Raw genomic sequence first — 72,089 nt, forward strand, 5'->3', positions numbered from 1 at the left:
ACCTCTGTTACTTTCTTTGCTATCGGAAGCGAATAATAATGACGAGGAATTAGATTTAAATCATATCAAAGACGGAGTACATCGAGATGAAATACTACATTTAGTAAGGAATTATAAGCCAAATAAAATAAAAACATCTGCTCTGAAGATAAGAACAGTGCTGACAGATCAACTTCCAATTCATTGCGTGCCACGGCGTTAAAGATAAACAAATGTTAAAGTTTAGTTAAACAAAGGATATGCCTTTATCCATTTTTTGCAGCAATTCCAGTTTTTGTTTAATGGATTTCGAAACATACTTTCGCTTTGTAGATGCTTTACATATTAGTAAATATATATCAGAATTTCTATTTGATATAATCGAAAGTTCAAGCTTACTTTAATAAAATTGCTCTAACAGTCTGCAAAAAATAATAAGCCAAATCCAATTCAAAGATTAAGGAACAATGCAATCTGCAACATTAACTGAATTAGATAATTTTAGCTTAGCTTATACCGTCCATTATACATTAAACGCGCATTCGTAAACGTATTTTGCGCACGCGCATATTCGCAGCGGTAAAGGTCTTACGCGCATTAGACGCATGCGCAGAAAGTTTGTAACTTTGAGGTCGGGATTATAGATCCTTCCGGATTATGGGTGTCCAAATTAAAGACTTTTGACTGTACATAAATTTCACACACTGCAATCATGAATCATTAGCTACTTAAACAATTGCAGCCATTTTAGATCAATCTTTGGCACTAATGAATTTATTAAATGTTGAGCTCATAATTCACAATTGTTAACAATTTTATGCAATGAAATGAGTAGTAGCCACAACAACCTCTTTTTGGGCACTGGAGCAAAGTCCACTGGAAAAGTTTTAACCAGATTTCTTAAGTTCAGAGGCCTGAGTTTTCCAGACAGAACCCAAATTTAAACTCTGGCTATCACATTTAGTGTAACTGGCCAATATTTTTCGAAAAATTAACAAATTTTCTACTTTACCACTTCCAATATAACTACTAAACGTGAAAACGTAAATGCAGCTGTGAAAAAAACAAGAATACATAATTAAAGTCATGAAAAGCAAGAAAGCTGCTTCATTATCAACATTAGAAGTTTCTTGGAAGTAAGATAAGATATTTATTTTCTATTTCAAATACTATATTAGATAACATACGAGGTTAAGAAAACTCAGCTTTCAGATATTTCATGTGAAGGATATGTTATGAGTAATAAAAAAAATTAAGCAATTTTTTTATTAAAAAAAAGAGATGAATATAAGTACACTTTTACAAACAATAAACTTTTTACACTTTTACAAACAATTTACTTTTTACAAAACAATAAAATTTTTAACTTTAGCCTTTCAACACATTATATCTTTCAGAACTTCTGGATAGCCATGTTATGACTTAAAAATAGTTGCTACTTAAACCTGACTTAAAATTAATTAACATAAAGCCCAGCATACTAAAATTGGTTAGAATGAAACAAGCTCATTCAATTTGCTATTATGTATTACTACTCATTATTTACTGCAATATATATTTATATTTTATTTTTAATGTAAAAGTTTCATTCCTAAACATATAAAATATTTTATCCTTTGATTATAAACACTTGATTTAAGACGAACTAATTTTTAACTGGAAAATGTTTTACGATAGTACATACAATTTTGATTTTTTTCCCTTATGCAGTACAAAAATTTTAAAACGTTTGGGAACCTCTGCACCAGATCCATACAGGAAAGAAAATGGATCCATTATTACACACTTAACTAATAAGGTGCTTTACATTTTAAAATTGTAATAATCAGATAAAAGTAGCAACATGCCATTAGTTCTGAAAATACTTTATCACCATAACTACAAATACAATCCTTCAATATAATTCTCTGCCATGCCCATCACCTTCTACCAAATTACAAGAAGATACTGTGCACCATTAGCAGGTATGCTTCTTTAGATGTTATGCAGTGACTGCCCTAATGCATGGATCTCTTGCAGTTGTTCTTTAATTTTGTCAAAAAAGGCACGTGAACTCATATCCGAATATGGCTGGTGATCCAGTACTTAACATTGCTACTGCAGATTGTTAGGCACAATCATGAATTTTGTCACCAATAAGTGTTGTCTGTCTCAGGTAACAAACACTATGATTCTATACAACAACACACAGTATCATAATGTGGGCACTATTGCAGATCTCTCGCGACTGCAGCTATGAGAAGTATTAGAAAACCTACCACATTCACACAGTTAGACTCTGTGTAACTATGATTTATTTGGCCAAACAGAACTTTTGAACTGAATGTTTTGGAGTAGTAGCTGTGGGACATTAACAGATATGAATGAGACAACCCCGTTAAATGTGTTCTTTTGATTACAATGATTTAGTAAACAGTAATAGGCCAATGGCTGTCCTCAACAACTATATAATGTAAAATTGCATTCTTTCGTATTTGTTATACCTATGTATCTATATATTATTTGTTTTTATATCTCACTTTTGCAGGTTGCTTCTCCTGTTTATGTAATTACCTAATGTGGCAATTGACTCGTAACTGTCCGTGTCATTCTATTTCTATCTTTCTAGCCAAATCACCAGCTTGAACTGGCTTTTCTGATCAGCGAATATAGGCTGCTGTCTCATGTTCAAGTATCTAATTATTATTACATCTCTGTAAATTCAGTCAGGTACAATCTCTTTTTAGTTCTCTCTTGTAACAATTACGAAAGGTAAATTGTTCTACAGGGAGGCCTTCGGCGCAGGTATCCTGGTGCCAACACCACTCTTAGAACCAAAAAATATGAATGAGCTGATAGTATACAATGCTAGTATTATCTCAAGCATGCTGGTACACCTATGACAGCCCCTCACAGAAATAAAATGTAAATGATTAACATGGGCTTCCTGCACAAGAGCCCAGCAGGCCCATGCTTTTACGTCCAGTAATTTGGCAAAAAGTGAGTGACATGGATAAAGTATATTTTAAGGAACTCAATGTATTTACATCAATTGTTTTCAAAATTATTAATTCATTACTACTACATTTTACCAAATTCTTGTAAAAATGCATTCAGTAACTGGTTACTGCACAAAAGAAACTGGTGTGTTAACCACTGAGAAATCTTTTGACATCAATCTTTCTACATTATTGGGAGAGGAGAAGTATTTTGCTTTTATAAGTGTATTGGCTTATTTTCAAGACCAAATAGTCTGGAAATGAAGAACTTGTATACTACTCATTACACATTAAAGACATTCAGACAAGACACACATTAAAATCTTTCAGAAAAATCACAGCACATTAAAGAAATTTGTCATGGGAGGGAATCTGAATTTTAATGAGCTACTTATAGCAGGTTTTCATACACAATAAGTTAAAGAAACTATTTAAAAGACACAACGAAGCATATTGATAAAGTTCACTATTAATATTCTGTTTCCCCCTCAATAAATGCAGTTTCTTTCATTATTTCCATTGTTAATGGTAAGTAACTTTTATTTACATTTTAAGATGCTTATCTGTTAAAACAGATATGGTTGGATCAATTAGGAAAACTGGGATAGATGAAAATAAAATTCCAGATTTTTTTTTTTTTTTTTTTTTTAATGATATGATTAAAGCTTTCGGAGTAAGACAAGTCATTAATCAATACGAAAAGACTGTTCATCTTAAACTGGTTTCAGGAGGACATGTGTTAAGGTAACTTGGAGATCAATAAAACACTTCACTCCGCGTTTACAAGTCTGTACTACTGCTTCGAAACCTATAGACCTGCGTTGATGCATCCCTGATAGCATCTAAATAACCCATAATCTTCGTCATTATCATCGTTATGGCCACCATTTTCATTCTCATCACCTGAAGCACCATGATTGTCATCACCAACATTAATATCATCATAGTCTTCATTGTCATCATCACTAATATTTCTATCTGAATCATCATCACTGGTATCAGAATCTTTGTCAACAACCATTTTCTGAATTAATTCTTGCTGCTGCCTGTTATTTAATTTACTCCAACTGAAGACGGCTGGCACATTGTTCAGTTGTGCTAGGCACAACCCATAGAAAAAAAGCCTTTCTAAAAAAATCTCCTGATTCTGAAACTCGCCGTTCATATATCGAGACCAAGTTACAATTATTTTTGAGTATGGAAAGCCATTCTCTTCATTTGAAGCTAGAAATTCTTGCTCTTCCAGTGATAACAGATCCCAAAAGTAAGGGATATATTCCTCTAAACAATAAGTACAACTTAATCTAAAGCTCTGATAATCGGAAAGTCTCTTCTCTATTATTAAAAGTTCAGCAATTTTCTGTTCATTTAGCCGCCCATATGTAAAATCCGATGGCTCCCAATAATCAGCAGTTAAGTTGCTGGTAATATCAAATACAAACTTCCACATGCCAATCCATTTGAATAGTTGCACTATTATCCTCTCAACATTACCAATTAAACTTTCCTTCAGTGTATGTGGCAGGGAAAGTGTCCTCCACAGTGTTTTATATTCCTCTGAAATGCAATCCATCAACTGCAATCTTTGTACCCGAGCATAATTTACATATGGAACACTCCATTCGATACCAAACAGATATTTTCGAAAAGTCCAGTTATCACATAGTCTTATAGCCAAACTGTTAAGTGTCTGTTCCTTCAAAGAGACTGGGGTCTCTACACGACCCCTTGTTAAGCATTCGTCAACATATGATTTCTTAAAATTCATTTTTCTTCTTGCCTTCTGCGACTTTGGTTAACAGATGCTTCCTACACAAACCGCTTTCAAATAAACTTTCAGGGCAGTTGATGACAAAGCTGAACACCTCTGTAACTCTTTTCTGATTGTTGGTTCCTTTTCCTGCAATTAAAATGATGTTATAATTAGGAATCTGTTTCAACTATAGAACAACTAATTAAAGAATAACTGCAAAATAGCTAATTTACAGTTATTCTTTAATTAATTTATAATTACATGATGATATATATATATATCTGAACTCTACTATTATGAACTTAAGGGCCTGAAAGTTGGGTTCACTATGTAGGCTCTGATAAGAAAAATGGACCATATAAGTAAAAATTTAATGATGAATCACAAAGGAGGAAAAATGGTTAAAATTGTTAAATCTATCATAAGAAGTGAATAACAAATCAAATTAAAAATATATTAAGATTTAATTACAAAATTAAATCATTTATATTATGTTATTAAAGAACAGCGAAATTGATTGTGAACAATCCATACTATAATAACTTTACACTTAACTACTTAGCACAAATATAATTCCTATAATTATAAATAATTATTTTATCCAAAGCAAAATAAAAACAGTAAAAAGGAGTAATATTGACAAATTTGCCTTCAATCTTTAACTTCCAAGAAGAAAAATAATCTGCAATATTCTGCTGGAAAATTTTGCAGATTGAAGGTAAATTTTATCCAAAGTTACAAAGCAAAGATTCAGAAACTTTTATGAAGTATACATCTTATGTCTTGCAAGAACCTTATTCAAAGAAAATAACTTGAAGAGCATTTATACTAAAACAATATTTAGTCCTTACGTCATATGATTCACTACTTCCTCTTTGCCTGAACAGTGAAAAATTCCTATATTTATATTGTATCATCAGCCTTGAATACTGTCTGACATCTTATTCAAAAATTTGAACAGACTCAAAGGACTCATTTATGTTCTTTGATTCAAGGGTCACTACACAATATAGTGTCCTCAGATATATAAGTACACCTGTTATAAATCCTCAGCTGATACAACATAATAAGATGCAAATAAAATTTTCCTATTCCAAGGATGTTTGACTGAACTAAAAAAAGAAAAGATTACCATATTAACACCAAATATAATTTTTATTCACCAACTCAGTAGTCAAAAACTCATTTACTATTATTTTAACAAATTGGATTTCACAGATAAAAACTGTTGCCAAAAATGATAATACAATAATATGCAAAGTAAACATTTATAATTATTAAAATATTTATAGTTATTTTCAAACTAATTATTTACATTTTATGCCCTTACATTCACTCCCCTTCCAGTAAAGAACATTACAACATTACGTTCGAAAGATTGGAAGAAGTAATGGTGCTCATCATCAAAATAATAATAAAATTAATGTATAAATAAAATATCAGTTTTTGAATCGTAATTCTACCAGTTCAAGCTGATTTGATTTTAGGCTGAGCCACAGTTATTTTGGTTTGAATTTCAATGGAGGTAGGTTGCCAAGGTATTTTGTGGTACATATCACCAAAAAAGACAAGTTTCACCAAAAAGACAATAGTATGCAAAGTAAAAATTTATAATTATTAAAATATTTATAGTTATTTTCAAACTAATTATTTACATTTTATGCCCTTACATTCACTCCCCTTCCAGTAAAGAACATTACAACATTACGTTCGAAAGATTGGAAGAAGTAATGGTGCTCATCATCAAAATAATAACAAAATTAATGTATAAATAAAATATCAGTTTTTGAATCGTAATTCTACCAGTTCAAGCTGATTTGATTTTAGGTTGAGCCACAGTTATTTTGGTTTGAATTTCAATGGAGGTAGGTTGCCAAGGTATTTTGTGGTACATATCGCCAAAAAAGACAAGTTTCATCAACGTTGTCAATTTGTTCTGGAGATAACTTTTCACTATTAATGAGTTCAATCAATTCATCTGCAAATAGTTTAGTAGCTTCATTATCAGCTGAAGCTTTTTTACCTAAAATTTTTAATTGCCTTATATCACGGCTATTTTTAAATTTAGTTAACCAACCTGTCGAATATGTGCACTCAGTTTTAAGTTAATTTCTTAGTAAAATATTTTAGCTTGGCCATTAGCATGTGACCCCTCAATGGCACACCCTCGCTTCAATGTTGTCTGACGCAGTCAATTATCACTTTGTCATTATTTTCACTTTTACAATTATTCACATAACGAATAATTTTTCTGTTATTCATTGTGAGCAGAATGCTGAAATCCACAAAAAATTCCAAAAGTTCCTTTTTCTGTTTTCTTATGTCATATACAGTTGACTTTCCAATGTCATACTCCTTGCATAATTTTGACACAGATATATATTTATCCATTTTTTGCAGCAATTCCACTTTTTGTTTAATGGACATCGAAACATGCTTTGTAGATCCTGTTGCAGGTCTTGAATTAGAAACTTTTTTCGACATGATCAAAAGTTGAAACTTTTAATTTTCATCAAATTGCTGTAATAAAAACAGCCTGCAAAAAAATAATTAAGCTGGATCAAATCAAAAAGTTAAGGAACAGCACAGTTTTCTATATTGGTGAAACTTCTTGGAATTGGTAAAGTATAATTTTAGCCTAGCTTAATAGCGTCCGCTATACATTATTGGCTTATGTATGATGAGATCGGCGACGAAAAGACGAGTTGTTCCTCTACATTTTGTCTTACTTGTATTGTGCACCGAGATAATTAAGCCTGATTATATTAGTTTAATTATTTATTATACTTATGTCTAACTCTTGCATATGTTTAAGGCATATCTGAATCCTGAATAAATAAATTCCCACATGTACTTAAGGCTTATTAGCCGGTCCTATATATCTTACCACCTCATGCAGTATCTGCGGGTCCTAAATTCTGCTACCAATCACCTCCCTAAGTCCTAAATTCTATAAATAATTACATCCTTTAGTTTTGTTTCTCGGTGCTTCTCGAAATTCCAAAAATCCTGTCTTCCCTAAATTTTGCTGCCTGGTGCGGCTTTACCAGTCCTGGGTTTATGTAAAAAACAAATCGGTTATTCTTAATTCAAATAGCACTAAATGTAATCTTTTAGCCTATGAGTACAATTAACAAAATCTATTTTTAGCATACGTAAAGAAATTTTTGTTTTTATACGTTTCTTCGTCAATATTTTTTAGCGCATTTAACTTTTAAATCTGTAATTGTTGCCAAGCGTAATAATGTCAACATAAAAGGTTACCATACTCTTTGTACTAATATACTCATGCAACTTAAATGTTTTCACGAAACCTTGACTTCACTTTCCACGGCCGCAGTATCTTTGTCTTCAGGTGGGTGCGTTCGCACCCTTATTTATTTACATATGCAATTGGCCTAAGGCATATGAAAACGAGCCCATTAAAATCCTAATGTGATTGTGTACTATACCAGAGACCATTAGGATTAGATCGCTGCATGAGTAATTACTCAAGTTGTCATGTGTTGATAAACATACAGTGATGCGGTGAAAAATACAATAAATAATGATTCGCCAGGTTGGTGTTAGGGATATAAAATGTTAGTAGGTGTAAAATCAACGATGCTTCTGTCTAGAATGTTTCGGTTTGAGATGTACGCTAAGCAGATACGCAGCTATGGAGCCAAATTATTGATCACACAATTCTTTGCTAAATTATTTTTCCTACAATAACGAGGTATTAATTTAGTGCTGAAGGGAAATTAAGAATCGGAACTGTCCACATGTTTTATTGTTGGGAGAAAAAAATTAAATGTGCATGCATAAAGCATTTAAATAAAAAGTTGTCACCAGTTTTGAGATCCAAATTTTAGATCATTTCGGATATTGGACATCCGGATCTCGGACTTTGTACTGCACGGACCTTCACATGGATGTTCGAGTTGCTTCCGAACTCTGTCAATGTGAAGAAAAACGTGAGAAGCTGATTCTAAATCTTTATGTACAAATAATTTAGAGATACCTTTTCGTTGCATTTCTTTTGCTTGAATTAATTCCATATACTTTTGAAATTTATGTATAAAAGTTCCAGACGGTGTATGATTTATTTTCTCTTCAAAGAATTCTCCAGAAAGTTTAATATTTTCTCCATACACCATTTACGCTATAGTACAGTTAATATCATTGTGGATTGCTGTTCGTATGCCTAAACTAACCATTGATAATGTTTCACTCCAAATTTTATTATGGGCCCTAAAAGCAGCCTTTACTGATCTATGGAGCCATTCCACTGCGGGTGATATGCTGTAGTGCGTGAATGCTTAATGCCACAGATTCTTGACAGGGTTTGAACTATTTCAGATAAAAATCAAGTTCCTAAATCAGTTATTAGATGCAAGTGTATTTCAAATCTTGCTATCCAATTACTATAGAAAGTTTTTGCTAAAGTATCTGCCAAGATGTTTTCGAGTAGAATAGCTTTCATCTAATTTGTGTATCTATCTATACATGTTAGAAAGTAGGAGTTACCATTTGATAGTGGTAATGGACCAACAAGCTCAATGTATACTTCTCAAAATCTTTCTGACAGCTTTTGATATTCGCCAATTGTTAATTTTGTATGCCGGGATAATTTAGATTTTTGACATGGAATACAAGATTTCGCCCTAATGCTGAGCATGTTTTTTTTATATTTGAATAAATAAATTTTGAAGAGATTAATTTGATTCCAGGATGGGATAATCCGTGAAACTGATGAAATATTTTCATATGATAACTCTCGGGTATATAGGGTCTAACATGCTTGGTTGATGTATCACACCATAATTTTTTTCCAGATGGAAGGGAAAACTGTTTAAAAAGTCAAATTTATAGATTTCTGCAAGATATTAAATTCTTTATTTCACTCTTGTTCTTTAGCAATTCCATCATAATTAAGGCAATTTCTTCGATTCTGGATAATGTATCCGCTACTATGTTATTCTCTCCTGTAACATACTTAATATCTGTTGTAAATTCTGAAATGTATTGGAGTTGCCTAATTTGACTTAGAGATGCTCTATCTGGTTTTGGGGAAAATGAATAGATTAGGGTTCGTGGTCAGTATACACTTTGAATTTTTGTCCTTCTAATAAATATTTAATGGAAAGATAAATTGCAAGAAGTTCATGATCATATGTACTGTAACTTTGTTGTGTTACATTAAGTTTCTTGGGTTAGGTTAGGTTATTTAATTACGGCAAAGCCCCAAGGGCCTATCTGCCCAAGGGGAAGGATGCCTTCGCAGAGGACTTTCTAAGGAAAACTGGCTTGTATGCACGCTACACACAAGGAAAACCACAAAAATGCCCATGCAACCAGCCCGTTCGCTGTATTCGAGCCTCAGACCGAACTACCAGTGTTCAGCAACTTTACCACTCGGCCGCTGGTGGGCCTTAAGTTTCTTGGGGAAAAAAATCTGATTGGTTTCCAACTACCATTTAATAAAAAATGTTGCAAAACTGAACCTACTGCTGAATCCGAAGCACCTGTGAACAACGAAAAAGATAACCTGGGTCAAGGTGAGAGAGTATAGCTTGTTGACATTTTTCAAATTTCTCAATGGCTTCATCTGTCCAAGTTATTTTCCAAGTATCTCTTTTCTTTGTGCCTTTTAGGTAGTCATGTAAAACAGCTTGAGTACTAGCGGGGTTTTTCAAAAAATGACGGTAGAAATTTAAACATTCCAAGAGAGGTTCGTAGTTGATGAACAGTGTCAGGCAATTTAATATTAAGAATAGCTTTAACCTTAATTCAAATATTTGAATACTTTTTAAAATGTGGTTGAAATCTTTTACTATCGGGGTATAGGATAACAATTTATTGTTGGTGCATTCAAACATCAACAATCCCCGCATGGTCGGAAGGAAACATATGAAGGGGACTGGCTCAGTGTGATTTCGAGGGACGAATAATATCATTTTCTAACATATTGTGACAATCCTCATTTTTGATGGAACATCCGTTTTAAATTAGAGGACTTCCTATTTTCAAGAGAACTAATCTTCAGGTAAATTAACAAAGGACACCCCCTTGTGTAGTTTCCTTAAGAACTACCATCCAGTGTCCGCTAAATGAATGGAAAGTAATTCAACAAAGATAGTCGTAAGGGCATCCACCTGTACGGTTTCCTTGCGACAATAACGTAAATGGATGAGAACAGGTTTTTATGTGAGAATTATGCTGACAGAGATGCTATAGGCTATAGTCCTATAACATCTCTGTCAGCATAATTAAGCATAGTTTTGTTAAGTTTTAAAATAAATATTTAAAAGATCTCTGGTATGATTATTCATCTATCTCAGATGTGTTTACGCTGTAATACATTGAAATTCCTGTTTTGCTATTTGTAATCGCTTGGAATTCAATTGTCTAGCTCTGGAATAAACAGGTTGTCCTCTAGTTGCAATATAATGCTCAACACCCTGCTTAAATGTTGATACTGATAAATTTGGTTTTGCTAAATCTGAATATTGTTGTAACAAATTAGCATATTTAGAATTTTTATCTAGAGTACTAACAGCATGATAAAGAAACGCTGCTGTTACATTACTTCGAACAGATAGATTAGTTATGCCATCAATTAATTGCTTATTATGAATGTCAACTAAAAGTTTAAATTTATTTAGAAAATCAGCTCCTATAACAGCTTTATCTACTTTAGCTAATATAAACGGAAATTGGAATTCTCTTCTAAGTCCTAAATTTAAAGTTAAAATTTTAATTCCTTAAGTAGGAATTTCCGTTCCATTTGCTGCGTATAATTTAAAATCAACTTTTGTATTATGATTATTCACAGGAATGAGACTAACATCAGCACCCGAATTGCAGTCCTGTGTTTTTGTCCTTCACAAATAAACAAAACGTGCGGCTGACGTTGATACCAGCAACAGTAGTAACTGCTAATCCTGCTTTGCTATGGAGTTTTCTGACTTCTCCTGCCAAGCACATGGTGATTAACATTTCTCAGGTCGATAACAATTGCCAAATTTAAAATGAAAAAATACAATATTTACTTTTCGCATTAAATCTCTTTTTCGAATGACTATAAGATGTATTCTGGTGATGATACCTATATCTTGGCCTAGAACGATCATTTATTTGCATAGAATCAGTTTTTGTTCTAAAGCAACTATTCTTGCAAATAAAGCATCATTAGCATTTGTCAAAACAGTGTAAATTTCTTTTCCAGATTTCATCTCATGAATTTTGTCAGCCATCGGGACCAATTTCTCTAAATTTTCTTTACTGACGAGAAGAATATTCTTGATAAAATCGGCCATCTTGTCCAACAATAAAGATTTTAGCACTTTTTCCGGAAAATCATCTGTAGCTAGACTTTTTATTTGCTGCAAAAATTGACTTGTTTTATAATCTCTGATGTCTAATCCAGTAACCAGATGCTGAATTTGCTTATTTTGACTTTCTTTGAAAACATTTAAAATCCTTGTTTTTGCCATAGAATATTTATTACGCTTAGTATCTCAAATAATGTCTCATATATTTTCAACATACTTCGGTTCAAGCAGAGATATCAAATAATTGAATCTAGTCTCAGTCGTGATTTTCTTTATTTAAAATTGGGCTTCCACTTGTAGAAACCAAAAGTCAGGTTTTTCACGCCACAATGGTAGAATTTTAATGCTTACTTTATTCACTTTGGCATCTATTAATGCAGTTTCTTCTGGTATGTTTTCCGTAGTCATGCTAAATTAACAAGTTGAACGCTGTCGCATCACCAAGTACACCTGTTGTGAATCCTCAGTTGACACAACATAATAAGATGCAGACAAAATTTTACTATTCCAAGGATGTTTGACTGAACTACAAAAAAATAAAAAGATTACCATATCAAGACCAAATATAATTGTTATTCACCAACTCAGTAGCCCAAAACTCATTTTCTATTTTAACAAATTGCATTCCACAGATAAAAACTGTTGCCAAAAATGATAACACAATAATTTGCAATTTGTAGCTACTTTCAAACTAATTATTTACATTTTATGCTGTTACAGATATGCTTATTGTGTCCTTGTTCTTCTAAAACTGATTTCACCTTTGTCGTGAAGATAAAAGAAAAGCAAAGTATTAATCTGCAATTTGTAGCTACTTTCAAACTAATTATTTACATTTTATGCTGTTACAGATATGCTTATTGTGTCCTTGTTCTTCTAAAACTGATTTCACCTTTGTTGTGAAGATAAAAGAAAAGCAAATTATTGTCCATTATGGATAAAATGTGGATACTAAAATTTTGAACGTGGATGATTTGATGAGTAAGTAATTAGTACATTCAAACTTGCAGAAAAGTCTGGAATAAATATGAAAAACACAAAAAAGTTTTTATCAAAGATATCCATATATTTCGTTATATCAACATGCATACTTTTAGAGGTTTGTTATATAGTGGTATAGAATGACATTAAATGTGTAAGAAATTGGATGGGATGAAAAGGTTCAACATAGCAAGGTTTGAATGCATATACAGTCAAAAGTCTTTAATCCGGACTCGTCGGGACTTCGGTGATTCCGGATTATCGGTTTTTCCGGATTATAGATCATCAATATAAATCTGGTAAGATGGCATGCAGAAATTATAAAATTAAAAATATGAAACCATAATTTATGAAATAAAGAGCAATTATGATTTAAAGGGTATCAAAATTTACAAAAAAAAAAAGCTTAATATTTAGTTGTTTACTTTATTAAACATTTCTTTCAACGCGCGCATGCGTAAAGCATACATTACGCATAATCGAAATTAGAAAATTGCTAACAGAAAACTATTTGATGTGTATTCGTGATATTTATAATGATGAGGAATTTGATTTAAATCATATCAAAGACGGAGTACATCGAGATGAAATACTACATTTAGTAAAGAATTATAAGTCGAATAGAATAAAAACATCTGCCCTGAAGATAAGGATAGTGCTGACAGATCAACTTCCAGTTCACTGCGCGCAGCGACGTCCCCCCCCCCCCGCAGAGCAGCGTGAAATTGATAAACAGATTTCGGAATGGTTAGAAAAAAAGGATATGCTTTTATCCATTTTTTGCAGTGAATCCACTTTTTGTTTGATGGACATCAAAACATGCTTTCGCTTTCTAGATCCTTTGGCAGCTCCAGAATAGGAAATTAAGTTCAAGCTTACTTTTATAAAATTGCTCTAACAGTCTGCAAAAAATAATAAGCCGGATCCAATTCGAAGATTAAGGAACAACACAATCAGCAACATTAACTGAAATATATAATTAGATAATTTTAGCTTAGCTTATACCATCTGTTATACATTAAACGTGCATGCGTAAAGGCATTATGGGAATGTGTAAATGCATATGCGCATGCATAAAGTAGCTTTGAGTTCCGGATTATAGATCATTCTGGATTAACGACTTTTGACTGTATATGTAATAATAGCAAATTCCAAGGAAGCACTGATGTAAGAACACCAAGATGTAGAAGCGTAGCAATGTTGTTTAGTGTAGATACTTTATCCATATTAATGAGGAACAAGTCGAGCTGGGTTAAATTCCTTTCTTATTTAAATTCACATTTGTGGCCACAATTAACTTGGCACTTTAATTGTGACTATTTCCAGAACATTTACATTTTTTATACTATGGCGATAGAAGCAAGCATAATGAAGCATCCATGCAGCACAGAAGTTGAGGCTGAAAGTGGCGCATTTATCCAATACAGAAGCTCATCAAGAGGAAGGTTTTGGTTTAGTTTAGAAAAGTTTCAGTTCTGAAAATTGTGAGGTTAGGTTCCGAATTAGTTACACCATAGATTTATGCAAGCCATGCAAGATGGATTGATCTAGAAATGATGCAATCCAGAGAAGTTATTACGATTTTTTGAATAGAGACATAGAACATTTAAATTAGTTAAATTACAATTAATTAGTTTAAATTATAATTTTGTTTTACATATTTTTTATCTTACACACACATACATACACACACACACACACACACACACACACACACACACATATATATATATATATAATTTTAGACCATTTCATCCTTAATTAAGTTTTAAATTACACCCAATTTTATCACAAATCACAAATTTTATTTCAAGTGAAATTATAAGCTAGGCTAAAATTATCTTTACTGATTCCAAGACATTTCACTTAATGTTGCAGATTGCGCTGTTCCTTAATCTTCTAATTGGATGCAGCTTATTATTTTTTGCAGACTGTTAGAGCAATTTTATAAAAATTAAGCTTGAACTTTCGATTATGTGAAAAAGAGTTTCCAATTCTGGAGCTGTCAAAGGACCTACAAAGCGAAAGCATGTTTCGATGTCCATTAAACAAAAAGTGGAATTGTTGCAAAATTGGATAAATGGTGTCTCCAGATACGTTAAAAAATTTATGGCCAGCTATCATATTTCACGGTGACGACGATGAAGATGATAGCTGTGAATCTGTAGGTTTTTAGACATCGCATACCAAAGGTGAAATTTTCCAGTTATTGGATTTTGTAAAGAAATGTGGAGAAGCGGTAATAAATGAAGATGATATAACAGAAGTTTTTCATTGCGACGACAATGCCCCAATCATCAATCAATTAACGGGCGGCGAAATCTGTAGTATGGTTCTAAATCCAGAAAATACCACTTCCAATATTGAAGAAAGTGACGGAGAGGTTATTGAAAACAAAAAAAATTTCGATTGACAAATTAGTTGGTATTCTTAACACAGCAATTACAGGACTTGAACAGTGGAACTTTGTAACTGAACAAAAAATTATGTCTGTTTATAGAATTAAAGAGAAAGTATTAGCACAATAAATAAAGCAACCTTAACAATTTACATTGAAAAAAATGTTTAAATAAGTAAAAAAATAAATATTGAGGGTTTTTTTTTTTTTTTTGTAAATTTTGATACCCTTTAGATCATAAATTACGGTTTCATATTTTTAATTGTATAATTTTTGATGACATCTTACCAGATTTAAATTGATCTATTATCTGGAAACAACCCTAATCTGGAATCACCGAAGTCCCGACGAGTCCAGATTACAGACTTTGTACTGTATAAATAAGTAACTTAGTCACTATTTATTTGAAATTAATGAAAATTGGAATATATGAAATTAACAACAGAGTTATGTACTTAACAGAAAGTAAAAACTTGGCCAAGGGGGGAGGGAGCAATGCAAATCTGTCATGCAGAAAATCTTTAATAATGTGAAAAATATTACATGGAACAGCAGCTAATGTAACGAAACTATAGTAATACATGTAACTATAGAATGTAACGGAATCGAGATCTTTATTGAACTACAGAATCGAGAACTTTAATTTATTTCGATATAAGGTTTTTCAATAGCATTATTAAATGCTTCACTGCAGTGAAGCACTACTGTGCTTCTATCGTCTTATGCCAAAAAGCTGCTGCACTTCTCTGGTGTTATGCCAAAAATGTGTAAAAGCACAACTGTGCTGCTGTTTATTATTGTAATTTTTAAATTATAGAGAGCAGTTGTATTCATATCAATTGTGGTTTCTATTAATATATTTTAATTGTGGTTTTTAATAAGATACAAATTTATTTCTTAGGCATGAGGGGCTATTATAGTGACTCAACATTTGACTGAATGATCATTTTCATATGTTGTATTTCACATTTCGTCTTTACAATGTGTTGCAAAGACAAAAGTAAAATGTCTTCTTAAAAAAAATTGCCTGAGCGAAACTTGCGACACTGTGAGGTATGAAATAAAAAAAAAAAATGGTAGTGGAATTAAACGATGCAATTTAATTTGCACTATGTGTAAAAAAGGGATTTATGGAATTTGTGCAGCAAAACACTCTTGTAATAAGTGAGAAGAAAAATTATTTTGTTCATAAAAATTACTTTTTATATAATAATTAAGAGTTTACTAATTCAGAAGTCAAACAACAAAAATCAGCGTTAATTTACAAAATTTTCACAGGACTAGTTTCGATGGTTTTACCGAACCATCATCTTCAGCTGCAAAACCGCAAATGAACAAGATAGGAAATAATGTTTAGATAAGATAAGAAAGCCTGGACAAGAATAAGCAAGTGGCGCCATCTGTTGGCGAAACCAGAACTAAAACATAATTTCTCTAAAAGCCGAAGGCAAATTTGGATTGGAATTAGGATCATTAACTAGAACAGAAAGATTTTTATGAATGTGAAATGCCTCTAGAAAATCCAGTTCTCCAATGGAAGATGTTTTTTGAATAATTTTGGCAGCAGAAAAATTGAAAGTGTGATTTTCGGACCAACAATGTTGAGCAACAGAAGACTTCTGTGTTTCCTTTTTTCTAACATATGCCTCATGTTCTTTGGCGCGAAATTTTAAGGCTCTCTTAGTTTGGCCAATGTAAATTAAACCGCACTGGCAAGGAATTCTATAAATACCCCAGGAATTCATATCTGGAATGGGGTCCTTGAGTATAGAAGTTGGAATTTTACTGATGGGAGAGTAAACAACCCGAAAGTTAAATTTCTGCAAAATATGTGCAACTTTATAGCTAACTGATGGAAAGAAGGGAATGACAACAGAATTTTTATAATCTCCTAAAATAAGAGTGTGGCTTTTAGTGTGTTGAGATGAGAATTTTTTAACTGCTTGATTAATAATGTTGGGTGAAAAGCCCCTGTCAATAGCTATTGCTTTTAAATAATTTAGTTCTTCATCAAGGGCTAGTTTGGAGGAGCAAACTTGAAGAGCACGGAAAACATAGGAATAAAATGAAGCTAACTTTTGTTTAGTCGGATGACATGATTTAAAGTGTGGTGGAAGGCAAACCGATGAAGGTTTACGGTAAACTGTAGTACTGAAGTTGGATGTGTTATGTGTGACCAGAATGTCGAGAAATGGAAGAGAATTGCAAGTCTCAAGTTCAAAAGTGAACTGAATAGCAGGATCAATAGAATTCATTGTTGAAAGAACTCTATTTAAATCATCTTTATTACCTTCAAACAGGGTAAAAGTATCGTCTACGTAGCGGAACCATGCCGGGAAGTTTAAAGTTTCAAATAATTTTGATTCATAATAATGCATGTAGATATCAGCCAGGATGGGACTGAGGGGGCTTCCCATGGGTAATCCCTCAGTTTGCTTGTAATATTTATTTTGGAAAACAAAATGTGTTTGTTTCAAACAGAGTTGAGTGAGAGAAATTAGCTCATCAATTTCGATGCAAGAGAAATGAAATTCGCGAAGTCTGGTTTCTAGACATCTTAATGCACCCTCCACTGGGACATTGGTGAATAATGATTTTACATCAAAAGAAACCATGAGTAAATTACGAGGAGAAATGTTTTTAACCTTTTTTACAAACTCTATTGAATTTTTTATGGTGTAAATGTTATTGTCTAATAGAGTGGAAAATCTAGAAACTAAATATTTAGCTAATGGATACGAGGCAGTACCTAAATTTGATACAATAGGACGGAAAGGAATACCACTTTTATGAATTTTGGGAAGAGCATATAATCTGGCACAATTCGCAACAGATGGGATAAGCGAATGTTTTAAGTTGCTTGAAATGTTCTTATCTTATCTAAACATTATTTTCTATCTTGTTCATTTGCGGTTTTGCAGCTGAAGATGATGGTTCGGTAAAACCATCGAAACTAATCCTGTGAAAATTTTGTAAATTAACGCTGATTTTTGTTGTTTGACTTCTGAATTAGTATTTATTCGGCGTGTTATTGTGTCTTAATTAATTAGAGTTTATTATAATCACTTCTATTATTCTCTCCCCCCCAAAAAAAAACACCCAAGCATTTATTTTATTCTACATTTTTAGCATATATACAAGAAAATTCTTCAGAACTCTGTTAATTTCTGAACTAGTAAAAGAAGGACCTTTATTACCAACTGTGTCTGCAGAAGCATTAGTCCGAATCATACTACGAGGGGATCTATACATGCTCAAAGGGTCTGTGGGAAAAACTTCTGTTAAGAACCTCATTTAAAATTTCGGTTAGAGTAGATTGAAGGGTGGCCTTTGGTTTATCACTAAGTTGTTATTTCATTTATTGCCAATTTGTTGTTTCATTTATGGTAACCTGAGTAGTTGAATGCTATGGAAACCCTATTATGACATAATTGGTTGGGTGATTGTGGTGAATTTGAATGATGGAACGGATTTTGGATAAGAAGTACATTATTTTGTGGTTTACATGGTACAATGGCTGAATGTTGAAGTTTCCACTGAATATTGTGAAATTAATTTGAAGTTTCTGTATGATTTGGAACAAAAGAGAAAAAAAGCATTAATTGACTGGTATGTAAATGAATGTTTACTTAGTTGCCATTATAAGTGTCCCGTTTGTAGGAAGAAAATGCATATGCTTGAACGTCAGAAGAAACCTGCACTACGGAGGATATTTTTTACTTTTATTTTTGTGAATTTATGTGGCAATGCCAGGATACAGATTCTAGTTCAGATAATTTTAGGAAGTTTTTGGATGCTATTATGGAATTTTGTTTGACTGAAGACAGGAAATTTGTAAATAAGGTAAGTGGATATTTCCTTAGTGTAGTGCTATGAATTTCCTTTTTATGTTATTTCATTGTTTAATTTAAAATATAGTTTACTGAGATTATAAATTTTTTGTTTGCTGCTCCTTTGACTTTTTAAGTGAAAATAGATCAATGTATTCATGGACAAAGTCAAGAGAGTGTGCAATGCCTAAATTATGCAATTCTCTGATGTTTTTTTAAGTGAAAATATGTCAATGTGTACATGGATACCAAGTTTGTTCAATTCTTTGACTTGTTATTTGGGATTTGTGTAGCGGCGATTTTTGGCGCAAAAATCGGCACTACTCGGTGTCCATGTACCAAAAATCGCCAAGGGGAACCCGCAAATATATTTTTACCAAAATTTCTTCTAGTGATATTATATGATTACCAAATGGGAGACAAATTCCAGTTTTCAGAAAATTTTGCTTCACATCATTTATTTGTATACATTTTCTTCCAAACATTCATTAGAAAAATCTCTCCAGAGTTGCATCTTGGAGATTTGAGCTGCAACCATGTCTTAAGTGTAGATATTTTTGTTTATACAAGTCTATAGGATTAGGATTGCCATTTCATTGAAACCTACATCTAGCAGCACTAACATCTCTCATGCATTTAATTTCAGTAGTCGACCAAGGTACCTCATGAATCCTTGGCTTTTTGACAGGCACAAAAGCCTTTGATACATTATACAGCATGCAGATAAAATTTTTTACCAGGAAGTTTAAGGCATTCTTATCTGTTTGGCAATCAATAAATTCTGACAGCTTATTAATTGGCTGCTTACATGTATAATAAAATATAATCAACTTCTTTATGTTGAAGATTATCTTTGTCGCAAACAGAGTAATTAGAAACTACAGACAGATGAAATTCAGCTGTACTGTGATCAGAGAGACTGGCTGACGGCAATGCAAAATATTCTCGAAAGGGTCAGCTTCCACAACGGTAATACAGCTTGAACATTGAGTACTACAGAATGCAGGACTACAATTTTCTTATTTGATAATGAATTAATTTGATAATGAACATATTATTTATACTTAAAAATTAGCAAAGCTCAAAACCTCTGGAATTCAAAACTGGATTATGCCAAATTTCAGACTTACTATCGGTATTCCTAACCCAAATCTATCAATTACAGCATTTTAAAGTTAATGCTCAATTAATTTTATGCAAATCCTAATCAATATTTCTGTTAAGTTAAAAAATAATATGAGAAAAGATTAAAATAAGTACTGTGAGTAGCATGAAGACTCGGTATATTACAAATCACAATTATTAATGTCAAGCTAAGTAGAGAGCTCAATTCCACACAATAATACCAGCTTTAATGATATAACTATTATCAGAATATATCCAGTAGGATAAGTTGGGAACACAGCGTTTATTTGAGTGAAGCTACTGAAGAAGAGATATCAAAGCCAGAATTTTCCATATTTAAAACAAGTTGTTGAGTAGCCTTTTTCGAAGGATGAAGATTAAACTGAATAATTTTAAGAATAGAAAAAGAAGAACTAGGCATAAATAATTTGAGAAATAATTATATTATTTGTAAAAATATGAAAAGGACAATACTTTGAAAAATGTTTATGCCTGACATCGACTTTCTTGCTAACATCCCTGATTTTGCTATTTTCAAGGATGCAATTTATACAAGCTTGGTTTTCTTGATTTTGTTTAGTCCTCACTTTTGTGTTCTTTTGCACATCTTACACAAAGTTTTTGCTGGCTGCTCCTTTGTGGTTGTAGCCAAGGCATTTAAAGTATCTATTTATTGTAATAAAATCTTCGGTACTGTTTCTGTTATAGGAACCGGATTCAGAAATGTATGAATGTATGCATGTGCATATGCATGTGTGTGTATATATATGTATACACACATACATTCGAACTTACATATACATTGACTATCAATAAGTATTTGGACACTTGTGATAGAAAAGAAAAACTAACTTTATTCAAAATCAATAGTTGGTAGAGCCTCTACGAGAGGTAATTACAGGCTGGACCTCCGGGGCATACTTTCCACAAGTCTTTGTATGACAGCTAGTGATATTTTCTTCCATTCGGCTTGGAGAAGACATAGAAGTTCCTTCACCGATTTTGCAAGGGTAGTGCACCCCTGAATTCGGTGATGCAACTCCTCCCAGAGGTTCTCGATAGGGTTCAGGTCTGGGCAGGCCAGTCCATTCGATGAACTCCATTGGCACCATACCAAGACTTGGTTAACGTCGAAACATGACAACTGGCATTGTCGTCCTGAAAGTAACAGGGGTCCAACCTGTAAAACTGCCACAACGTAGGAAGCCCATTGCCATCCAAAATAGTTCAGTAGGCATCGGAGTTGAGCTTACCATGAATGGGAACCAAGGGTCCCAGCCCATACCAGGAGAAACACCCCAGACCAAAATTGCACCTCTGCCGAACTTGACTGTTAGCACAATGCATTCTGGCAGGAGACGTTCTCCAGGTAGACGCCAGACCCAGACCTTGCCATCCGAACGGTAAAGGGTGAACCTTGATTCGTCACTCCAAAGAACCCGTTTCCACTGATCTACGGTCCAATTTCGATGTGCTTTGCCCCACATTAGCCAAGCAGCGCGGTTGGACTTTGTGATCAAAGGCTTATGGGCAGCAGCACGACCATGAAAACCAAGCAGATGTGCTTCCTTATGGATGGTATTCACTGAAACTCCTCGCGGATGAGGGCCATCGGTTGGGTGTGGTTCTTCCGTATTTCTCTGGACAGCACTCGTCGGTCTCTATCTTCCAGTTTCGTTGGTCTGCAGACTCGGGGGCACATTCCGACAATCACCGCTCACCTTCCACTTCTTAATCACATAGGCCACTGAGTGCCGCCTGAGATAACCACTGAGTTTTAACCATTTCTCCTTCTTGGAGTACACAGTAGGCGCAGCCTGTGCCTTTTTCCGTCTTTGAGCCATCTGTATAAATGGCAAATGCCTTCTCATTTGGCGGCGTGTATTGCATGTATATTGTGTGCGATAAATCAGTATCTGCAGGGTGTCCAAGCATGATCGGCTTGCGCTTCTCATAGTCTGTATGGTAGAATGTCTTTTGCCACAGAGAGACGTTATTTTCTAGGCGCAATGTCCTTACTAATAGTGATTCTCTCTCCACTAGAAGGTCCAGTGGAGGGATACCCGCCAGAACTTGCAGTGCCGCAGTTGGGGATGTTCTATAACCTTTGCATATGATCAAAAGTTGCATTCTTTGTATGGTGAGAAGCTGCCTTCTCATGTGGGCAGTAAGCTTCCTTCCCCATATGGCAGCCCCATATAATATGATCTTTTCTGAGATTGTTCTGTACCAGCTTTTGAGCATAGTGATTGGAGTGCCCCAATGAGGTCCTGATGTTCTAACCATGGAATTACTAATTTGATTTATTTTCTGCTTAAGCTCTTTAATATGCGGTACCCAGGAAAGCCTATTGTTAAATATAATACCTAGATATTTAAGGTCAGTGACCTTTTTTATAGACAGTCCATTTAGCTTAATGTTGGGAATCTTATTTCGCGCTCCATGCTTACATATAAACAGTTGTTTAGTTTTATCTGCTGAGATATTTAATTTGTGCTGATTTGCCCAGCTTGCAAAAGTATTGATTGCGTTTTGTGCCTTTAACCTAATGTCCGTGCTACCAGAAATGACCAATAAAAAGTCGTCTGCGTACGCCTGGATACTCACTCCTTGTTGTTGGTCATAAAGCGCAAAGGCTGTGTTCGCTACAAGATTCCAAAGTGTAGGTTCTAAGCAGGAACCCTGGGGACAGCCTCTTTCCAACTTGACTTTGAGTACATCATTGTCCGTTGTAACCTGTATCCAACGATCCTGCAAGTAGCTGCGTATAAGATTCAGGATTTCCTTTGGACATTTGATGATGTCTAGGCATTCGACGTTTATAGACTTGTTCCTGCACATGTGGAAATTAAGGCGTTGCAAAATTACTTTTTCTAAAATCTTACTGATTGAAGGCAGTAAGCTTATGGGCCTATAAGATGCCGGGTCTGACGGATCTTTGCCCTGCTTGTGGAAGAGTGCAATTTCGGCTAGTTTCATGCTTCTAGGGAAGTGACCGAGTCGCCAGCAGGCTCTGCATAATTTTGGAAACAAACCTGGGAATTCTTTGTGAATTTCTTTAACAATGATATTATCTATACCATCGGGACCTGGTGCTTTTTTGTCTGTTAAGGCTTTGATGATATTATGAACTTCGTGGTCTGTAGGAAGAGTAATATCTCTGTTGCTGCTTTTCCAGCTTTTCCTATTAAACTTCTGCCTTATTTCTCTGTGAGTTACTAAATCAAATTCCATCTGGTCTTTAACAAAGATTGTTTCTAGGATAGTGTTTAGAGCTTCTGTTTTGCTTTTTGCATCTTGTTTTACTTTAGCGGTAAGTTGTAGGGGTTGAAAAACCTTATTTGTGGCTATTTTCTGTAATGTGCCATAGGTTGCTTGCACGTTACTGCAGTGCTTACGCCATGACTCTTGTTTCGCTGCCTTGATTTGCTTTTTGTATTGCGCTAGCTCCTTCCTGTAGCGTACCAACTTTAATATTTTCTGTTCTTCATCATTCTCCGCTTGCACCTGCCTTCTTAAGGCTCGTATTTTGCTTCTTCTTTGCTTGAGGTGGTTGCTCCACCACGATGTAAATGTTTTCGGCTTAATAGCTTTAAGTTTGTAGGAAGCTCTTGCTGCCTGAGTTAATTTAGTTATGATGAAGTCATATGTAGAATCCAGCTCCTCCGGAGAGTCGCAGTTATCCAGTTGTTCCAAGATTTCACTCACCCATGGCCTGAAGTAAAACTTTAAAGTAGTGTGCCCTCCGTAGCAGGTCTTGAAACGTCTTTTTGTTAGGTACGTGAGTCTACTATTGATCTCATATTGAATTATACGATGGTCACTCAGAGAGGGTATGTCCATTATATCCCAGTTGTTTATGTACGCTGACATTGATGATGAGACAAATGTGACATCTGGCCAGCCTTTTGCTCTTCCATTGTCAAATGTAGGTTGAGAGTCTTCTTTATTTATTACTGTCATTCCGTGAGCTATTGCATATTCTAACAATTTCTGCGCTCTGCGATTTTCTGTTTGTGCTCCCCATAAGGGGCTGGTGGCGCTAAAGTCACCCGCCACTATGGTATTCTGGAATGTTCGCAGTACGGCTGGGTTTAATTCCTGTAGCAGGCATTCAATTTGCATGCTTGGGGGAAAGTAAACGCAAGTGATTGTTATTTTCATGTTGGAGGATTCTATCAAGATTGTTACTGTGTAATCTGTCGTATCCAGAAGCAATGGACTTAGAGGGCCGTTATACAAGATGGCTGCCATTCCCGTACTGGAGGCGTAGGATTTACTTGTAGAAGGTTGGCCAAGAAGTTTGCCGTCCCTCAAGTAAGGTTCTTGTAGGAGTGCCAGGTCTGCTGTACTGGAGGACATCACCTCCATGAAATTGAGTGTGGCTGCTCTTGCCCTTTGGAGATTGCACTGTAAAATTTTGATGTTAGACCGATCTCTGTTGTAAACTTTCTCTGTTATTGAGTGGACTCCCTGGCTGAGCTCATACTCGCCAATACTTGTCTGTAACATGGACATTTCGATGCACTTGCTGGATGTTGTGTGTCAAAGGTGCTACCTGTCTTCTCGTTCGCGAGGCTGCAGTTGACACAGTTGATGGTAACTGAGTCACACTTTTCTAACAGGTGACCTTCACCACACTTGGAGCAGGCTGTATCCGACTTGCAGTAACGTCTGAAGTGCCCAAATTTTTGACAGTTGTAACACCATATCACTTGGAGATATTCTTTGAAATTGCAGGCGCAAAGTCCAATGTAGATTCTTTTCTTTTCTAATAACTCTTCAGCCTGTTCCGTTGCAACACCCACTAGCCAATGGTAGGTGTTATCCTCCTTTGGGTAGGAACGAATAGGGAATATAAACTCTTTCGTGTTACTTGGGAACAAGTTGGAGAAGGTCTCTGTGATATCTGTAGCCGTACTGTCCTGTGGCATGCTGTTTCCTACACAATATATACCGGCGGAGTCCGTGACGTACTTTAGGGACGCAGATATCGTAATTTGCATAGGTGTCCAAATACTTATTGGTAGTCAGTGTATATATGCATACAAGAACACATACACTATACATTTCTGAATCCGGTCGCCTGATAACAGAACAACAGTACCAAATTCTCTATTTTACAAGCTGACCACTTAAAATCCAAAAATCCAAAACATAGTCATTTACAATATAGCTCAACTTTCCTTTTGACGACAATATGCTTTGACTTTTGGTATTTTTTAAGAGTAAAACATAATTTTATGCCGTTAACAGATTAAGAATCACCAAAGATATCAGGATTTTGATCAAAGAGAATAGTTAATCATCAATTTCATTTCGCATACTTTTATAAGCAAGAGTTTTCCGCCTTGGAATAGAAGAAATTAGCTTGCTTTTGTTCTTGATTTCATGTTTTATTTAATCATGATCAGCAGAAGAAAACAATGCACTAAAATTCTGTTATTACAAATAGCCCTAATATTTTTACTTTTGTAAGTCTTAATATCAAGAGTTGAAAAAATTTTCCAATTCAGCATCTGCTAAAACAAATAAATTACAGTCAACTGACAGATGGCATAAATTTTCTCCCCTACACAATAATTAGCAGATTGTAATGTTTCAAAATCTTAATTATAAGAGGTTTTAACTTGCCCAAAGCCGTCCTAGCATGTTTTTTCATCTCGCCATTCGTATTACATTTAGACAAAAGAGCTAGGTTGATGGCAGCATAATGATTTTCAAGATATGTGTAAAATGTGTCAAGATCTTTGTCCACCATTTTGATGTCTCATTCCTTTTAGTGTATTAATTCTTTTGAGAAAGGCATCCTATATATGCATTCTCTATGAACATTCTCACAACCAGGCATCGCTTGACAATGAGCTTAGGAAATGGGTGATATATATATTAGTTCAACTCATTGCAAATTAAATTGATTGGAAACTTTTATTCATAATCATGAACAGCACTAAAAACGTATACAGAAACAAAACGACAGACTTCAACCTTCAGCACACCTGACACCAACACATGGTGAACGAACAACCACATGGTCAACAAAACTCTTTAGTCAATATTACAGTTACATATGAAAATTTAAAAAAAATAACATAGTTCTGAAAATTCACACACTTAATTAAAAAAAAATTGAATACACATTATTACAGTTATTAGCAATGACAAATAATTATTACACTTTTCTTTCATAATTTGATTTTTTTACCAATTTCTGAGCTATCACCAGGCCACTGAAATACTAAGTTCAAATCCAAGGTATTGGACTGGTGCAGCCATCTATTGACAAGATAGTGAAATGCAAAATGTTCTAACATTACTCGCTCACCAGTAACTAAGTTACGATACTTAAATTGCATTGGTAAAGTCAATAATCAAATAACATGATCACTGCATCTCATGATCAAAATGCACTTCACGTATAAAAGAATCAATTTCTAAGTTTGCATCTGGTTCTGAATTGCAAGGTTATAGCAAATTAAATAATAATTAAGGTAGTCGGAACTTTAAGATATATCACTAATCTTTTTGTTCCATGCTGGAAATCCACATAATTGTAGATACCACATTCAATATTCTATACATTCATTATTATATCTCAAAGTTAATATATACATACATACTCCATATCTGGGCTTAACTGAACAATTCAATGTGTTATGTTTTCAGTGACATGAAAATAGTTAACAACAGTGAACATCTGATCAGTATTACTAAAATTTTCACATTTCATAGCAGGTATTTAAAACACCAAATGCACTTTTCTTATTTTACTCACTCCTGACTGACTCAATGCAACACTGTCCTGAATATACACCTTAGCAACTAATATTCTTTGAAAATTATTAGTTTTCTGAAAAACAGGTATTAGTACTGCATTAAACTGCAGCTGGATAGAAATTATATTTGCTCTAAAACTCATATATGCCTAATACCAACATGATATAGCACTGAAATATTCCAACTGAAACAATAATTGTATTTGTGAGATAGCTTCTAAGGAGGTAATGCAGATGTTATGCCTAAGCAAAAACACAACTGTATTCCAAAACACAATAATACCAACCCTTACAGCTAATACATGCATATAAAATTTGAAGCAAAAATTTCTAGAACAGTAAAAACAATATGGAAAGTATATCGGAATATATTCATGAACAGTAATATATTGCTCAGTATCTACACCACTACGACTCTGGTATATTACAGAAGATACATAAATTAGAAATTATAAAATCAGTATACATTATTGTGAAGGAGATAAATACGATATGACATTAGCACTAATTGGGGAAGTAGATCATGAATAATAATATTTGCAGTAACAAAGATTCTGATTTAGTTTTAAGTTCGAAACCTAACAGGAAGTTTTATTTCTCTACCACAACGAGTGTTTGTTGGGAGATTACTATGATGCATTTCCTTTGAGGATCCACCATTGACATCGTCATCAAGAAGCTGATTCGGTAGCTCTGGCATGCTATCTGCATTCATAAGGTAAGCAGGTTTCAGCCTATCAATATATGTTAACATCTTTTCCTTTAATATGCACAGAATAATACTTATCATGTCTTTCTGCTACAGGAAATGGGCCATCATATGCAGGCTCTAGTGGTTTTTTCACCCGATCAACTCTTACGAACACATGAGTACAGGTCCTTAAATCTCTATGTACAAAAACTTTTTCATAAGACTGACATGTATCTGCAGACTTCATTGGCTTTACTAGAGCCATCTGCTGCTGAAGATTGTACACAAATGTGTCAGGTTCAATGTGGACACTGGGTTTTTCAAAAAATTCACCAGGAAGCCTGATATTGGTACCATATACCATTTGAGCAACAGAATAGTTTGTAACATCTCTGATAGCAGCTCTTAAACCAAACAAAATAGTGTTTGGTATAATCACTCCATTTTACATTATTGTGAGCTTTTATTGCAGCCTTTATTGTCCTGTGAAAACGCTCTATTTTCCCATTACATTGGGGATGATAGGGCGTTGTATGCAGAAGTTTGGCACCACAAATAGCAGCAAGATTTTTAAACATTTGGGAGGTAAACTGGAAACCTTGGTCAGTTACAATACACTGTGGCACTCCAAATCTGCTCACCCAATGGTCATAAAAAGCTTTACTCACCAGTTCTGCACTGATCTCTTCTAATGGAACTACCTCCATCCAACAGGAAAATCTATCAATGCATATTTCAGAAGTCAAACAACAAAAATCAGCGTTATATTTACAAAATTTCACAGGACTAGTTTCGATGGTTTTACCGAACCACCATCTTCAGCTGCAAAACCGCAATTGCTCAGTTAATTTAGTTTGATTTTCTGCATTGTTTATCATGCCTTCATCCGTTAATCGTTTCACTAAATTACGCCTGAAACGGCAAAAATTCCTGAATCATCTTGACTTTTTACTTAAATGTAAATGTAAAAAATTGATCCCCAATTTTATTCAAATCAAATCTAATCAAAATCCTTCGAGTCGCGTTTCAAGAATTCTGTTAAATTGCAAGCTTGCCTTACTTCGGTCCGTGATAAGGGATACACGTCAACAATTGTCCAAAATTGAACATGAACTCTATAAGCTTCATCTGGAACTCGCTAAATCATATCCAAAATTCACTGCCCTTGAACAAAAGTCTTGGTCTAGAACAGAGAATGCAGTTAACCGTCATAAAAACACCCTTGCAGTTAAATTCGAAAAACTTCTTTTACAGTCTTCCAGTTCAAGTAGTTCAAAAAATCTTCCCATTGTAAACATCAAGCCAATAGTTAATATTTCTAATGTTAGTCCTTCAGAAGAACAAGAGAGAATTCTAAAATATAATTTTAACTTCTCACAAACCTGTAAACCCTCGATTCCAAAGATTTTGGCTCCTATCGAAAAAGCTTTCAAGTTCAGTAAAGTTTCAGATTCACAGAAAGAAATGATTAGGCATCTTATCGCTTATAATGTGAAATTCAATAGTAAACCTTTGAAACCAAATCTAAGAGCTACAATGCGCGAAATTCATTCTAACCCGGATATTATCATTTCAAAGGCCGACAAAGGTGGCCAGATAGTCGTCATGGATAAGAACACTTACATCGATGGTGTCACTAAACTCTTAAACGAAGGACCATATAATCTGATCCCTAAAGATCCTTCACCTTTGGACTTGTCCAAAATAAAAACTGCGATCAAATCTTCGCAAATCATTTCAAGCAACTTTGTTGGAAAATATAGCTTATTTTTAAACCTTTTACTGCATCATCTCTCCTCCTTGAAATGTTTATTTAGTTTAGTTCTTATTTTAACGTAATATAGTAGTTACTTCTACTTCTTTTTCTTGCTGCCACTGTTTGCATTGAGAACGGACTGTTTCAACCTAATTAAGATGCAAAAACGAAAGTGATGTTACGTCATCTGAAAAGCCGATTCGTGCCGATAGCTGATTGGTTGCCGTGAGATGACGTCATTCCTACTTCTGCTATAAGTATCTCGCGTCGCCTCTTCAGCGAGCTGCCATATAATTGCTTTTTCCATCATCAATACCTGCAATCAAGATCTTCAAGCAAAGTTATCAATCTGTTCGCATAGAATCACATCTCCCGCAGATTTTAAAATCTGCCTATGAATATTTTCATCGCGTTCCCTTTTTATTATTTGCACTATCCTACACAAGCCACATGCCAATGAGCCTATTAATCGTAAACTCTTTCCTATCCGCTTTTTGCTTTAGTGTTTGTATCGTGTATTAAAAAATTATAAAAACCAAAAAAAATTATAAAATATAAAAGTACAAAAAAATCATTAAAACCTAAAAACTTATAAAAAATTATGATATTTAAGTTTTTATTTTCTTATCCCTATCCCTAAACTTTCTCGAGCCTGTGACTCCCTCTACTGAGCATCAAGTAAATCACTTATGCCAAATTATTCCTATTTCTGCTCACTTTTAGTAATTCTGATAAGGAGGTACATGGTTTTGAACCATAGGCACTCCGAAAATTGCAAATCATTGGCATTGGCTCAACCCCTTCTAGTTCCTGCTTTCCTGGCACTTGAGTGAGCGGTTTCCAGCCCCTTCAGAAGGATGCATGTAGTCCGGTGATTAAAGTGCCTTGGTTCCGGTTTGTGGGATGGCTGTTCCTGAATAAAGTTCCTTGGTGCCTGTCCGTGGTTTTCCGGAACAATCGCTGATTGTTCCGGAAAAAGTTCCTTGGTTCATATCTATAAGATGATTGTTCCAGAATAAAGTTCCTTGGTTCCAGAGGCTACCATATGAGTGACTACTGTGGGCGGCATCCATGTTCTTCAACGAAGGCGGCAATTAAAACACGTGAGCGGCGATTCCTCGTGCAAACGGAGTTAGGCCGGTTTTAAGTGTTTTCAAGAACTTGATTTAAATTTCAGGTGTTTCTCTCGACCATTGATTATGGACTTATTGAATGTGTAGCCAGCTTCATTTTTAGGCCGCATAATTACTGTTTAGGACATTTTGTTTGTATAGAATGCCAGTGTTTTTGGAGACCAGGTAAAAATATTATTTGATGAATGACGGTTATATTATATTTTTCCTAAGACTCTGATATTGTTGAAATTTATTTTCTGTGTTTATTCTTTATTATATTGTTAATAAATTGGTTAAGTTCAAAATCTTTTATTGTTTTCAATGTCTGCACAACATATCTCAGGGAGCTTTTATTGCTACTACTGCTAAATGTTTAATTTTATAAACTTTAAACTTTGCTTTAGCATCATTTTGGTTATGGGCCACCAGCTCCTGAGTTATTTTTAGTGCAGACTTTTGAAGTTTAAAGTTAGTTTAAGACTTAAGAGATTGGGGGGCGGTTTTTGTTAAAATTCAAATATGGCTAGTGTTAGTGTCATGCATAATATTACTAAACTTGATGCATGTAATTATTTTACATGGTCCAAAGATATGAAGTTTGTCTTGAATGAAAAAAAATGCATGGCTTTTGGTTAAAGGTATTGAAAAATGTCCTGATTTAAATGATGTTAAGGGTATTACAAAAGAAATTATTGCCGACTTTCAAAATAGAAGTCGATTGGCATTATCGTTAATTTATATGAATGTAAGCCCTGAATATAGAAACTTCATATGTGAAATTGATGACCTGGTAGTGGCATGGAATACGCTTGCCAAATACTTCCAGCCAGATTATCGGTCAAGACATATGTCCCTGTTTTCAGAGTTCTTAAATTGTAAAATTAAGCCAAATGAAAGTATTAGTTTCTTTTCTTCTAGATTAAAACGCGTAACTGAACAATTAGCTGATATTAATCAGGCTGTAAGAGACATATATATGTTTCCAGTTTCTTAGGTTCCTTCCAGATAAATTTGATCAATTAGTTCAGAATATTTTGAGGTGGCCAGATGAAAAGTTCATTTTTAAAAATGTTGAACTTGAAATACTAGCAGAGGAAACGCGTCTTAACTTAAGAGAGATAGATAGGGAAAACTCCAATAAGACTATAGAAGTTCAAAGTACTCACTGTGAACCCAAATTTAAGCAGATTAAAGGGCTCAAGTGTTATAAATGTGGCGGTCCAGGTCATATTCAAAAGTACTGTAGAATGAAAGGTAATCTTTCCAGATCACCCTCACCTGCTTCTTCTGTTTCCTCAGCTGTATCTAGTAGTAATAAAACATCTTCTAAGTGTAAAAATAAACCCAAGTTGAGTAAAGGTAAAAATAATTCCCATGCACAGTCCCATTTTATAGCTCAAGCTAATGTTAACAATTTGGAAGAAAATGATGATAATTGGATTTTTGATACAGCTGCATCTCATCATTTTTGTAAAAGTCGTGAATTGTTTGATATTTTTTCTCCTGTGAAAAATGAGAATATGCTAGTAGCTATTGATGGGGTAACTTTTCCAATTCATGGGAAGGGTACTGTTAAAATGAAATTTGGGGATTCGGTTATTTTGCTTAAAGATGTGTTATACTCACCTGAACCAAGACGAAATTTAATATCTGGACCTAGAGTAGATATCAATGGAGCAAGATTTTATGGTAAAAATGGGCAAATTAAAGTTACTGATGATGAAAATGAAACTTTGTACAACGGTAAGTTGATAGAAAGTAACTACTGTCAAAAGTCATTAATTCGGACACCCATAATCCGGACCTCAAAGCTAAAAACTTTCTGCGCATGCGCATAGGCGTTTAAGCGTGCGCGTAAGACCTTTACGACTGGGAATTTGCGTGTGCACAAGTGCAGAATACGTTTTCGCTGCGCGTTTGATGTATAACGGACGGTATAAGCTAAAATGATCTAATTGTCTATTTCAGTTAATGTTGATGATTGCGTTGTTTCTTAATCTTCGAATTGGATCCGGCTTATTATTTTTTGCAGACTGTAAGAGCAATTTTATAAAAGTAAGCTTGAACTTTCGATTATGTCAAATAGAATTTCCGATGCTGGAGCTCCTAAAGGATCTATGAAAACAAAAGATGTCCGTTTCGATGTCCATCAAACAAAAAGTGCAATTGCTCCAAAAAATGGATAAAGGCATATCCTTTGTTTATCTAACCGTTCCGAAATCTGTTTATCAATTTCACGCTGCTCTGCGCGGGGAAGAGGGGGAACATGGCGGCGCGCAATGAACTGGAAGTTGATCTGTCAACACTATCGTTATCTTCAGGGCAGATGTTTTTATTTTATTCGGCTTATAATTCCTTATTAAATGTAGTATTTCATCTCGATGTACTTCGTCTTTGATATGATTTAAATCAAATTCCTCGTCATTATAAATATCACGAATACAAATCAAATAGTTTTCTGGTTGCAATTTTCTAATTTCGGCTATGCATAATGTATGCTTTACGCATGCGCGCGTTGAAAGAAATATTTAATAAAGTAAACAAATAAATATTAAGCTTTTTTTTTTTTTTTGTAAATTTCGATACCCTTTAGATCATAATTGCTCATTATTTTATAAATTACGGTTTCATATTTTTAATTTTATAATTTCTGCATGCCATCTTACCAGATTTAAACTGATGATCTATAATCCGGAATCGCCGAAGTCCTGACGAGTCCGGATTAAAGACTTTTGACTGTGTCATGTATTCCCGAAAATAGTCAAAAAGGGGGGCAAATCTGTAAAATTTGAGGCATCCACAGTTCAGCATAACAATAGTGAATTATGGCATGGTCGGTTTGGTCATATAAATTATAGTGCTATTGTCAGGACTAGTAAGAGACATTCAGTTCGAGGTCTTCACGTGTTAAAGCACTCACCTAATTTGTTTTGTGAACATTGCCAAATCAATAAGCAAAGACGAATCTCCTATAGATCCTTAGAAGGTATTCAAGTAAAGAGACCGCTTGAAAGGGTTTTTTCTGGTGTATGGGGACCTATTAACATTCCAGGTAGGAATGGTGAACGTTATTCCGTTTCCTTTATTGACGAATATTCTCGTTACGTGGTAGTGTACCCCATTGTGGAGAAAAGTCAGGTGTTTGAAGTATTTGAAAGGCATATAGATTATACTCACATGGTAAATGAGCCAATTAGTGACATAGCTGAGAGTGACGATTCCTTTTTTTTTTTTTTTTTTTTTGAAGAGTTAGAGAATGATATTTCTAGTGATTCTGATACATGATACAGACTTTTTGTCCTGAACTCACCAAGTGCCTGTCTTCCACTTCCTGTGAAAGATTTTGTTACTTCTTCTTGCAAATAGTCTTTCTTGTATTTATTATTAATTTTGTCAATTAAACTTTGGAATAATTTGAACAACACATCCGAAAATTATTTCTCAGAGCAAGCAATTTTTTTAAATATATTTTCAGGTAAAGTACAGGGAAAATATTATTAAATGCTAATTTTAATTTATATGATAGCTTAAGTAATAATCTAAAAGAGTACCAAAATTTATGACATTAGACATAAACTTCTGTTTTAAACACACAAAAACCCCGCCCTGTGAGACAATTCCTTTAGACTTCCATCTGTCCCAAGGGAATGTTTTAAACAAAGACACATCATCTTGAAAGGGTTAAAACAAATTTTTCAAAATAAATTAAAATTCTATAAAAGGATTGCTCTTAAAATGATTTTCATCACATTTACCTAATAAAATGTTCACATCATTTTTTCTAATAGAAATCATGGTACTTTTCCGTTTTGCTGGCGCAGGCGATAAAGTCACCAGTAATGTTACAACTGATGCCAAACAGAATATCCTTGCTGGTAACTTTTTACGCCTCATTTTCAAAACAAGTCGCAACCATTTCTTATCAGATTGATTGTTTCCTTCAATACTAGCATACAATTAAATAGAATTTTTAGCAGATAGTTCAATTTTATGCCCTAAGGACATTCACAGTAATTAAGTCAATTAGGATGCAATCACACTGTTCAGCCGAAAATATAGAAAAAGCGAAGTCAAGGGAGAATGCACCAGGGAAGTAAAGCACGACGATTTTACGTAATTTCTGAATGGAAAATTCGTACGAATTGAAATAATTCTTGCATTTAATCTTGTATTCCAAATTAAGATTTAACTTGAAATTAATGTAGATAATTACTGAGAGAATTAGATTTTCATAACGTAGTTTACGTGAGACGAGATCACTTGGGGGTCCCGTGATGAATCGGCAAATCAGGATGTTGAACCAAGAAAGCAAAATAAATTCTTAAATTAATGTCTTTTTTAAAATTTATTGTCTTTATTTATTGGCCTTTTTACAAAATTTTAAATGATATTAAAATGTTTATGCCTTCAAAATAAAAAATTCTTAGAACTAACATTTGTTAAAATTTTTTATGTGTATACTGTATGTTGTCGCCAATATAGTCTGCTTGGCGAGATTTGCACTGGCGAAACGGAAATAATAATCCAAAACTTAATTACTTTTATAATACACGGTACTTGGGAATTATGCTGTCAACCATGAAAGTTGGCAGAGATCCTGCCAACTTTCATGGTTGACAAACATTCTTGAGAAACCGATACCTCTTTATTTATCAAATGATCAGTATTCGACCTCCTTTGTGAAAAGGCTTTTATGGTGATTTCTTTATTAGCCAGGCCTCCGATTTTACAGGATGCTCTATTTAAATGTTTTGAGTACAAACTTCCTGCATGTAACATCTATTACTTGATATCCACATTCAGCAGGCTATATCGTGTCCATTAATACACACTTTTCTTGATGGTTGAAAATAATCCACTGCTTCCTGTAGAAGGCTGGTCTTAAGTTTTAATAATTCTTTTCCAAATTGCAAGAAAACATACAGCGGTAATATTTAATTTATATCCTTGCTCCAAAATCCACATAACTTATCAAGAAACAGTAGGGACCGTATCAAACTAAAGTGCAGATTTTATGAGTGTGTTGTCGCATCATGCTTATCCATAATTGGGATTAAGCTTGGCATACTGCTTAGAGACTGTTTCACAATCCACAAGAAAAATCTATAAGCACCCAAAACACTTGAAGAATTTCTAAGGATTGGTAGATGATGGCAGTTTGATATTCTCTTTTCACATATATTGTCTAGAAAAAAAAAAAAAAAAAGAAATTTTCCTTCATAAACAATTTTTTTTTTTTTTTGGTAATTATTACAACCTCACCATATTAAAGGGAGAATGTAAATCTTTCATGTCAGAGAATCACCTTCTTCAGGATTAATCTGAAGTTTCTGTACGATTTGAAACGAAAGGAGAAAAATGCATTAATTGAGTGAATTAACTGTGTAAATGAAGGTTTACTTAGTAGCCATAGTCCAGAACTACATAGTATATTTTTGACTCTTATTTTTGTGAATTTCTGTGGTGATGCCGATATAGGGATTATAGTTCAGATAATTTTAGGAAGTTTTTGGATGCTGTTAAGGAATTTTGTGTGCCACAGACTGAAGACGAATGAATTTCTAGATAAGGTAAGGGGACTTTTGCTTTGTGTAGTGCTAAAATACATAACAGGTTTGCACAATTCTCGATGCACCCACACTATATATTTACAAGCATCCATGTCTTACCCGGGCCCTTCGGTACCATAGTAGGCTTCCCTAACCACTATACTGTTTGGGCGGCTACAGTAACACTAAATTTACATAAGTAGAAGTAAGAATGAAGGCAATTTTGATAGTGAAAACATTGATAATAATACATGGCGGTTTCTTCAGATGCTGGATAGTGGAGGATTAAACATTTTTTAAAGCACTTCTAAGATGAAAAAGCAGGAGCTCCAGGAACGGCATCCATCTTCATTGGCATTTTTGCTAGAACTGAGACTGGAAAGATAAAGCATCAACTTTTAGGTGACAGATAGATTCCATTCTACTGGCCAATGACAGACTCGGTCATTTAAACAAATTAGTACTGCTGGATGACAGGCTGGTAAATTCTGGAATGCACGATTATCAATCTGACTCGAATATGTTAAAGATATTGCAGCAACAAGAATCTGCATAAGTTGCATAAATCTGCAGGCTCAGTTTTGAAGGTTGAATCGAACTTTCTTCTCCAGCTGCGGAAATGATAATGAAGGTGAAGCATGTTCTCACATGATAACAACAGATAAAAAATTCAAGAAAGTTCCAGCTACGGAAACACAGCAACTGGCACCATCATTTTCCCTTCTACAGTTTATAAATTTGTTTCGATTAAAAAGCCAAATCATGCAGCTTAGGGTTTCCACGTTAGCTTTTAAAATTTAATAATTCTCATATACATGTAATTTCTACACTTTCCAATTTTTCAAAAATGATTTAATAAATGTATGAACATACTACAGGGTCACTATGTCAGGGTCACAATATGCAGCATTACTTCTTTGCACTTACAACTAGCCAATGGAGTAGGGAGCATATCTGGTGCCTGGGCAATACAACCCCCATCCCCCCCTTCGCTACGCCATTGCAGCTAGCTGAAGCTGTTTCTTCACCATTTCCACTCACAGGTAGCTGAAGTACCGAACATATTACGTTCGTTTTAAGCGTGAATTTACAAATTAATACAGACATTACAGAAATAAACATTATGTTATGAACAATTATATTTGCCCAATAAAGGTGAATCGCTTTTCTGCTACGTTAAAAGTGATATTAATAATACAGTCATTGAAAAATTTACAGCGAGTCAATTTTATCAGTCATTGTAGCACATTAACTTCATTAAACATCCACATTTTTATTTACATACATTATGAAAACTAAAACTAGTTACACTAAGATTTTACATACCCTATTTACTCTCAAATATTCTGCAATCAGTCTAATGACAGCGTCACACAGTCAAAGAACTTCTTACGGTTTCGTACGTAACAGATAAAAGAAATTCCTATGGGAACCCTGTTACTCAGCCAAATTTGGCGTCGTTTCTATCAATTGCTTTCAGTACTACTGCACATGACTTGCTTAGTTGATTCTGTTTAAGAATACGAATTTTTTTATTCTTTTCTGAATTAATTTGATAATATTTCTTATTTTTTACATAGGAATTGTTTATGGCATGATTATGGCAGAAACAATCATGATACCAATAATGGGCACTTTGAGCCAAATGAGCGATAAAGGATAGGACATGTCTATGTAACAACTGTGCAACGCGGCGCCATACTGTCTCTGCCCAGTGAAAGCTCAAGCTTAGCCTCGGTTCGGTGTCTTGTGCTTCTACACATGCGCATAACTATTCCCCCCCCCCAAAAAAATGAGGATGCATTTCCTCCTCGCGTATTTCCAAACCCTACCCCACTTTTCGAAGTCATGGACAAATCGACTAGTTTCGCCTGGATGGTTATTCTTGAGCATGCGCTGAAGGGCGAGAAGTAACATAAACAGAACTTTGGCTTGCGTCGTAAACAGTATTAAGTATATTGTCTGAAAGTGTATTCGTTTATGTAATTGCATAATTTTACTGTTTCTGTAATAAGAAAACTTCATTCAGATAAAATTTATTTTAATATTATTATTATCTGGTTATAGGATTATACGAAATGCTGAATACTCTAGGTACATCGTAATCTTCGCATAACCTTTCACATTGGATTTTGCCTTATCATTTTAAAATAAATTGTATTATAAAGATTAAATCAAAGCAAATTACTTTGTTAGAGATGTGAATGTTCTAACTGAATTTTCTTTTTATCACTTATTATTTATTTCCTCTTTGAAAACACATTCATATTTGACAAATAATTATCTCCGATGAAAATTTTTTGATTGTTTAAAAACTATATTTGTCAATAATGTGATAAAAACTCACTAATCTAGTGCTTCATAGATCAATATGACAACAAATTCAAAATGTTTTAAAAACAGTTCTTTAATCTTTATTTTGTAGTAGATGCAACTAATGTCACAGAGAAAAAATATTTCAATAAAAAAGTTCTCCATGTTAATTCAATAGCAAAATTATTTCTATTTCAGTGAGAAATCCACTTTCAATGCTTATATAACAGAAAAATGTAACATAAGCATTTTAGAAGTTATAAATATAAGCTTAAGGTACAATTTTATGTAAGAAATGTAATAATTTACTTTCATTCCTTTTAAATCGACATATTAGTTTCCAATCAACTAAAATTTTTGGCAAGTTAGAGACTTAACACACAGTATTCCATCACTTAAAAATATGAATTAATTGTTCTTTTTCATTTAGAGATACATAGGAATTGAAAATACCAAAGGCAAAATGGGTCACAGATCCAACCTAATTCCTTATTTGGAAATTTTTCAAAAACATTTCTGTCAATTTTATCATATGTTGTTTTGGAACTACTCTGATATGCGCCCTCTTTTGGCGAGAAACTTCACGCTGCCATATTACTATCTAAATTTTTTGTCTACATTTTGAACTTTTAGCCTAAAATGTCTCCAAAAACGCGGTTTTCGCACATGCAAAAACTACGTTTTGAACACACAATTTAGCTAAAAATCCGAAACAAAAACAAAAAATTTAGATAGCAAAAACGTAAAGTTTCTAACCAAAAATATTTGACAAGAATCCATGTACACAGCGACATGTTTTAACTTAAAAAAACATCTACGAATTGCACAATGTAAGCAACGAACGAATCTACAAACTACGCACACCTCGCTTTAATAAATTAACATAACAACAATAAATTTCAAAGAATACCATGTACACAGCATCCTGTTTAAACTTAAAAAAAATTCTACGAATTGCACAATTTAGGCAAGGAAAGAATCTACGATCTACGCACTCCTCGCTTTAATAAAATAACATAACAACAATAAATTTCAAATAATACCATGTACACAGCGTTCTGTTTCAACTTTAAAAAACATCTACGAATTGTACAGTCTATACACTAAACAACAAAATAAACTTCAAACAATTTAAAAAAAAAACAACAATAACGACAGAAATTCATACTAAAGAACCAATGAACATAACATTCTACAAAATAAGAACAAGGATAAAATAAAATGCACTTACCATGAATTAATGCGTTTTCGAATAGCAGAAATATAAATTTCATTCCGCCTTTAACATGCCTCCACGTAATCACTATCGTATTTACACGACAGCCAGACACACTATCCAGAAAATTTATACTATGGTTCACAAATAAATAAAATCACAAATCCCTACTTTTATCATGCACTGCCATTAAAAATAATCTCCCAGACCCTCTTTCCACACTTCCAAATACCCACTACCCCTCAACAGGATAGCCACAATCATATTTCCTTTTGCCCAACTTCAATTCAACAACTACCATTTTATCTTTCCCTCCCATCTTCTCAGACACAGAAGCGAACCAACGAGCTCCAGTGAAAGATTTTTCAACGTCAACAGGGTTGCCATAGAACACACAATCGCGCCAAAAACCAGCGCAGAACACATATCGCCACATTTGGTGAAATTAGGGCATATATGAGAGTTGTACCGTTGTTTTAAACAAGAAATCTGTATTATTTTCTTTAGTAAATTGTGAAAAGCATGTTTCTGTTTTTTTTTTTTTTTTTTTTTTTTCAATTCTCCTTGCCAAAGTATTGGCTTAGTTTTAAAAGCTTACATTAGTACAAACTGTGACACAGTGTGTCTAGGTAAGATTATTTGTTTCAAAATGTCTGTTAATAATTTCAAATATTTTCTCTCCAGTTGCTTTTCCTTCCCAAATATTACAACATAAAAAATATTCTACTGCGTCGTTTTCAAAAACATATCTCACATAAACGATGAATTGAAACATTTTAGTAATGTCGGTAGTTTCATCAAGTTTTATAGTAAAGACTGGATTTTGTATTCTATAGTGTCTGATATGACAAAAATTTGGTGAGAAACAGTATCTTTTTTTAATGCTATTGTTTTTAAATCGTTACTATATTTTTCTGCATGCATAAATGATGTCATTTTAATTGCTGAAGGAAGAATGATCGATTCTCCAATTGTATGAGGCTTTAAATTTTTTGCAATTAAATATGAAACTTTTAAGGATGCCTGTAAATCCTTCTCAGGAACTGTTGTATATTTTTTCAAAAATACATTTTAATTTTTCATGCTCTCAGCTCATTCCTTAAAAAAATTCTTCAGATTTATTTACTTAATCTTTATGTTTAGTTTCTGAGGTACTTTCCATTTCACTGGCACAAATCTCGCCAAGTAGACTTTGTTGTCGACAACATACAATATACACATAAAAAATTTTAACAAACGTTAGTTCTAAGAATTTTTTTATTTTGAAGGCATAAACATTTTAATACCTTTTAAAATTTTGTAAAAAAGCCAATGAATAAAGACAATAAATTTGTAAAAAGACATTAAGAATTTACTATGTTTTCATGTTCCAACATCCTGATTTGTTGGTTTGTATCACGTGATCTCATCTCACATAAACTACGCTACAAAAATCTAATTCTCTCAGTAATTATCTACATTAATGACAAGTTAAATCTTAATTTGGAATACAAGTTTAAATGCAAAAATTATTTTAATTCGTACGAATAGTTTATTCAGAAATTATGTAAAACCACAGTGCCTTACTTCGCTAGTCCATTCTCATTAGAATTGATGAATTTAACCCTTGATTTTGCCTTTTCTATATTTTTGCCTTCGGGTGAGTGGTGTGATTGCAGTCTAATTGTCTTAATTACCGCAAATGGTCTTGGGGCATAAATTTTAATTATCTTGTCAAAATTCTATGTAGTTGTATGCCAGTATTGAAAGAAACAATCTGATAAGAAATGGCTGGAACTTGTTTCGAAAATGAGGCGTAAAATGTTGGCAGCGAAGATATTCCATTTGGCATCAGTAGTACCATTGTTGGCGACTTTATTGTTTGCGACGGCAAAATGGGAAAAGTACCGTTTCTAAATATATTTTTAATTTCGCAGGTTTCATGCTTTCCATGTGCCAAGTTTTCACTGCATTTAACACACAATGGATATTCTTTTTTCATAGATAATGCGACGTGTAAAAAAAGTATAAAATAAACTCTTCTTGATATTTACTCAATTTTTTTTTTTTTTTTTTTTTAGAAGTAGAGAGCCAATGGTTACTGATAGTTTTTCTCTAAGCTTATTTGATGTTGGTGCATCCATTCCATTTCCCTTACAAGAGATTTTGGGCCATTTAACCATCATGAACAAAATTGCAACGAAAACAAAATTGTTTTTATTATCCTTTGAGACACTACTGAATTTTCCAATGCTTAGGAAATGTTATGTGCTTACTTGACAACAAATTTGATTAGAAATAAGAAACATAGTTAATAAATGATGCGCATTACAATTACAAATTGCATGCAAGACACTACTAAGATAGCCAAAAAAACTAAATCGTAGCTGTGCATATGCAGTTGCTTTGAAATTTGATTCGAGCTGTTTGGAAATCATCAAACATAACACATAAATCAAGTGGAAAGCAATAAAATCAGAATTAAAATATGGAAATGTTTAATTTAAAATTCCTGGCCAATGTTAAAAAACATCCAAAATTCTCTTCAAATTCCGTATATCTTTTATTGTCAAATAAATTTCTTTGAATTTGGTGACCCCCCACAAATTTGTTCATAACTCCCAGGTTAAAATTTTGTAAAAAAACAAGTTATCAATTTCATCAGTTAGGTTATTTAACTAAAGTGCAGTCAATTTTATTTCTTATTTACCTGAATAACTAAAGTGCAGTCAATTTTATTTCTTATTTACCTGAATGATGTATCACACAATGCTGTGTAGGCTGGTGACCTAGTGATGATGACTCAAAATGCATCTTTGCATTCAGGCACACACTCTTTATAAGAATATAACCATGCACTGGAGTCTTAGCTTCAGCAGGTACATTTTTTATTGTGCTATGCAATCTCTGTGGGTCCTAAATTCTAAAAACTTTTCCACTCCTAAATTCCAAAAATTTTGCTACTTGATATTTGTAAATTCCAAAATTTGCATACCTGCCATAACTGCACTGGCTGTGTCCTCAGTTATCTAATGTTCCAACAAAATCAAATATTGTAACGTTATTTTAGACCAGACTTTCTTAAACTGTAGATCGCAACCCCCATCTACAGCAGGGGGTTGAAAAAAATTTTAGTAGTTTTGGTATTTCTTAAACTTAATATAATAATTTTACAATTACCCAATATTTTTACACAATGTATCTGAAAATAGATAAAGATAAGACAATACAGACAAAGAGAAAAACAAAAATGTTTCAACGCATTCTGCTTATAATATAAATGTTCATTTTACTTGCTTTGCACGTGACGCTGTCATTTCGTCTGTTAATTAATTAAAATTTTCACATTGTTCTATGTCTTAAAATAAGAAATTAAAGATAATGGCCTAAAACTGCAATACTATCTTACAATACAAGTGAAAAAATTGACAGTTTCACTCGTGTGTCAGATTTTCACAATACTTATGGGGTCCCACAAAATTTTCATAAATATTTTGGGGTCGTGAAAAAATCTATGATAAAAAAGTTTAAGAAGACCTGTTTTAGACCAATCAGTTTTCTGACGCCAGCCCATTTTTTTGCCTGTTTTGTTTCTCAGCTGAATTATGTTTCTGGGGGAAATTTTCTATATTTTTACTGTTTCAGCTGAATGGAAAAACACGCTAAAATGTTTCAAATGACTATTAGGGGGAGAGAATCAAATATCTCACATTATTATTATCTCTATTTATCTCCTGTTTTGATTCTGAGTTATGTTTTTTGATAGAATTTTTCCATATTACATATTTCAGTTCAACAAAAAATCAACTTTTAAAATATTGAGGAAAAGCATGTACTAAAATGTTTCAAAATGAAAATTTGGGATAAATAAATAAGTTTTTTCTAGGAGTTCTTAGATATAGTATATAAAGAAATTTAGAAACAACTTTTCACAAAGACTAAAAAATTGAAGTTCAAATGATCTTCATAAAATCCTATAAATGTGGAACAAGAATAATTTAAAATGTAAAAATTAACACGTTGACTGCCGCATGCATTTTACATGATTTGCACATGACGCCAACTTGAAATTTTTAGTATGCGATATATATTATGTCGAAATATTATCTACAGAACATAATGTTATATAATTGTGCTTCATGCTGGGGATCACCAGCGACCTCCAAACATCTGTAAACCATTTTTGTGATTTATAATTTAAATTTTTACTATTTATTATTGTTCGAACCATAGTAACAATGGTACTATTTAAAAATTTATCAGTATCAATATTTATTCTAATTATGTATTTTACTATTGGTCGCGTTGCCAGTGGCACCCACGGCGCTGTAGCCAAGTCGAGTGCATGTCACCAGTGACCCCCACGGCAGTCAACATGTTAAAATAAACTATCACAAGAAAAACAAAAAAAGTAGTATAAAAGAACAAGAAAGGTGAGGAATCCAACCAACTTTAACATAATATCATCAAGAGGAGGTATGTCGACTTTAATTACATTTCCCCTTCTAAAACAAAATCCTTGCTTTTCTGTATCCAGAATCAGCTGATGAACCATTTCAATATATTTTTTATCTTAATAGTTCACAAAAAAATTCTAGTCCTCCTCAAAGCAAAGGAAAATCATTGACAATATCTTCCGATTTAAAAATATTTTTCTAATCTAAAAAATCTTAAAAAAAAAAAAAGAAAGAAAGAAAGAAACAAAACATGCCCTTAAAAATGTAGAAAAAATTAAAATCCTGCAGTGGAAAATCTTTGAAAGTTCAAAATTTAAACACAAAACTTTACTAGAACCTCTTATCAAACAGCAGTAGCAAAGGAAAATGGGAGGGGGAAAGTAAAATCATTAAAAAGGAAAATGGGAGGGGGGAAGTAAAATCATTAAAAATATCTTCCAATTTAAAAAGATTTTACTAGTCTAAACAGGATTTCATCAAGTTAATTTGAATTTGAATTTTTATTCTTTCTGAGAAATTGGTTCTAAATTTCTTTCTTTATATATTTACTGATCAATTTTTAGCAGCATAATGCACAAAAATTTTTGGAAGGATTATAAATTTTCCTTTTAAAAAATTATTTGTATATACATTGTCCAAACACATCTGTATACAGTGGAATACGTTAAACGCGAAATATCGGTTAACACGAAATAATGCAACGGTCTCGACAAACTATTATGTATTTTCATGCATTTTGTTTCTCTTAACACGAAAAGGTATCCTTTCTGGAAATGAACAAAATACAGAAAACACTGGCATCGCTGGCGAGATTTAAGCGGGGTGTGAAATGAAAGAAAGGTGGTTTCACATGTTTCGTAGAAAAGAGGCTAATTTGGCTTTGAAATACCCTCGGAATAGTCTGTGACACGAGCCAGTTTCGTTTATCTACGGTACTTTTGCCTTCCACGTCTACAAACGCCACACAAACATCTCATCTCTCATCAGTTAGCTTTGGAATTCAATGATGAGTACATGGCAGTGTGAGTAAAAATTAGTGAGTTTGGCTCATATGTTGCACTGCATAGAATTCAGCGACTCCAAGGATGAATGAAAATTATTTTCATTACACACGATTCTCAAAAGTATCAGATTCTTTGGCGCCGAAAGAAATGGAGAAGTAGGATATTGAAACTGAGCTGACACTTAATGAAATGTTTGAGAAAGTTTCTGTATTAATGAACTGTCCTACTGTACTATTGGAAGAATTCGTTGCAGTAGTTTATGATAATGTGTGTACAGCCCAATTATGGCAGACAAAGTTATTTTGAAATTTGTTCAAAGCTAAAAAGATATCATTGATGCAGATTCTGATGATGAAAATAAAATGAATGCAGTTCCTGTTCCTACATCATCCGAAATGAGGAATATCATAAAAAGTATGGACAGTTATTTAGACGCACATTCCAATGGTGAAATGAATAACAAAAATGTTTGACGTTGAACAATTTGATGCTAAAAAAGACAATGCAAAGAAAAATATCAGATTATTTTCTCAAAACTCAATAAATGTTTTGTTTTTCAAAAACTTGAAAATTTTGTATTAAATTCCATTAAGTTCTTGTGGATGTTTTTGTTTCATTGGTTTTTATTAAATACATGCATATATACATATCTATGTAAATAAAATGTACTTTAATAAGCTTAATTTTGTTGAATATATGCTTTTTTTTTCCTTTCAATATTCTTTAATACGAAAAAATATTTCAGTCCCCTCAGTTTTGTGCTAAATGATTTTCACTGTATATCTGTTGCACATAAATCCATTTCTTACATAAAATATAAATGTATGTATAGAATAACTAAATAAATTGTAAAGGAAGTTTAATTAGCAACTATGAAATCCTAAAAAAGTACATAGTATGAAATTTATAATAGCAAACATTAAAAATAGATGAAAGTAAATAAAATTTAAATTATAGAATGTACTTTATAAAATTAATAATAAATGGTTAAAAATATATTTTTTAATTACTTAAAACATGGAAGGGAAGCACTTCTGCAGAGAACCCGGTAAATGTAAACATCGCCAACTTTGGCGATAATAGTTCAAACCTGGTAACCTAGCAGATTGATCCTATTCGCTTGTTCGAAGGTTGCAACCTTTCCTCTTGCATTCATTTTGTTGAATTATCACTGTGGTATTTATTCTTCTCTTATTTACTATTATTTTTTCTGAATTTTTTAACAACCAAAAGATAGAAATATTTTTGCATAATTGAAGAAGTTTTCGTCGATAGATGCTGGTTCTCGGAAAGAAAGAAAATATGGCGGGAGGGGTGAATGCTAATTTGTAACACTTCTGTTCACGTTGTTTTCTTAATTATTAACAGCCATATGCACGCAGAACAATGAAGTTTCCAACCCCTAAAATAAATAAATTTGTTTTCGTAGGCCGCAAAAATGTGCATGTGCATTTTAAATAATTAAGTAATGCTTTCATTTTTATTATTGGTTATTGTCATGTAAAATTATGAGAATAAATCAAATTTTAACAAGATACTATATTGTTAATGCTTTACTAATAATAACCTTTCAGAGGATGGCAGGTGTGACATAAATAGTTGATTAAATTGAAATAAAAAATATTATTGATTATCTAAGATAACAGAATAGTTTGATGCATCCCCATGGTCATCAAAATTAGCAAACCACTGCTGGTGTAAGAAATACAGTTCAAATGACTCTTGAAAAATAATAAAATGTATAAAGTTCTAGTTTTATTAACAATGCTACTGAAGAAAATTCGATTACTGTTGAAGGTTATTTGTATTGTGAAATATATTATGAAAAAGACAGGTATTTGTTGCAATGTAAACAAGCAAAGTATTTAAAAATGAAAAAAAGACACTTGTAATAGAAATATAAGTATTCTATATGAATTAGAGAAAATACATATAGGTATAATGTAAACGTAAGTATAAAAATACTAATTTTTACTTTTTAAGTGAATTTTTACTTCCCGTTATGTTTAATATATTGTTTTCTGTGCTAACTTTAATATAAATTTATTTTCGTATATCATGTTTAACCGGTTAGTTTTAAATCCACATGCTTATTATCTGTGAATTTTTACTACCATATGCTTAATATATTGTTTTGTCTACTAACTTGAATTTACATGCACTAAAAATCACGTTTACAAAATATAACGTTAACGGCTCGGCTCTTGGCGAGTAAAAATGCACCGGCGCCAAGGAGTTCTTTCCCGAAGCGCCAACGGTTTCTCTGCGGATGAAAACCCCATGGAAGTTATTTGGCAGAGATTGTTGGGAATGAAATTACTACTTCAAATTTTCAGATTACTATTGTTCATATTTAAAGTCTCAACTTGCAGTCTTAATCCACATAACAACCATTGTAAAAATCACCTGTTATCATATTCCAAAGATCAGCAGCATACATTTTTTTCAAAATCGTGCATAATATTAACCCGGTGGAAGGCGCGCGCTAAACAGAGCACATTTTGGTCGCGCGGGGTACCTGTATAACCCCACCGATAAATTTAAGCTTAATTCAATATACACATATAAACTTAAGTGCAAATAAATTGAAAAGGTATAAAATACAGTTTTTTAGTATATTCTAAAGCATGAATATTAATTTGAAAATATATTTACGTTAATTTCTACTACTAATGTTTATAGGAAAAAACTTACTCAATTACAAAATAAAAATCAGTTACATACCTTTATTGAATTTTAAACACATTTGTCACAAACATAATTAGAGTGATCCTTGCAAGTAAAATTTTGGCATTTCATACAAGAAATTGTTGTTTTTTGTCCTTAGCTCGAGGACATATTGTACATCGTCCTTTACCAAGCTTCATTCTCTTTGGCAAGTTCTCTTCAGAAACGGCATTCCTTTCTGTTGAGAAATTCTGATTCATTTTCTCTCGTAATTCTCTGGGTAACATTTGCATATTTGATCTCCTCTTTATTTGTGGGTTTACGAGAGATAATGCCAATGTTTTCAAAAACATTCGTCTACTTTTATACTGCAAGGGAGGATTTTTAGTAGACATAAGTGACACTCGCGCGTTTATACCAGCCACGTTCAAAACACAGTAAAAAATCACCATAGGCCACCTGTTTGTTTTCCTAGCTGTTGAATAAAGCGTAGACATTTCATCAACAGTATCTACTCCTCCTTTCGTTCCATTGTAGAAATGGATTATTTCTGGCTTACTTTGTTCAGAGTTTTCATCTATCGTGTCATCATGATGCATTGTAGACAGAAGAACTACACATTTCGATTTCTTTGGAACATATGATACTAATGTCATGTCTTTTTGGAATCCAAACATGGAAGAATATACTTCTCTTTTCTTTGTTTCTAAAAATTCAGCAGGAATTACAGCTTTATTTTTCTTCAAAGTTCCCACTACAGTGAGTTTCTTTGATAGGAGCTCTTTTGCTAGCGGGTAACTTGTATACCAATTATCCATGGTTATATTCCTCCCAGATCCAAATAATGGAGCACAAAGTCGTTTTACGATCTCAGATGGCGAATAATCAACTTTGAAAGGACCATCCGATTGTTTCCCCGCATAAATTTCCATATTATATGTATAATATGTCCTGGCATCGACTACGGCAAATAATTTAATTCCATATTTTGCCGGCTTTTTCGGCATATACTGGCGAAAAGCACATCGGCCACGAAATTTCTCCAACTTTTCATCTATTGTAACATATTCACTAACTGAATATATTTCTTGACATTTTTTATTGAAATCGCTGAAGAAATCTCTCACAGCTGCCAGCTTATCCAACTGTCTTCGAGCTTCGCGATCGTTTACATTGTCTAATCTCAAGCACCTTAGAAGAAAAGTGAATCGTTTGTAAGACATTGTCTTTCGGAATAATTCAATTCCGGTGCCATCAGCGTCCCACAAGTCTTTTGCATTAGCATGAGAAGATTTATGCAATCCGCATAAATATAAAAGACCAAACAGTGCTCTCATCTCCACTTCATCTGTATGCCTAGCATCTCGACTCCGTTGAAAATTTTCGGATATTTTATCAATAAAAATATTGGTGCAGTCCACAATATTTTTTATAATATTGAAATCCATAAAAAGTTCCCAACTTTCAATTGGTTCCATAATACTTATTGCAACTGATTTCAGACCTGGTAAGTGGGTTATAATATTACAGGAACTGGTTCTTACCTTCTGATTCGGTTTACTTTTCTTCCAAACTGTTTTATTTTTTCCTATATAACTGTCACTTTTTTCATTAGATTCAAGCGTTTTATTTTCAGCTTCAAACTCACTGTCGCTGTCATGACTGCTATAAATTTCTTGATCTACTTCATTTTCACTAGCAGTATCCATTTCTTCATCGGAAGTTTCCACAGTATCCAATAACATTCTCAAGTGTTCCATTTCTTTTTCATAATCTGTCATTTTTCGTTTGAGAGCCATTTTCGAACGACTACAGTATAGCACACATGCACAATCTATGCAAGCAAGAAGCTAAAGTGAGAAATTTCAGAACAAATCTGGTCACGGGGGTTCCCAGGTTACCCCAGTTGCATGTAGCGTTCCAAGAAATGATTGCTCCTCCCCAACAAAAGAAAAACACCTGCTGCTGGCAGGTGCTATTGAAAGAAAACCGTTTAAAAGTTAGCTACTGAAGGGCTGATTCATAGCGGATAAATAGAAATTCCAGAATGAAAGGTTTTATGAGGCTGGGGTGACTCAGTCACCCCGCGCGAGTGCTACCGGGTTAAATATTGGCTTTTGATAGTCAAGTTGATACAAATAAGATGAACTGTTTTTATGATTTTAGACTAGTAGTTTATTCTTCCATTCATTTATTACAATATTTCATTTTTTATATGCTCGGCTATTAAAAATTTCAAGAGATTTCTGGATATTTTTTTTGTTGAGTTTTTACTATACATACATTTCAGCATTTACATCGTCAAAATTGCACAGACACATACTTGAAGTGAATTTACTTTTACAGCTAACACAAGAACTGGAAAACAAAAAGTACTTATTCGGAGATTGTATTTCTTTTTCGTTCATGAAAATCAAAGTTCATTACACAAACATGCATTCACATTGCACAAGCATGTATGGAAATTCTTAATACATTTAGTAATCCTGATAATTGATTATGCATTTAGTAAATAAATCAGAAAATATTTTAATGTATAATAAATGAATAGTAAGTAGCTAAGCTTTTAGTTAGTAGTTAGATTTTAGAAGTAGTTAAGCTTTTATAAAACAGAGCATAATAACACAGTTACGAAGATATTTAATGTTATAAAGTCAGGTAATTTAGTAAATTTCAGTTGTTTACCAAAGAATTATGAAGTTCCTTGTATATCTTTATAAATGAACTTTATTGCTGTTTTAAGCAATTAAACAACTGTTCAAGTTATTTTAATAATTTTGAAATATATACACTAAAAGAAACAATAAAATGTATTAATCTATTTGTCAACCTTGATTTTGGCACGAAAGTCTGCAGAATGCTTCGTAGTTTTTAAGCACATAGAGGCACTGTAATTCTTTCTTATTCCTTGATCTGAAGTTTTCTGCAATTTTTTTTTTATTATTATTTAAATTGCTATTATTTAAATATTAATTATTATTATTATTATTTAAATTGCTGTATTGGCACACATACAATTTTTGTATAGTAGCTTCAGATGTGGATAAGTTTTTTTAACACTTTCGTTTGTTTTTCTGGCGTCGCTGAATTTTTGCGATGAAATGCAGCACATTTATTGCCGAGTATAACCTTTCAGACTTTTCGAATTATTCTCCTCTTTCCTCAAATACACTACGGCGATAAACAATAACCATTCACTGAAGATTTTGCGTAAATTCCCACTCATAATAATTTAAATTGCAAAAATCTCACAATTAGCACCTAAACACACTATTCAGCAGCACAATTCTTTTGAAAGCGCGCCGTAGTAGTCAAAAGTGGGGTAGGCGTCTTGCCAGGTAAAACTAGTCGATATTTCCGTGACGTCAAAAATTCGAAAAGTGGGGTAGGGTTTGGAAATACGCTTTCCTCCTCTGCAGACGGAAAGTCAGTTCAGAATAATTAACTAAATCCTTCATTAAATCTTCTGAGAATTCGTCAGAATGTAACTGGTGATAAAAATCCCTCGGGATTTTTGGGATTTTTATTTCCCTAGGATTTTGCTAGGGATACCAGGCATTCTTATTGCAGTGAATCAAGAGATCAGCCATTAAATCGATATCTCCTTGTTTCGTCTTCTTTAGCATAGTGCTTCTGGCCTTTTCGTATTTTTTACAATGAATAATTTCATGTTCAGTGATATTAATAAGATTCTTATCACAATAAGGTATGTTCGACCTTCGATATCTATACTGTATTTAATTTGTTCTACTACTAAGAACATACAGTGAATTTGAGTTTCAGAAAGCAGCACCTCCTATTACTCTGCATCACGTGAAGAACATCAGTAAAACAAAAAGACAAACGTAATAGTCACACAGATCGTATTTTTTATTCTCGAGTGTCAAGATGTAGAAACATCTTTTTACTCGACTTCTGATAAGGAACGGGTGGGGGGGAGAAAGAGTAGGGTGAAAGGAGTATGGAAGGCGGATGAAAGAGAGTGAGGTCCGCATTAGCGGCGGCGAAAAAAGGGGGTGTCAAGTTCAGTGTCTTTATAAGATGTAGCCGCGGGTGGTAAAACCGTCAGTTTAGCGTGAATGAGTCAAGCGTAATAGTCAGGTGGCCCTCCGTCAGTCTACGAAAAAGGTGACTTTCTGGTCGAAGGTCCAAATCAGTGAACTGAAGAATCTAGTATAAGTAAAAAATGTTAAGGATGGAGAATGTCAGATGGATATTTGTGCTTTTCTCTGGAAATGGAGAACATCTAAGAGAGTTGATGCAGTTGTTAGGATGAGTGAGAACTGAATAGAAAAAATTTCTGCCAAGTTTTGAATATAATCTTAAATTGTATATACTTTGAGATCACGGTGCATATACGAATTTGGAATGAACCATGATGCGTTGATAATCTCTCTGAGTGCTTTATTTTGAAGAACTTGGATGTGTTCAAGGTGAATTTGGCACAGGACTAGTATAGAGTAATGCTGGTCGAAGTATAGATTTATACAAGAGGAGTTTATTAAAAGCGGATATATGACTTCTTCTGCCAAGAAGTGGGCTGCAAGCGTGATATTAATTTTTTTTCGCAGTTTTCCTGAGATGTTTCTGAAAAGTCAATTTTTTATCAAGAATGACTCCTAGGTATTTAACTTCGTCAACCAAGTCAATTTCTACATCAAACAGAAGAGGTCTAGGTGGAGTGAAATTTGTTTGGCCTTTGCGAAAAATTATTACTTTTGATTTTTCGGTATTAACTGCAATCCTCTAAAGAGTGAGCCAATTTTCTGGATGATTGAGGTAATGTTGAAGAAAGATCTGGACAACAGTAACAGTAAAAGCGTGGGTATTAATTGCAGTATCATCAGGAAAAGAGCTGCAATCTCACTTTACTAATCGTAACTTTCACTGTTTCACAGCAGCTGAATCTGCCAGCTGTTAACTTGCTCATCTTGGTCTCAGTGAGGTAACAATAAGCTCTTCTACCTTCTACTAAAAGATCATCAACCTCTTGCACGTTTCCGTTTCTTGCAATAATGTCAGCTTTTTCATTCAGCCCTATGCCCTTGTGACCCGAGATAGAGACGATAGTAAGCAAAAGGAATAAAAAGCTAAGAAAAGAAGATATGCTTTCTTATCTTCAAGAAGAAGATAAGAAAGCAAATAATAATCCATAAGGCTTTAGGAAAGAATTTGAATTTCTATAAACACAGTCAATAACGTAAGCTGCTGACAAACTATCCGTGAGGATGACGACTTTATTACTGACGTTCAATCAATCAATATAAGTATTGCCGGGCTATCGCTAATATGTGCGATGTTGCCGGCTCTATGATAAATCTGCCTGATAGGCACATGACGTTATAACTCGGACGCAGTAAGAGGAGGTCTGAGTTGTAGAGACCAAGACCATACACCACAAGATTTCAGAAAACGAAACATGAGAAAACAAAACCAGGAGAGGCTTGACAAGAATGTGGAAATCTGACTGGTCTTCGCAAAAACATATATAAGATATTACAATGAAAATACAAAATTAATTTTTATTTACTATGAATGTATAAAATACAATAAAATGATAAATACAAACTATATCAATAAATATTAATTAATTGTTTGCCATTTTGGGCACAGTTTAAAGAAGATACATGAAGATAAAGAATTAGATTATTGTGATAAGTTCCAATATTTGCTACAAGCTGTAGAACCTAGAACTCGTGCTAGGCGATTACCCGTGCGAAAATTACCCGATTACTTCAGAAAATTATTCGAAAGCTTTGCGAGCTTTTAAAGAGCGTTATGGGAACAAAGATATTCTTATCGAAGTGTATGCCAGGGAAATTTTGAAATTAATTACAGCAAATGTTCAAGCTAGGGGTAAAGACAGATTATCATTGTGTCACTTATTTACCAAGGTAGAAGCACATTTAAGGTCTTTAGAATCCATGGGGCTTGATATAGAAAGTAATACAGCCTGGCTATACCCCATGATAGAATCCTGCTTACCTGATGATATTTTAAGAGCATGGCAGAGATGCAATATTAGGGGAAAGGAAGATTCTGATAGTGAAGCGAGTTTTCTGAAGTCGAATTTAACGTTGTTAATGAACTTTTTGAGGAGGGAGGTAGCGGGTGAAGAAAGATTACAGTTAGCCAGGTCAGGCGTTGAAAGTATTATCCCAAAAGAGAGAGTAAAAGAAAAAAAATACTGAAAAGGGATAAGAAGTACCCTACTGCAGTAGCTGGTTTAGTCGCTGCTAAAGAAAAGTCATGTTTGTTCTGTGGTAAGTCGCATGAAAGTAAGGACTGCGTAGTCACCAGATCGTTCTCTCTGGAAGAAAAAATAAAGAAAGTCAGGGAAAAGAACTGTTGTCTGAAATGTTTACGCTTTGGCTACCGTGCCAAAATGTGTAAAGTTTTTGTACGCTGTCATGTCTGCTCAAAACCTCATAAAGAGCTTTTCTGTCCAGAGATAGGTAAAACGAAAGAAATTAGTGATAAAAGTAAACCCCTAGCGAATATCCAAAACACACTTGCAAATCAGCAGTGTTCAAAAGAAGTAGCTCTCATGACACTAGAAATACTAATTAAGGGTAATAACAAAATTAAGAAGGTTAGGGCACTATTGGACAGTGGGTCCCAAAGAAGTTATATTTTAAAGAGCACCACGAAAGAACTTGGTCTTAAGCCTCTCGCTACAGCAACTATTACCCACACGGTATTTGGAGGTGCAGAAATAGAAGCTAAACCTCATAGTAAATATAAAATTAAGTGCACCGGGTAATGGCCACAAATCAGTTCTCACAACCGAATTCCTAGACCAAGAAAAGATATGTGGGAACATTCCATGCATTCTAAAGGAGCCTGTTCCAGAAGAGCTTAAGAAACATAGATTATGGATGTCAGATATTGGTACTGGGTGTCCTGAAATAGAAATTTTAATTGGCAGTGATGTTTATGGCCAACTCCTAACAGGACGAATCAAGCAGCTGAACAACGGTCTAACGGCAATTGAGACAAAATTTGGTTGGACAATTTGCGGTGAGTTAGAGAATCCATCCCAAGGTTACGTGAATAGTGGTACAGCTAACGTTGATGACTAATTTGTCTCTGAGAGAACTTAGCATTCCAGATTTATGGCGGCTAGAAACAATAGGAATTAATGATCCTGCTGAAACGTTGTCTAAGAAGGAAGAAGAAGAGCTAGCCCATGATTTGTTTCTCAAAGAACTTACGAGAAGTGAAGACGGGCGTTACCGTGTTGGTCTTGCATGAACTTGTATTAACCCAAACATTCCTTCAAATAGAAATGAAGCAGAAAGAAGGTTGTTTAGCACTACAAGACTGAAGACGTTAAGTAAATTTGAAGATTATGACCTAGTCTTTAAAGAATGGCAAAAAGAGAATGTCATACAGGAAGTCTCAAAAAAGGAATTAGAAGTAGGAGGCCATTACTTGTATCACCATCCAGTTATGAAGCCAGAGAGTGCTACTACGTTTATCAGACTAGTTTTTGACGCCTCATGCAAAGTTGGAAGAGCACTATCCCTAAATGACTGTCTCTTCAAAGGACCAAACTTGATAGAAGAAATTCCCACTAATATAGTGGGAATTGAGATTCCGAGAAAAGGATATTGTTGTTGTATCCGACATCAGAAGAGCCTTCCTCCAAACTGAAGTTAAGGAAAAGATCGCCGATTTTGAGATTTTTATGGTGGGAGAAGGCAAATAAAATTAAAGTCTATCAACATAACAGGGTGTTATTTGGAGCTACATGTAGCTCTTTTTTACTCAGCGCGGTTATAAGATACCATTTGAATAAGTATCCAAAACAACTCAAAACAGTTTCTGACAAACTCTTGAAGTCCTTTTATACTGACAACTGCGTAACCTCCGTAGACAGTGCATCCGAATTAGAAGAATTTATCTCACAGTCAACTGAAATTATGGCTGAAGCTAAGATGGATTTGAGATTTTGGCAGTTCGGTCCGGTAGAAGAAATAGAAAAGTTGTCAACTGGGAACAGAAGTTTGTTTAAAGAAGATCTTACAACTCCAGTTTCGATTTTGGGGATTAAATGGGATAGAAAGGAGGATTGTTTAATGATCTGCAATGAATTTGACGCTGAAACAGAAAATCCAGGTAAACGGAAGATCTTGTCTGTAACAGTATTTACGATCCCATCGGTTTTCTCATCCCAGCATTGTTGCCAACCAAGCTAATGATTCAGGAGGCCTGGTCAGCTAAGTCAGAACGGGATCCTCCGCTTCCAGAGAAGATCCAAAAGGACGTTCAGAAATGGTATAGTGAATTGAGACACAATTATCTAACTTGAAGGTAAACAGACGCATAGGTTACGGAAATAAAGAAAAATGGTCTATACATATATTTTTGCGACGCGAGTCAGAATGCATATGCAACAGTAATTTTCCTGCGCTGTGAAGATAATAATAGGATTTCGGTACAGCTTCTAGGAGCAAAATCTCGACTTGCGCCAAAAAGGACTTTGACAATCCCGCGTCTACATTTGGATTGTACTTGTGTTTTGGAAGCCAGATTAGCAAACTATATTCGTGAGGCTCTGGATGTCCATACAATACCAGTTTATTGCTGGACGAACTCTTCAACAGTTATAGCATAGATACGAAGAAATGACCAATGGGGTACTTTTGTGGGTGACAGAATCAGAGAAATATACAAACTCACAGAATCATACCAATGGTATCTTATCCCAGGTAATCTAAATCCGGCGGACCTGCCATCTCGTGGTTGTAGCCCAAGACATCTCATCGAGACGAGATGGTGGGAGGGACCAAAATGGTTAAAAGACGAAGAAAATAATTGGCCCAAATCGGAACAGGTTCCTAATGAAGATTTAGTTATGTCAGAAAGAAAGAAAACTGCTATATCATTATTTACCTGCGCAAAAGTAGATCAATTCATGAATTATGACAGAATTTCGAAATTTCGCAGATTTGTAAATATTATTTGTTGGATGAAAAGATTCATATCCAAATGTAGAAATAGAAATTATTTTTTCCCATCTGAGCTCTCGAAGAAAAGAAAGGCAGAGAAGTTCCTTTGGTCAAGAAATCAGTTAGAAAATTTTGGTGATGTCTCAGGTTCTGTCAAAGGTCTTGTTGTTGTGAAAGATCAAAATAATATAATACGAGTGAAAACCAAGTTGTTGATGACGAATTTTCGTTCAAATATCCAATTTTGTTGCCATCAAAACATCACGTAGTAAATTGTTTAATACGAGACTGCCATTTAAAGAACTGCCATGCTGGTCTCCAGACTGTTGGCTCTATTCTGTGAGAAAATTTTTGGATTATTTCTGCAAAGCATAACATCCGAAGTGAATTATCAAAATGCATGAGATGCAAAATATTTACTTCAAAACCGTTTGTCACTCTGCCTATTCATCTTCCATTTGACCGAGTCAGACAATTGAAAGTTTTTGAAGTCGTGGGCATCGATTTATGTGGTCCTCTCTTTCTAAAGAACAAAACCAAGGTATGGATTGTCATTTTCACATGCGCTGTGCATCGCGCCATACATTTGGAATTAGTGACTAATTTGTCAACAGAAAGTTTCATCTATGCCCTCAGGAGACTTATAGCGAGAAGGGGAAGAATTTCAGCAATCTATAGCGACAACGGAACTAACTTCAGGGGTACCAACAATCTTTTGAAATCTTTAAATTGGAGTCAAATAGAAAATTCTGAAGACCTACCTCCATTAAATAGAAGTTCATTCCTCCAATAGCTGCGTGGTGGGGTGGATGGTGGGAACGGCTCATTCGCAGTGTAAAAATCTTCTTCAAGAACACTTGGTAGATCATACTCAATTTTGAAGACCTTTCAACGATATTATGTGAAGTTGAAGCTGTAATGAATAATCGACCTCTTAAATATATTTCAGAAGAATCTGATAAATTTATTCCTTTGACTCCATTATCTTTTATTCAAGACATCCAAGAAATTGGGATACCTGATCTAGAGAAAATTAATTTCCAGAAACTTAAAGAAAAATACCGGAAATGCCAAAATAGCTGGTATCTTCGTTCCTTAACATACAGTGATACATGCTAAGATTTAAACTGTATAATTTGAACGTTTTAGGTTTTATAATTTTCTTGAAAAGTAAGAATTCAATTGTTACTATTTTTATGAATTGTTAAGGTGTTAAATAAAGTAATGCTTTTCATTATGTATTGATTATTATTCACTTTTAAGTTTTATGAACTGTTATGCATATTCACATAACAGTTCATAAAACTTAAAAGTTGTGCATTGATCACTTAAAAGTGACGAAACTTAAAAGTTGTGCATTGTTTGTGCATTTGATCAAGATAAACTGTTATGTTGTTAAAAATTGTTGGCATAAACTTACAAATTTGTGGGCAGTATGGCGATAAAAGTAAGTAAAATATTTACACAATTAAACATGTGGAAAGACGTATCCAAAAATTTATATAGGTATATATATTTCTGTAATTCAGTTTAATTCAAGGCAATTTCTTTAAAATTCATAAATGCGAAACACGCATAAAACGAAATCATTAAATTCACATAAATCTGTTTTATTTTATCAATATTTATTTTCTTGTTATAAGGTTGTTGGTTTTTGAAAAGGATTTATTTAAAACTTTCATTTAAAAAAAATACAACCTGCGACTATTTTTTAAAAATAATTATCTGATTTTTTTAAATATGTGAATTTCTGTTTTGGTGTATTACTACTTAAAGCTGAAGTAGTTAGATGTACTAAAATAAAATAACTTTCTTTCCTATCTCTTAAACTTTGTATATAAAATGATTCTTTAATAAATTATGATAATATTGTGAATAAATCAGAACTATCACATTTTAAAGGAAAAATTGGAAAGTTCACCCAACAGGTTGCTAATAAAACCTAAACAAATCCTTGAAATATGCAAAAACATAATTTTTAAAGGCAATTTATTTACAATTATTTATTTACAATGTTATACACATGCATTTAGATTTCGAACTATTTCTTAATAATTTTCTGTGCATAGTAAATTATGGATATCATCTTTATAACCTTAAAACAAAAATTTAACAATAGCGAAGTATTTCATCATAAATTTAACATTTTTTAGTGGAAAATATATGTACAGAACAACTTAGAAACACGTACGTTTCACTGCCGTAATGCAATCTTTATTGACGGAACTAATAAGGACCCTGCTTGTTACGGAAATCACCCCATATGCGGTCAGGTCGTAAATTTACAATCCCTTTTTTCAGGGGGAGAGCTGACAAGGACGGGACAATCTTGCTCGGGATCTTGAGAAAATGTGGGGGTTGTTTAAACATCTAATTTCTCTACATTCAGTTTTATACAGAGGAAAATACAAATTGAATTCTTCGAATGAATGCAATTTTGTACAATGAAAATGTATTACTTAACGCTAAACTATAAGATAAATAACATTTTTTAAAGCCATAGGTGTAGAAAGACAGATATTTGTTACACGAATGAATTTGTAGTAAATATTGAATTTTTCATTTCGAATGCTATGTTCCATGTATGCGAAGTAGCTGAGTATGTGAGATAATAGTCATAACCGAATGGCTTTCAACCTTTTCACGGCTAAGGACTATTTCTCAATTACATTGTGGTCGCTGCTTTTTGGTTAATTTTCTAATGACATATAAACAATAATTGTTTTTATTTGAGAATTATGAATAAAATAACGCAAAATAGACTGCAGAAAATTCTTAAGAATGAAGTTAAATAATACTGAAACATACATTATTGATGCACTTTTGGGTTTTATATGTAGTAGTATTAACTAATACTATAATCCTTAAATGGAATCCTTAACTTATATATATCTACGTATAGGTATATATAAATGGAACAAATATAGAACAAGGTATAAAATATCTTTATTATACAATGTTCATTACCATACGTATATTTACGTAATATCAATATAAATACTTAGTTAGGTTTCGTACATACATAATTTATTTTTATATTTTGTATTTTTTGTATTAGATTCAGTATTGTATACGTATCTGAAGTTTAACTGTTCTTGGTTAAGACTTTAAGTGAGAAAGACTTGTTAGGGCCTTCATAGGGATTACATTATATACAATCAGTTAGGATCCGACTTTTCCTTTCTTTTAATCATTATATATATTTAAATACTACTTGATAAGTATACATAAAATATAGCAGTTTTTTAAGCTACTTATTTATATATCTATTGTTTGGTCTGGTTTGTTTGATTATAGCAAAGCATTCGACGGTTATTTGCCTAAGGGTAAGGGTGCCTCGTGGAGAACTTTCTAAGCAAAACTGACTCGCAAAACTGACTCTTATGCACGTTACACGTGGGGAAAACCTCGAAAACGCCAATACAGCCATTCCCGTCGATCCGGATTCGAACCCCGGATCGACCTGCCAGAGTCCAATGACTTTACAGCTCAGCCGCTAGTGAGCCACACACACACATCTACACATATACATTAAATAGTATTTACATGTCGTTTATAAAGTATAGTTGAGTGCAATTTAATCATAAAGAGTTAGAAAATATTCTACGGAATTACTTCACTTCGTAGACTTTTTGTTAAACTTCACCATATTTCTTAAAGAGAATCTCAATGCTAGTTCCATTTCCAAGCTGTTTATGTACCTTATTTTTCATGCTTTGAATTATATTTAGAAAATTATTTCACTTGGTTATAGCTGAAAATGCAGTTTTTTTTTTATTTATTTATTGAAGAATTTAAGGGTAAGAAGAGAATTATGCCCTTTTCTAATTATTCTTGAAGCATTTAATTTTTTTTAAAAAAAGCGCACAATAATGCGGATCACTGAACTAAAGTGCTCGATACAGGACAGATTAATTAGCTTTTAAATTTTGATTTTCATTGAGTAAAAATGAATTCATCTGCATTCTATAAGAAAGTAAATATTCAAAAAATTGTTTTTTTTCCTATTCTCGCAGTCATAATATTTTTCTTAAATATTCAGCTAATTCATATTCAAATATTTAAATCCATTACAATTAGTAATAAATCGATACAGTAAATAAGTAATTAAAATCAATTAAATGGAATTTTAATTGATATTAATTGCCATTTTTCCTCTGATAAACCCCTCTTTAGAGTTCAATAGCAGTCGATCAGCTTTTGTTGGGGTTCATTTTCATGCTTACGTTATATATGTATGTATTATGCATTGCTCATACTCGTAAATTGCAGCTTTTAATATCTTTTGGAAAAGAATCAATATGAGAATCCATAAAATGATTCTTAGTGACGCTAAAACTATTATTGCTAGGCACTGTCATGCCACAGTGTTTTAAAAAAAATCCCATTGTTTAAAGGTAGATTCTATGCTCATATCCTAGTCTAAAATTAAAAGCTGGAAGTCAAAATTAAGGGAGTTGCTCTTAGAAAGCCTCAATTAGAAGTAGTTATAGGAAATGTTAATCAATACTTATAATCTTACGGATTAAACACTTATTCCCTATTTGATCACGTGTATGGCAAACAGATATTCGTCATTCATAAAGAAAAGAAAGGTGAATCAAAATGAGTTTTCAAGCTCTATTGCATACATTAGCAATACTTATTCTCGTAATAACAGATACGTATGTGTTATTCTCTTCGTAATTTTCAGTACATATATTTATATTTATAATTAAGAAATCTTTTGAAAGCAGCGTCAAACAGCTGTCAAAATTATATTTTAAAATTATTATTTAGAAATGCGCTTATAATGGTTTTTATATACTGCTCAAAACAATTAAAGGATATTGCGGTTTTAGGTGGATCTTGTGGCTGGGAAACTTTTTAGCTGATTGATACATGGTCGAAAGACGTAGTAGATTATATGAGAATAAATTACACATATTTGGCAGAAAAAATGCATTTTATTGCGCATTTGTGTACAAAAGGAAAAAAACACAATCTGTGCATATGAGCAAAAAAGAATAAGAAAAGGTGTTTTCTTCAAAGGAAATAATTTTCAGCAGGGGTTATAGTTTCCACGGACGGCCAGCAACGTTGAACACCTTTGAGGCATGGAGTCAATGAGGCTATTAATCACAAGTTGGGGTATTCTGTCCCACTCTTCCAGAAGAGCTTTTTCTAGTTCTTGGAGAGTTTATGGGTTCGTTGGCGGCCAGAAACTCGTCTTCGTAGAGCGTCCCAAACGTGCTCTATTGGATTCATGTCTGGAGAACACGCTGGCCATTTCATTCGTACGATTCCTTCCTTGAAAAGGAAATCCTCCAACAGGTTAGCACGATGTGGCCTGCAGTTATCGTCCATTAAAATGAAGTCATCTCCGATTGCTGCAGCGTAAGGGACTACTATAGGTCTGATGATCTCATCCCTATATCGGCGAACAATCAGAGGTCCATCTCGAATGATGTACAGGTCTGTGCGCCCGTCAATGGAGATGCCACCATACACCAACACTTCCCCACCGCCAAATCTGACACTTTCGTGCACGAACGCAGGATTATTCCTACTGCCACGGTCCCTCCAGATGAAAATACGCCTATTATCAGGATGAACAGATAAATGGGACTCGTCAGAAAAAAGAACATTGCTCCATTCATTTCTCCTCCAGTTCACATGCTCTGTTGCCCACTCCCTGCGGTCGCGACGATGCCTTGATGTTAGTCTAACACATACCATCGGTCGGCGAGCATACAGACCTACACCATGGATCCGGTTTCGAACAGTCTGAGTTGAAACCGTGGTGCCAGTAGCCGAGCAAAGGTGTTGTTGGAGAAGATTAGCATTCATATTTCCGTGTCTCCGAGCCGTTAACACTAAATAACGATCTTCATTGGACGTTGTTGCCCGTCTACGACCTTGTCCTGGTCTTCTGCCTGCACTTCCAGTTTCCAAAAAAACGGTTCCAGATCCTGGAAATCACACTTTGTGACACTCCAATGGCTTGCGCTACTTCGGCTTGAGTTTGGCCCCCTTCTAACCTACCAACAACTCTCCAAAGAATCTCTAAGGTATCGGTTGAATATGTAACACTTCTCATGGATAGATTTAAATTAAAAAGTAAAATCATGAAAAACGGTTTCAATATTTTATTTAAACTACATCAAAAAGTGTATGTAGATTTTCAATTATTTAAAATTGCTTTCATAATGACAGTAAATTACTATCACCAATTTAACAATATCATATTTTCTGAAATCTGGATTTCTTCAAATGTTCTTCCAAACATGGCATTTTTTTCTGGGATTCACAGCTGAATTCAGCGGACAATTGAAATCTTGAGCAAATTCTGGTATGTTAGACATTGGTCCTATCACTCTGAAACAGAGGGTGAAAAAATATCATTTTTAGAGTGTGCTTTTCCAGAATATGATCAAACTTTTACTCACGTTTCCCGAAGCATAAATTTTTTGGTTGTTTTATTTAGAATCAGATATTGAGGATTCTAAATGAGGACTGAAATTTCATACACGTATAGCCTGTTATATATGTAACTGTATCTATTATTATCTTTAATCATAACTGTAATATAGAATAGTAGATGAGCAATGTAGAATAAACGATGTTTGTGTACATCTTGTAATCATCACTGAGCACATACTCAACATATATAAACTACAACACATGGCGCAGCCCGTCGTTGAGTAAAGAAGAAAAATCTTTAAAATCTTTTTTGAAGAACCATGCAGCGTCGGTAAAGATATACTAAACAAAAACATGATGGGAAGTTGTTCACAGTGAAAACGAAACTTATATCGCTGGTAAGTGCGTTGCGTTGTTTATTTTTATTGGAAGTGGCTAAAATTACGTATATATAAACTATTTAAAGTCCTAAATTAAATATGGATGGATTAAAGCCACCAAGTAATCTAATTTTCGAAGGTAATTTAAGCGAAAATTGGAAGAAATGGAAACAAAAATTCCAAATTTATATGTTAGCTTCTGGTGGTATTACTAAATCACCTGAAATTAAAGTAGTTATTTTATTGCATATTATTGGTGAAGAAGCACTTGAAAAGTTTAATACTTTTAATTTAAGTGAAGAAGATAAGAAGGATGTTGACAAAGTAATTGAAGCTTTCGAAAATTTTTGCATACCGAAAGCAAACGAAAGTGTCGATAGACATATATTTTTCTGTCGAACACAACATGTAGGTGAATCGTTTGATGATTTTTTAACCGATTTAAAGAAATTAAGTAGCAACTGGGGATTTGGAGAATTAAAAGATAGTTTATTAAGGGATAGAATAGTAAGTGGAATTCTAAATAAAAATCTCAAAGATAGATTCTTAAGGGAAGATCAGTTAACATTGGAGAAATGTATTAAAATGTGTAAAGCTTCTGAATTAGCAGAACTTTAGCTGAAAACTTTAACTAAAGAAAATAAAATAGAAGCTATCAAACGTAATAAATTTCGACCTTCAGAGGAAAAAAGTCAGCCTTGTAAGAAAGACTATCATGTAAAACAAAAGCAACAAAGTACTAAATCTTCTTCAAACTATCAAGGAAATAAGTACAATAATCCAAAACCATGTAGAAAATGTGGAACTTTTCATAAGTTATACAACTGTCCTGCTTATAATAAGATTTGCTTGTACCGTAAAAAGAAAAATCACTTTTCTAAAATGTGCACTTATAAAAATGTTAATGTTGTACAGAATAATTTAGAGCATGAGTTACATAATAATGGTAATGAATATATTTTAGGGTCAGTAGAAGATACAAATCCATTTTCTAAAAATAAAACAGAATGGTTTGAATATCTAAATTTAAACAATTAAATTTAAGAGAGAAATGTTTGACTAAATCAGCCATTTAGTCATTTTAAACAATTACAATGGTACTACAATTGATGTAGTTGGAAAATGTAAATTATTATGTGAAACATCGAAAGGGGACAAGGATGAAATAGAATTTCAAGTCGTAGCATGTGAAAACTGTTCCAGCTATTTTAGGTTTACCTACATTGCAAAAATTAAACCTAATACAAAGGATTTGTACAGTAAATCCTGATTCTAATGAAAAGTTACCAGAATCTTTAAAAGGATATCAAGATTTGTTTAAAGGAACTGGGAATTTAACTGGATATACATATCATATTAAATTAAAACCAGGAGCTGTTGGTAAAATAGAACCCTGTAGGAAAATTCCACTTAGCTTATTAAATCCATTAAAAAAGGAATTAGCAAGAATGGAAAAAGATGGTATTATAAAGAAAGTTAACCAACCAACAGAATTCGTGAATTCATTAGTGGTAGTAAGGAAAAAGGATGGAAATTTAAAAGTGTGTTTAGATCCTCAGCACCTTAACCAAAATATACTGAGAGAACATTATCACATACCAACCTTTGAGGAAATTTCATCTCAAATTACAAATGCAAAGGTCTTTAGTATTTTAGATGCAAACAAAGCATTTTGGCAAATTATTCAAGTTGTGAATTTACTACATTTCACACTCCGTTTGGTAGATATTGTTTTTTGAAGTTGCCATATGGACTGAGTTCATCACCAGAAGTTTTCCACAGAAGTTTTTCTGAAATTTTTAGTGATTTAGAAGGAGTTCAAATATATATAGATGACTTATTAGTTTGGGGTAAAGATAAAAATGAACATGATTCAAGATTAAAGAAGTTGTTGGACAGAGCCAGAGAAAAGAATGTTAAATTTAATTTAAATAAATGTAAATTTGGGCTGAATGAAGTGAAATATATGGGACATATATTTTCTAAAGATGATTTAAAACCAGATGAAGACAAAATTAAGGCTATTCTAGATATAAAACCACCAAAAAATGTAAAAGAATTAGAAACTTTCCTAGGAATGATTACATATGTTTCTAGATTTATACCTAATGTATCAGAATTGACATCATGTTTAAGAGATTTGTTGAAAAAACAAGTTATCTGGAACTGGAATGCAACACATGAAAAAGCATTTAGATGACTAAAAGATGTCTTAGTAAATAAACCAGTTTTACAGTATTATGATATAAAGATGCCAGTAGTTTTATCTGTAGATGCATCTCAAGAAGGACTAGGAGCAGTCTTACTTCAGAATAATTTACCAGTAGCATATGCATCTAAGGCATTAACAGATACACAGAAGAATTATGCTCAAATTGAAAAGGAAACTTTAGCTATTGTATTTGCGTGTGAAAAATTTCACCAGTATATATTTGGAAAAAATATTACTGTGGAAAGTGATCATAAACCACTGGAATCAATTTTCAAAAAGCCATTAAATAAATGCCCTGTAGGACTACAAAGGATGCGTATAAGATTACAGCCATATCAGTTTGAGATAAAATATAAAGCAGGAAAAGAACTTTTTATAGCGGATGCATTATCAAGATCATTCACTGATGAAGGATCTGATTTCTTTGAAGGAGATATAGAAGCTCATGTTGGATTAGTTGTAGAATGTATACCAATGTCTAATGGTAAAATGGAAGTTTTTCAGCTGGAAACAGAAAAAGATGAAGAACTACAAGTTTTAAAACAATTAATAAAAACTGGATGGCCAGATGAAAAATGTATGGTTCCAGAACTGGCAAAACATATTTTAACTTCAGAGAACTATCAGAAGCAAATAGATTAATATTTAAAAATTCCTGTGTTGTTGTACCAAGAAGTTTACGAAAAGATATGTTAAGCAGAATTCATTATGGTTATTTAGGAGTAGTAAAATGCAAGATCAAAGCAAGAGAAATATTATACTGGCCAGGAATGTCGAAAGAAATTGAAGATTTGGTACTGAATTGTCAAACATGTTTAAGTTTACAAAAAGCTAATACTAAAGAACCAATGATATCTAAAGAAATACCTAATGGTCCATGGGAAGTATTGGGAACAGATCTCTTTTACTTTCAAGGAAGGGATTATCTAATAGTAATAGATTATTTTAGCAAATATGTTGAAATTGGACATTTGGAAGATTTGTCAAGTGTAGCAGTGATAAAGCAATTGAAATCAATTTTTGCAAGACATGGTATTCCGAAAATAGTATATTCGGATAATGGTCCGCAATATAATTGCAAGAAATATAAAGATTTTGCAAGAAGATGGAATTTTGAAACCAGAACTTCAAGTCCAAATTACCCACAATCTAATGGAATGGTTGAAAGACATATTCAAACTGTCAAGCGAATGCTAGAAAAAGCTGTAGTTGACAAAAAGGATCCATATTTAGTATTACTGGAATATCGTAACTCTCCTGTTTCAGATGAAGTTAAGTCACCTTCAGAATTGATGTTTGGAAGAAAAGTAAATGGATTGATGCCTATAAAAGAGAATTTTGTCCAAGCCAAACGATATGAAGACCATAAACAACATTTATTGAAGAGACAAACCTTACAAAAATGGTATTATGATAGGAATGCAAGACCGTTAAAACCACTGAAAACAGGAGATTATGTTTACATAAAAGAGAAAGGGAGAAAACTAAATGAAAGAGCGAAAATTATAGAAGAAGCAGAAAGACCACCTTCATATAGAATTATAAGAACAGATGGAAGAATTGTAGAAAGGAACAGAAGAGACCTTCTGAAAGGAAATAATCAGAAAAAGTTTGCAATACAAAACAACTATGAGAATGAAGTTATAGATGAACCCGAGATACATGAAAATAGTAGGAGCACTACAAATTTAGATGTGCCTGTAAGTCCTTCAAAACCTAACAGAAGTATTGTGTCACCAAATAATGAAAGAGGTATAGTATCATCAAATTTTTCAAATGGACATAACTACGTTACTCGATCTGGTAGGACTGTTAAGAAACCTTATTATTTAAAAGAATATGTTTGATTTTACTACTATTATTACTTTTTATAAAAAAGGGAAATGTTATATATGTAACTGTATCTATTATCTTTAATCATAACTGTAATATAGAATAATAGATGAGCAATGTAGAATAAACGATGTTTGTGTACATCTTGTAATCATCACTAAGCACATACCCCACATATATAAAATACAATACAAGCCCTGTTAAAACAGTCCCTGGCTAAAATGCTTCTTAAATACAGACGCCTTTTCAAGAAACTCAGCATTAATTAAGACACAATAACACGCCGAACAAATACTAATTCAGAAGTCAAACAACAAAAATCAGCGTTATATTTCCAAAATTTTCACAGGACTAGTTTCAATGGTTTTACCGAACCATCGAAACTATGCCATATCCTCAGCTGCAAAACCGCAAATGAATGAGATAGGATATAATGATTAAGTAAGATAAGAAAGCCTGGACAAGAATAAGAAGTGGCGCCATCTGTTGAGGAAACCAGAACTGAAACATAATTTCTTTAAAGGCCGAAGGCAAATGGAATTAAGATCGTTAACTAGAACAGAAAGTTTTTTTTGAAATCAAATCAAAATCAAAAATTTAAAAAAAAAAAAAAAAAAAAAAAAAAAAAGCAAGTAAAAAAAAATTTTTCTGTTCTAGTTAACGATTCTAATTCCAATCCAACTTTGCCTTCGGCCTTTAAAGAAATTAGGTTTTAGTTCTGGTTTCCTCAACAGATGGCGCCACTTTCTTATTCTTGTCCAGGCTTTCTTATCTTATCTAATCATTATATCCTATCTCGTTTATTTGCGGTTTTGCAGCTGAGGATGGTGGTTCGGTAAAACCATCGAAACTAGTTCTGTGAAAATTTTGAAAATATAACGCTGATTTTTGTTGTTTGACTTCTGAATTAGTAAACTCAGCATTAATTAAAGATAAAAACTTAAAATTTCACTTGCCTAAAATGTCCTGGGCTATGCACATCAGTCCTTAATATATGTTCCTGTGTATCTACGTCGAGCTTCCGGCAGAATTTAATATAATTAATTTAATTATTGTATCCTCGTTTTCTCTAATGCAAATACGAGACATTGAATAAAAAGCGATAAGGAAAAACAAATTGGAAGAATTTGTTCTCACCTATTGGCTATTAACAATACTAAATTCAAAAGACTATTTACATGAGAAAAAGAGTTGAAATTTGGAAAAAAGCTTACTGTTTCTACTTGATCAAAATTTCAGATCAAGTGAGAATTTTACTGAGTATAATCTCGGTTAAATCTTAAACTAATATCCTACATTACTGTTTATCAAACATGTTTGGTTTACCGCTCACTAAGGGGTGAAAAAAAAGGAATGCTAAAGATCCCGTGTGAGCCCACATATTTATTTTCATCGAAAAGTATGTAAGAAAACAAATACTAATTATCAGGTTGGGTTATTTTAATATCATAAACAATCATGTTAATTAAATTACGCTATAACACACGGGAATGATATCTAAACTAGCAACAAAATTTAGTTTAATGAAAGGGCTGAGCCTGATAAACTTCTACCAGTTTGTCACTATTTGGTGCAATTTTTATTGACTAACGGTAAGATATCTGCAACTTTTTTTTTCTTTGAAGTTATATAAGTTGCTACCGCTCGGAGCCCGAGTTCTCCTAAATGAAAATGAAGGAAACTCTATGAGAATTCCTGTATAGTATTCTATAAGGATAAAGTTCACATTAGAGATGAGAAAAACCACACCTTTTAAGGTATCACATGGGAATTCTTCGCTCACTGAAGCAAATCAGTACTTTTTAGCCACCAAACCGGTCGCTGAATGCTGTGCTGAAAGGGCCTGAGTTCGAATCCCAAAGAAGGCATGGATGTTTGTAAATGTGTAGTGTCGGTGCGGCATGGTGGCACTCTAAATATGCGGCGAGCCGAAAGTCCTCTCGTGTGGTTTGATGGAAGGGGAGGGGGTGGGATACCCTCGCATCCCCCCGTCTGTCAAAATTGAAACGGAACTGAGTTAAATCGCATTGCCCCTGTTTATTGCTCAAGGGTGTTCCCAACGTCAGGCGCACCTTGCGCTCCTTGCCACGAGGAATTTCGTGGGCTTGGGGTGATGTTACTCTCAGATTGCTTCTTTTTTTTAAATCTAATTTCACAAAATGATACCAAATATAGTTTGAGGCTTTATTCGTTAAGATCCACATTTTGTTCTGTAACCTTGAAACAATAATTTATATGGAAAAATTTGTGTTTGTACTAATATATACTAATTCTAAAGAGGATTAAAGAGAAATTCCCAGCTTTTAGTTACGAGAGGTTAGTAAAATAAGTAAATAAATAAAACCATAATTTATTATTTTACATAAATATTACAGTAATATAGTATTAAAAAGGAATTACCTAATATACATAGCTAAACTATGATAGAGTATTCAAAGAATCGAAATGAAACTCAAAGGAACAGCTCCGAGGAAACGAAAAGTGCAAATGATAAAGACTCCGCATTAGCCAGATTTGAAAGAGCGATCGGAATCAGATCTGCAGTTAGAGCAGGAGCGATGGAAAGTGCGAAAACTCCCGATTCCGAAAGACCCAGATCTGCCGCTGGTATCGGAACCCAAGACATCTGGGAATCCGAGGAAATATTTTATATAATCTGCGTACTTTAACAGATCCTCGCACTGATGGAAAGAAACTCTATCCGTTTGCATTCCTCGGTTTATTTAATGTTTTGTGTTTTAAATACTAGATGGAGCACAAGAAAGCCAAAAGCACACATATATACATACATAACACACATAAAAAATAGGTCAGAGATGTTTTCGGTAAATAATAAAGGGAAGACTGCTAGTGTTTTCACCGGAGCGCTGATCATTCGTTCAGTAAAGTGAATCGGTTCTTTGAATCGATTGCGGAACGGGTCATCCATCTTTAATTCAGATATCTGCTTCTCCAGCAAAAAGGGTGAACATCCAGATATAGTTTTTAATTTCAGATCTTTATTTTCTCTTAGTTTCGTATTCTAAGTTTCAAAATGCAACTGAAACTACACAGAAAAATGGGTCAAAAAGCCAATCGAGTACATTTATATTTAATATACCTTCAAATTCGTTAAGTTGAAGTATATTTACAGAGATTCTATGTCGGCAATTCAGTGTTTCTTATTTTTTCGACAGTTGACAAATTACTAAAATGATTATATTCTTTCCACCCCAGATACTTTTATGTGTACCTAAACTTATTGCAAATGTAGAAAAAGTTTCTTTCATGTATACTTGAACGGCATCACAAACGCGGAAATTACATTTTTGCTTTTTATTAGACTCTTGAAGCTTAAGATTCAATTCATTGAATGAATTAAAATCTCTCAGATAAGATACATGTGATTTTGAATTTATCACTGTCACAGCAACATCTTTGGCGGAAATTGTAACGCTGAGTTGCAAAGTTTGAAAGAAATGTCTCAAACAAGTTTTCATTCCAATTTTTCTTCGCTGGGTGCTGCCAGTAGATTGTTACAAGGTGGCATAGATGTCCCTTGCCTGGTTTCGGCTAGGGAGACGGGACACGGAATACAATCGTGCCTATTTTACACCAGAGGAAAAATCCTCTTGCGACAAGATCCCATTGTTAATTACTGTGGTTTCACCCTCAAAGGTCACCCCAATGGTTCTAGGCGTTAAAAACTCATTCCTCGGGGTAGGAAAGTCTTTTGTCGCCTATCAAAGGAGGGCCTACCAGCGACCGAGCGGTAAAGTCGCTGAACACTGGTAGATCGGTTCGGGGTTCGAGTCCCATAAGCGGGTTAGCTGCATGGGCGTTTTCGTGGTTTTTCTCATGTGTAACGTGTATACGAGCCAGTTTCCTTAGAAAGTCCTCCACGAAGGCATCCCTCCCCTTAGGAAGATAGCCCTAGTGTTCTTTGCGATAATTAAATAAACCATCAGCGAAGGATACGCGACTTCGTGAGAGGCAGTTACGTTCTTGCAGAGAAAGGTGAAAGTGGTTTTCAGGAGAGCATCTACTTGAACATTCCTACTGGGACTATGGGAATTTGCAAGAAGCAACTATCAACTTTTCGGGTGGGGTGTTGACCTAGCATATTCCTGTTGTAACCATTTCTAAAACTACTCAACTGAGTAATGTCCAAGACCTACACTGATTTTAACCGCTTCTGTTAAAGTTATGTTTGCCATTAAAATTCATATTGTCGTTTATAATTTTAGTTGGGAATTCTTTTCAATCCTGCATTACAACAAAAGCTTTGGGTAGCGGGTTCCCCCACTATACCACAGTATGGTCAATATTCTTGTAATTATTTGTAAATAATTAAATACTTGATTGTAACTTTTGTTTTCCTATATTCTTATTGCGCTGTGTATTGTTGTGTATAACTTTCGTATGATAATTATTCATGATATTCGT

The 72,089-nt window shown here is 33.6% G+C and overlaps 1 protein-coding gene across 1 annotated transcript; it reads right to left on the minus strand.

Moving 5' to 3' along the window:
• Positions 1 to 3,584: 3,584 nt before the first annotated feature.
• LOC146998361 (uncharacterized) lies at positions 3,585 to 37,927 on the minus strand. The gene is made up of 2 exons (XM_085810467.1): positions 37,574 to 37,927; positions 3,585 to 4,857 (listed from the first exon to the last, which is right to left on the minus strand). Exon 2 carries the CDS (start codon positions 4,723 to 4,725, stop codon positions 3,766 to 3,768), a length of 960 nt encoding a protein of 319 aa, XP_085666593.1. The 5' UTR covers positions 4,726 to 4,857; positions 37,574 to 37,927; the 3' UTR covers positions 3,585 to 3,765.
• Positions 37,928 to 72,089: the final 34,162 nt, after the last annotated feature.

This window comes from Stegodyphus dumicola, chromosome 2 (assembly GCF_044657685.1).
Source record: "Stegodyphus dumicola isolate Sdum_Otavi_A_Nest chromosome 2, ASM4465768v1".
NCBI classification, from domain to species: Eukaryota; Metazoa; Arthropoda; class Arachnida; order Araneae; family Eresidae; genus Stegodyphus; species Stegodyphus dumicola.

What these genes read in the sequence shown, in the direction of transcription:
- LOC146998361 (XM_085810467.1), bottom strand. Translation starts at nt 4,725, where the DNA reads ATGAATTTTAAGAAATCATATGTTGACGAATGCTTAACAAGGGGTCGT.